The sequence below is a fragment of the Nicotiana tomentosiformis genome, chromosome 10 (genome assembly GCF_000390325.3).
Source record: "Nicotiana tomentosiformis chromosome 10, ASM39032v3, whole genome shotgun sequence".
NCBI classification, from domain to species: domain Eukaryota; kingdom Viridiplantae; phylum Streptophyta; class Magnoliopsida; order Solanales; family Solanaceae; genus Nicotiana; species Nicotiana tomentosiformis.
The window spans coordinates 44,364,890-44,436,978 of record NC_090821.1 but is presented as its reverse complement, the minus strand read 5'-3'; the positions used below and the strand labels follow the sequence as shown (position 1 = coordinate 44,436,978).

Below are 72,089 nucleotides of genomic sequence, written 5' to 3'. Positions count from 1 at the left end.
TGAAAAATATAATATTTTCTTATGAAATTGATTACTATAATTTTTGTTGACTGTATCGAATTAATTATGACTAGATACGAGTCGATCGGAGTCGGAAAATCGAGGAAAAAGCATAATACTTGGTTAAATTGGAGCAAGTCGAGGTAAGTAACTTGTCTAACCTTGTGTAGGGGAAATTCCCCCTAGGATTGATAATTGTAATATGTGGAAAGTCGTGTACACGAGGTGAAGAGTGTGTACACGGGCTAAATGTAAAAAATTATGTTTTAAATTGTGTAGATCACTGTTGCGCATTAATTAAATTATTTCATTTTGTTATATTTTTCATTATTGATTTAATGTTTATATTTTAAATTTGCTTGACCATTTTTTGCTAATTGTTTTATCTGTTTAGTTGGAACTTGGTTTCTTTTATTCTGTGCATTATTTGAAGGTTGATTTTCTTTAAATTAAATATTATTAATATGAAGTATTTGAAATTTTTAAACTTGATATTGAAGCAACGTACTAAAGATTTTAAAATATTATTTCCTGAATTATTTACTCCTGAATATTTTTGGAAAATTTTCGTACTCATTGTGATGGAGCAGTGAGCTCTTTATTGTAAAAAACTATTATTGTTGAATTATTTTGACATGAGCTGTGAGAGTCGTGAGCTTTTTATTGTGAAAAAATATTGTTGTTGAATTATTTTGGCAAGTTAAATTATTTGAGCACCTGAGGTGTAAATTGTGATATATTGTGATATTGATACGCATGCGGTGGTATAAGGTCTGGGTATTGAAATGCATGCGATGAGATAAGGGTGGCTTGATACGCCTAGCTAGTAGGGGGAACTACTAGGAGTCATGCGGTGTGATAAGGATGGCGGATGCTATTTCGGAAAAAATATTTTCTTTAAAATAAATTGTGAAGGCTCCCGCAGTGAGAAAAGGAAATGAGATATTGTGAATTTATTTATGATTTGGGACTACGAGGCGGTACCTCGAGAGTGCCCTTGTTGATATTGATTTATGGACGCAGTTGCCTTTGATTATTATTGTGATTTTCTTAAAGTTGAAAAGAATTCTGTTTTATTTCCACGAGGTATTTATTTGCCATTATTTGATGTAATTAAATATGACATACTACTTGATTCATTTTCATTGTCATTTTATTTTATAATATTATTTCAATATTTTACCATGCCATTATTTATTCTCCAGTAGGGCCTGACCTGACCTCGTCACTACTCTACCGAGGTTAGGCTTGGCACTTATTGGGTACCGATATGGTGTACTCATACTACGCTTCTGCACATCATTTTGTCTAGATCCAGATACATCTTATCAGATCACGCATCAGTAAACTAGTTGTATGGGGAGACTTCGAGGTATATCTGCCAGCGTCCGCAGACTCCGGAGTCCCCTTCTATCTTACTATGTTATTTTCCTTATTTGCTTTAGACTCTGATGTATAGAGACATAGAGAATAAATTTTTAGAAGCTTGTGACTTATTTCTATCGGGTTTTGAGAGTTGAAATTGTTTGAATTATAGTTTATTTATTTCAGATATTTATTATTATTCTGCATTGATAGGCTTACCTAGTCTTAGAGACTAGGTGCCATCACGACATCCTACGGAGAAAATTTGGGGTCGTGACAACTATGAGCTCTGAACTTTTAGAAATTATTCATACTGATGTTAGTGGACCTTATATACCTACTTTGACCAATCATAGGTATTTTACTTTTAAAAGTGAAATCTGAAGCACTTGATAAGTTTAAAATTTACAAGACTAAAGATGAAAAACAGCTTAGGAAGTCCATTAAGATAGTGAGGTCTTACTGTGGTGGTGAGTACTATGAAAAATATGATGAGTCTGGTCAATGTATTAGGCCTTTTGCTTTATTTTTGCAAGAATATGGGATAGTAGCACAATATACTATGCCAAGTACTCCTGAGCAGAATGGTGTGGTTGTAAGATGAAATCGTACTCTCATGGAAATAGTGAGAAGTATGATGTCAAGGACTAGCCTACCTGAGTCTCTTTGGGGTGAAGCCTTAAAAACAGCTAGCTATATCCTGAATAGAGTTCCTATAAAATCTGTCTTGAAAACTCCCTTTGAACTATGGACAACCCGAAAACCTAGCTTGAACCATTTTCACATTTGGGGATATCCAGCCGAAGTTCATATTTATTCACCCATAGAAAAGAAAAATAATCCTATAACTACCAGTTGTTTCTTTATAGGCTATCATGATCACTCCAAAGGTTTTAGATTTTTCTGTCCTGGGCGTGACACTAGAATCGTTGAGTCCATTAATGCAAAATTTCTTGAGCATGATGTTTGTGATTGTGATTGTGATTGTGATTGTGATTGTGATTGTGGGAAGGAAATTATTTTGAAAGAGAAGGAAGTCATTGTCCCTGTACATGTTGTACATGAAAAGGTGGTAAACCAACCTATTAATGAGAGGGAGAATCAAGGGAATAATGACGAAGATCCCATGGTCACTAAGTAAAATGAACACAATGAACCGCTTTGTAGGTCACAAAGAGAAAGAAGATCTGCCATCTCTGATGATTTTATCGTATATGTGACTGAAAATCTTAGTGATACTGGAGAGTTGACTGATCCTTTATCATATACTCAAGTTATTTCCTCTCCATATGTTGATAAATGGTGTGAGGCAATGAAAGATGAAATACGCTCCACGGAACACAATAGAGTGTGGGAGTTAGTTGGATTATCTGTAGGTTTTAGGCCTATTGGTTGCAAATGGGTGCTTAAAACTAAAAGAGACTCCAAGAAAAATATAAGTCGTTATAAAGCAAGGTTGGTTGCTAAGGGTTACACTCAGAAAGAAGGTATTGATTATAATGAAATATTTTTTCATGTTTTATCTCAGGATGCATTTAGAATCGTGATGGCTCTTGTGGCTCATTTTGATTTAGAGTTACATCAGATGGATGTTAAAACTGATTTCCTGAATGGGAGTCTGCTTGAAGAAGTTTACATGGTTCGACCTGAAGGGTTTAAAAAGGCTGGTAAAGAACATCTAGTGTGCAAGCTTAACAAATCAATATATGGGCTTAAACAAGCCTCCAGGTAGTGGTACTTGAAATTCGATGAAATTATTACAAAATTTGGATTTATGAAAAATAAGCTTGATGAGTGTGTTTATCTCAAAATAGCTAATGGCAATTTTATTATTTTGGTTCTCTATGTCTATGACATTCTGCTTGCCACAAATGATTTGGACTTGATGAATGAGACCAAATAAATTTTGTTTGTGTCTTTCGATATGAAAGATCTTGGTGAAACCTCTTTTATTCTTGGGATAAAAATTAAAAGGGATATATCTCGGGGTTTGCTGGATTTATCACAACATGCCTATATTGAGAGTGTTCTTAAAATTTTCAATATCCAAGATTAAAAACTTGGTATTGTACCTATTGTAAAAGGGGACAAACTTAGCAAGGATCAATGTCCGAAAAATGATGTTGAAAAGAGAACTATGAGAGATGTTCCATATGCAAGTGTTGTTGGTTATTTGATATACATACAGGTTTGTACAAGGCCTGGTATATCATTTGTTGTTAATATGTTGAGCAGATTTTCTTCTAATCATGGGTGGGCACATTGAGTGGCTGCAAAAAAAGTGATGAGATATCTACAACGCACCAAAGACTTCATGCTTGTGTACAAAAGAATTGATAATTTGGACCTGCTGGTATATTCAGATTCTGATTTTGCAGCTTGTCAAGACACTATGAAATCAATTTCTGGGTATATTTTTATGTTGGCTGGAGATATTGTTTCTTGGAAAAGCGAAAAATAGAGTATCACTACTACATCCACAATGGAAGTTGAGTTTATTGCTTGTTTTGAGACTGCTTCACATGTTTTCTGGATGAAGAGTTTTTTATTAAATTATAAATTATGGATTTTATATCTAAGCCGGTAACTATTTTCTGTGTTAACAGTGCAACTGTATTCTTCTCTAAGAATAACAAGAGAACAAGATGCTTTAAGCATATTAGCCTCAAGGTTAGAGACATTGTAAAAGAAGGTGATATATGTATTGAGCATATTAGCACAGAATCTATGTTGGCTGATCCTTTTACTAAAGGTCTTAGGCCTGTGGTATTTAATGAACATGCTAAAAACATGGGTATTTTAGAGTCTTATGCAAACTTGTGTTAATTTATATTAGTTATGCTTATTGACTAACATGATAATTTTTATTTTTTTTATTTTCAATTGGATATTGCATAAACTCATTGTGTATTTGAGTCTTGTTGCTTGTTGCCTTGATTATCCTGGGTAAGGCATAAGGGAAACATCCTGAGGTGATATGATTTTAGTGTTATTTGGAGGCTCCTGAGGTGATACGGTTATTAAATCATTTGGAGTATTATTTATTTCTAAGTGATGTGGCTCTGTTCACCTTGATTAAAAAGATAATATGCTTAGCACACATGTTTGATCCATGTTGATGAAAATTCTAGCGTATGTGATCATAGATAGAACTCATACCTTGAAATGGTGTGATGTCTGCTACGATTCAATGTTAGTGTTCCCTATTGAGACTGGGATGGATTGTTTTATGAGTCATGCTATCCTTGGTTATGTCAGAAGTGTGGCCACTATAGAGTTTAAAATCCTTTTTAAAATATTTTTCTCCAAACTCAAAAGTTTTAAAATTGTTTTCTTGTCCTCAATTAACGTTGGCGTCCAAGTGGGAGAATGATGGAATTTGGACTTGCGTTAATTATTTATAGTCTGAAAGGATAGTGACGTGGCCCAAGTGGTGTATAAATAAAATGCCTAATATTAAATATTTTGTATGTGGATAAGCGAGGCCAATTAATAATTGGCCTGTGATGGGTAGGCAATCTTTATAAATAGAGACCGACCCCCCTTTCCCTTTCTATTAGAAACCCAAGCGTATTCTGCCTCTTGAATACGTGGTAAAGGTAGACGTCCCATCGGTCAAGTTCTCCGGGCTGTGAGAGCGCGTAGCTAGTGGATTGTGAAAGTTGGTCTCAGGCTTAATCGCTTGTTGATGTCGCTGTTGAATCAATACAATCGAACACAAGGGCGACCAATGATATTTGGGGCCTAAAGCCATACTTCAACAAGGGGCCTTAAATTTTCGGTATTATAAAAAATAATTTAGTAAAATTTTATTTAAAAAATTTTTTCTAGTTTTTTGAGATACAAAATTATTAATATTTTACTTATAATCAATCTTTTTATTATGATCATATATGTTCTAGGATATTATTCCATTCTCTTAGAATTTTCTGATTTTCTGAAAGATTTATGATAAATTTCTCACCAACTTCTTCTTCTTCTTGGATTTCATTATCGTCTAGCTTAATTTTGTTAGTGATTTGTTCACCCACCATAAATTCTTCCATATTTTCTGATTCAAAATTTTTATAGTTCGCTAAAAATTTATCAATAGCTCCTTTTTGGGATAGTATTAAAGTTTTAACTCTTCCCTTTTTTTGGTGTTTTAAATACGCGAATTCATATTTTTCTTCTTGATATATTAAAATTTTAATAAATAAATAAAAAAGATAATATATACTTAAGAACAAAAGATGTAACATGGGGAAAGCTTGAAAAAAAAAAGTGTTGGCAATTGCTTTCTGCTCTCTTATTTGAGAGAATGATTTACGAGACAATGAACTTGTGAGTGTAGAGAGGCCAAAAGAAATATAAAAGATTGAAGTAAAATATAGTTTGAAAAGAGAGTAATAAAGTGATAAAAGTAATATAGGTCATGTGATAATGATGATGTGTATAAATGAGGTAAGAATACACATGTAAAGTTTAGGGCCTTTAGGGTGAATCCCAAAAGTAACTATTCCTATTCTCAATATCTCTAGCGGTCCCAAATTATTTTTTTCATGAAAAAATATGTTTTTTCTTTGATATACTAAATATTTTTAAAAGAAAAATTATCACATACAATTATTTAATATTAAAAATTTTGGGACCCCCACAAATGTGGGGCCTCAAGCAATTGCTTGACTTGCCTTACCATTGGGCCGCCCCTGGTCGAACGGTACGCTTTCTTGAAATATGACTCTATATTGACTACATAATTGTGTCTTAATCTCTGATATGGTTGTGAATTTATTATCTTACATATCGAAAATAATTCAGTTGTGATATCTAGTTTTGCTGCGCTGCTCTATTTAAATTATCACTGGGTTTGAGCGTCTTCCAGCTTTATAAGCACTGCATGGTAGGGCTAGGTTTGGTCCGCTAAAATCGAGCGATGCTTTCAGCGTCCTTAAGCTTAAATAGGTTGTAACTATAATTATTTAGTGGTTAGAATTCGATGAGAGAAAATTATTATGACTTCTATAGGTATCCCTATTCTTTTCCCTATAACTAGTCTTAGGGTACGCGCTTTGCACGTATATCACATCTCATTAATATGTTTAAAATAATTATATAAATATTATATTATAATTATATTTGAGATGTAAAATAAAACTTTACATAATTCAAATAATTTATACGATATATTTAATATTAAAAATTTATATACAGTTCAAATAGGTAAGGATATAATACAAAAAAATTAACTAATTAAAAACTTTAAAATATTAGAAAAAAACTTAAATGATGATTTTGGGAAATTGATTATATCGAGCATACAATTACTGATTCGCGTGCTATTTATAGTTCCATTTATTGTTCTAATGAAGTTCAAAATTAAATGGTGACGATTTTGGACTTCCATTTTAGTGTCTTACATTATTGGAGTTATATTATTCTTATTTATTTTGAAATTAATTAATAGAATATACTTGATTTACATAAATTAAATGATAAGGATGTAATAATAATATCTTTGTCTCCTCCAATGTTGGATACTATATTGTTTGAACTTGGTGTGCAATAGTTAGGTGTGCTTTTATTAATGAATTATTTGTAGGATTTGATATTGAATTACAAAGTATAATAATAGCGGGTAACGGAAACTTTTATTAGAATATGGATTTTTGTTTTTGTACACAAATATTATAGAATGAGTGCTTCTTTTTAAGGTTAAAAGGTAGTTCAAATTTACATAAGGATTTGATCAATCAATTTCGCATGAATTTAAAAAGATTATGCTTTCAATATATGTTTTGAAAATATTATTATTTGTGTGGCCTATTATTAAATTCTAAAATTATGGATATTTGTTACTTCATATGTTTTTATCACAATTTCACAAGATTTATCAATTAACACAAATAACTTAATATAATAAAAACTACATTTAGTCATTTGTTGAAATAAATGGAGAAAGAAAAAACTTAATTTTGTACTTAGGTGAATTGCCACCCGATTTGGTATGATTGTTGGAAGCATACTTTGTCATAGGCTTTAAGATTTTTTCCATTCATATAGACGTTGAACTTTCTTTTTGGGGAATAAAAGTGACAATTTTTCTTAATGATCTCAAACTCCTAAATATTAGTAGTTTATTTATCAAAGGAGATTTAGCGCATTTGGTATCATTTCAAATCAGGAATGATTTAATAATCAAAATTTTAGTTAATTTTAAAATACTAAAAATTGGAAAAATAACTAATTTACTGTTCTATCCAATATGAAATATACTTTTTAAGGGTAAAAAAAGGCGAACGACATTTCGCTAATGGCCTTCGTATTTTTAATATAGTAATAGATTATGCGGTATACATATACACACTCAATAAAAGAGAAAATAATTAAGAAGAAAATTAGTGTCTACTGCATGTTTTCCATTGTTAAAACCTATGTAAACTGATTCATAATCGTCAAAATGGATAAAAATCTTGATAGTGAGTTTTCCGGGATCCAATTCCCATTCTTTTTTCATAGTGACCTCCACATTTACTTTCATACAAATTTTATTCGTTATCAATATTACTTACAATGGACTTGATGACAAGAAGTAAAAGTGGTGTTAAGCGGCTTACTAATGTGTTTATAGCAAACAACAGTAGAATCTATCTGTGTATACGTAAAGTTATTTTGCAAGGAACCCTAGTGTATATGGTTCTTTGACGAGAAAACTAAATAATTAGGATAATTTTAGAGATATTACTTACGTTTGGTTTCGTCTCAATAACCTAATGTTTGAAACTAAATCAAGATTAATTAGTATTCGTAAGTTATCTAGGATTTGATATTTTATTTAATTCATGTCTAGTTAGGTTTTGTTTACCAATTTTATATTGGAATAGGTTTTTAGTTTTGTAGTATTATAAATAGGGGTGCTACTACTTGTTTTCTTGTAGAGATTCATGAGTTTAATCGTTATGAAAAAAAACTCTGACCACGTTCTCTCCCTAGTTTAATAAATTTCTTCTATATAATTTTTGTTGAATTTGTTGCTTATGCCTAAATTATTCTTCGGGGTATTTCAATCCTTCAAATTGGTATCAGAGCCTGTGTGAGATTCTGTCAGAATCGATGGGAGATCCTAAAAAATTATGGATACTCCATAGTTACATGATTGCCACGTTTTCAAGTTTGATAGCAAAAACAATTTTGAAGATTAGCATCAATATATGAAATATTTTTTAATGTTGTTGGATTATGGCCCATTATTGAAACAGGATTTGAGAAACCCCCAGAAGGTACAACATTGACAAGTGATGCAGCTAAGCAATTATAGAAAATTAGATAATTGGATTATAAAGCACGATACTATCTCACCAGCAAAGTCGAATTGCGTGTATCTAACAAATTTTTGCATGCAAAATCAACAAAGGAGGCTTGGACAATCTTGGTGAATTCACATCGAGGTTCCGCCGAAGTAAAGAAAGTCAAATTGCAAGAACTAAGGAGACAGTACGAGTTGGCCCAAATGAAAACAACAGAGTCCGTTAAAGAATTCATTACAAGAATTACTGATATTGTCAATAGCATGAGGACCAATGGAGAAGTACTAGATAAAGTTAAAGTGGTTGAAAAAATATTGCGGTCCTTGAGTGTAAAATTTCACACGAAGAAGGTGGTCCTTGAGGCTACCAAAGATCTTAGCACTTTTACACTTGATGATTTAGAAAGTGAATTGGTGACATATCAGATGTCCCTGACTCAAGACACAACCAAAATAGTGGAGGAGGCGTTGCAAGCAAAGGTGAATCAACCTAAAGCAAAAGAAGAGACAAGTTATCCTAACGAAACAAATCAAAGAGGCCAGAATTTCAGAGGTAGAGGTCGTGGTAAGAGTAACTTTCGAGGTCGTGGTAGAGGTAATTTTTCTTATCAACAAAGAAATAGTAACAATTTTTGGAAGGAACAACAAGGTCATCAAAATTTTTAAAGACGTGATAAATCTAAGATTCAGTGCTATAATTGTGGTAAATTTGGACATTATAAAAGCGAATGTTGGTCTAATAAATCGAGTAATAAAGAAGTACATGCTAAGATGGCTGAAAATAATGGGGATAAACAAGAGACATTATTATTTTCTAGTTTTGGGGTTGAAGAAACTAAAGGGAATGAATAATTTATTGATTCGGGTTGCAGCAATCATATGAGTGAAAATAAGAAACTATTCATTGATCTGGATGAAATATTTAGAGGTACAGTGAGACTTGAAAATAACGCAAAGGTGTCTGATATTTGGAAAGGGAAAAATTCGCATTACTGTGAAAGAAGGTTCTTCTAATTTTATATCAGATGTGTTTTATGTGCCGAGTCTTCATCATAATATATTGAGCCTGAGGCAACTATCAGAAAAGAGGTATGATTTGCGGTTTAAGTATAGGATTGGCACAATCAGTGATGATAAATTTGGACTAATTGCAAGGTTTAACATGAACAATAGTCGTTTGTGGCCTTTTTATCTCAATAGTAATGATTTACCTTACTTTAGTTATATAAACTGTGATGATACTTGGTTGTGGTATTTACGTCTTGGGCATTTGAATTTTGGGAGTTTGAATTTCTTATAAGAAAGAATTTGGTTGATGGTTTGCTTTCTATTGATTTTCCTGACAAGAAGTGTGAGTCATGTATTTTGAAAAAGAAGTACAGAAAACCTTTTCAGAAAGGCAAGGCTTGGAGAGCTAATGCACCATTGCAGTTACTTTATTCAGATTTGTGCTCCGTTGAAGTTTCTTCTAATGGTGGTAGTAAGTATTTTATTACTTTCATTGATGATTTCAGCCGAAAGACTTGAGTATATTTTTTGAAAAATAAATCTGATGTATGTGATATTTTTAAGAGCTTCAAGGTTTATGTGGAGAAGCAAAGTGGGTATTTTATTAAAATATTGAGGACAGATAGGGGCACTGAATTTCTTATTTGTAATGATTATTTGAAGAAGTATGGTATTAAGCATCAATTGACAACTAGATATACACCTCAACAAAATGGTGTGGCTGAAAGAAAAAATAGAACAGTGATGGACATGGTGAGATCTATGATGAATTCAAAAAATATTTCAAAAGATTTTTGGGCAAAAGTTATTTCCTGTGCAATTTATGTATTAAATAGTTGTCCTACACGGTCTAATTTTGGAAAAACTCCACAAGAGGTCTGGACTGGTAAGAAATCAAATATTTCTCATCTAAAAATATTTAGTTGTCTTTCTTATGCTCGTGTTCTTGATACTTTGAGAAAGAAATTGGATGATAAAGCTGAAAAATATATTTTTATTGGTTATAGTCATGAGACAAAGTGTTACAAGTTGTTTAATCCAGATACAGGAAAAGTGATTATTAGCAGAGATGTTACTTTTGATGAGCAGAGTTGTTGGGATTGGTCAAAGAAGCATTCTGAACCATCTAGGTCTCAACCAATAATTTCAGTCATAGAGGAAGGAAGTTCTAGCAGACATCAAGAGGAACATGTAGATCATATTCAAACAGAGACGTCCAGCCGCCCGCAAAGACAACACCAATTACCAACTCGTTTGTAAGATTATGTTGTTGGCAATAATAATGATTTATCCGATGAAGATATTATAAATTTTGCTTTAATTGCAGATTGTGATCCAGTTACTATTGAGAAAGTTGTTAAAGATGACCGATGGGTTCATGCAATGAATGAAGAAATTCATGCTATTGAGAAAAATAACACATGGGAATTGACTACTTCACCACCCTCAAAAAGATCAATTGGAGTCAACTGGGTATACAAGACCAAGTTCAAACCAACCGGAGAAGTGGATCACTTTAAGGCGAGATTAGTTATTAAAGAATACAAGCAGAAGGCAGGTATTGATTACATTGAGGTATTTGCACATGTTGCTAGGCTTGATGCTGTTTGTATGATCATTTCTCTTGCTGCCAATAATTGCTGGAAAAGTTTTCAAATGGACATGAAATCTGCTTTCTTAAATGGCATTCTTGAAGAAGAAGTGTATGTTGAGCAGCGTGTTGGTTATGTTAAAAGGGGTCAAGAAAATAAAATTTACAGGCTGAAGAAGGCATTATATGGATTGAAATAAGCACCTAGAGCTTGGTACTCTCGTATTGATTCTTATTTTATTGGACATGGATTTAAGAGATGTTCATATGAGCATACTTTATATATCAAATTCAAACCTGGTGAAGATGTTCTCATTGTGTGCTTATATGTGGATGATTTAATTTTTATTGGTAATAATCCTTAATTAATTTCTGAGTTTAGGGAGGCAATGATTAGCCAGTTTGAGATGACTGATTTGGGTTTAATGTCTTATTTTCTTGGTCTTCCAAAAAGCAATAAGTTGTTGCTTTATCAACAGCTGAAGCAGAGTACATGACTGCAACAAGTAGTGCTACACAAGCATTGTGGTTAAGAAGAATGCTTGAATTTCTTCAACACAAGCAAGACAGTCCAATAATTTTTTGTGATAGCAAATCTGCTATTGAGTTAACAAAGAATTCAGTTTTTCATGCGCGTAGCAAATACATTGATATCAAATTTCACTTTATTTGTGACTTGATTCAAGACAAGGAGATAGTTATTGAGTATTGCAAGACTAGAGAGCAAGTTGCTAATATTTTCACAAAACCACTAAAATTGGAGTTATTCATCAAGTTAAAGAGGATGTTGGGCATGATCAAATTTGAAGATCTTGGTTTAAGGGAGGCAGTTGGAAACTAAATCAAGATTAATTAGTATTCCTAAGTTGTCTATGATTTGATATTTGGTAGTTTATTTAATTCATGTCTAGTTAGGTTTTGTATACCAATTATATATTGGAATAGGTTTTTGGTTTTGTAGTATTATAAATAGGGGTACTACTACTTATTTTCTTGTGGAGAGATTCATGAGGTTATGAGTTGTGAAAAAACCTCTTACCACGTTCTCTCCCTAGTTTAATAAATTTCTTCTATATAGTTTTTGTTGAATTTGTTGCTTGTGCGTAAATTATTTTTGGGGTATTTCAATCCTTCACCTAACGATGATTTATCATAATATCGGCATAGTGCGCTCTCCGTTTTTTTTTTTTTTGTAACTATTTGTTTTTTTGCTATATCATTACTGTAAAGTTTTTGTGAGCTAACTAATTTGCCTTTTCTAATCTAATTCTATGTTTTAACTAATTTTATAAACATCTTTTTAAAAAGAATTCATTCCCATCCTTCATTTTTGTTCGTTCGTAATATTCAATTTCCGCCATCTTCTTTTTCTCTCTTGAATTTTCACTACCTTCAATTTTACTGTAACTTTGCATTGCATTTGCATTTATCTAAGTCAAAGACTGGTAACAATGATAGTTCCTTTGCCATCAAATAAATCTGCCCAACAGCTCTCCCATCTCCTCTCTTTTCAAATGATCTCATTATGTTTTTTTAGTCTTGTCGGACTGAATAGATTTGCAATGTATTGTTCACAAGTTTTGTTGTACAGGAACTGGTAAGACTTAGTGCTATTTTTATTCTATTTATCTTGTTAAATTATTCACAAATTTTATCATGTTAGAGAACTCTACCTATGTCGGTAAATTGTTTATATTTCTAATTAAATTCTTTTCTATTAAAGTTAGAATTCATGAAACATAGAAATTAACCTGATACACAAAGCAAAAGGTCTCGACTTCAAGTGCTTTTGCAATATGATTGCTTATTTTTAAGATACATAACAGATATATAGAGAGAGAGCGCAGTAAAGATAGACAGAACCACGAGAAAATAAAGTGGGGAGTGAGAAACAAGAATCAAGGAGATACATAGTAAATTCTAACTTAAAATATATTAAAGTTTGCGCTACATAACATTAGGAAGAATAGGGAGGAGGAGGAGGAAGATGAAGAAGGAAGTCCGTTGTTGGATTTATATTTGTAAAGTTTTTAAAAACAAGGAAAAAGTTAAACACCAGCCCACAAATGATCTAATTGCAAAATTTTCGACAGTTGATGCACACTCCTCGAAGGTTTTCTTCTGAAAATAGAAAACCTCTTTTTTCGAAATAGAATAGCAAGCTACCAAATGTATCTAATTTTCGACATAAATTTGAACAATATTATTTTCTTAACTTTTTCCAAATAAGATTTCTATATTATAAATTATAAAAGAAGTATTCCCTCTGTTTCAATTTATGTGAACCTATTTAATTGGGCATAAAAAAAATAAGGACTTGTAAAATATGTGGTCTTAAAGATGCCATAATATTTGAATGGGTACGAGACTTTTGAAACTTATGATCTTAAACATGTCATACCATTTATTGGCAGTAAAAGCTTCTCCGTAAGAGTAATGTTGGGATCCTAAAATAATGGTGTTTCCTTATTAGGAATGAGTTCTTTTTTTTTGCAGCGGCTCTATAAGAAAATAGGTTCACATAAATTAAAAAAATAAATATTATACATTACTATAATATATAATCATAGTAAGCAAAAAAGTAGAAAAAACTATTTATGTTTTAATGTCACAACCCAAAATCTCACCTGTCGTGATAGCGCTTATCTCAATAATAGGCAAGCCAACAATCTTAATAAACTACCATATCTTTTAAGTTTGAAAACATAATATTTAAATTCAGTGGAAGAAATCTCACAAATACATATATAAACACTCCCAAATTTCGGTGTCACTGAGTACATGAGCATCTAAATAATAACAAAGTCTGACTCATAAGAACACTGTCTAAAAATATAGAACAGCCCAATAACGGAAAGGAAAGAGTGTCAAGGTGTGCAGACGTCAAGCAGCTACCTTGATAGTCTCCAACAAATAAATCCTCAACTCTGACCGCCGCCGTATCTGAATGCACTTGCATCTACACATGAGGTGCAGAGTGTAGTATGAGTACAACTAATTCAATAAGTAACAAGACTAACCTTTGGGGTGAAAGTAGTGACGAGCTCGGCAGGTACAGTCCAGTATAGAAATAACAATACAGAAATGTAGGCATGCTTTCAAGTTCAACAGTTACTCTCAGTATAAATAAAATAGATCAATTCTGAACAATGTGAGGAATATGACATCTCTGTATCTACATGCGAATGTACATACTGTATGTGATGCACCTTAGTGAAAACTCTGTGTACTCACGATCTAAAATACCCGATCACTCAGTACTATATATGGACAATCCAGCCCAGGAAAGATCCATCCCAAATATATATATATATATATATATATATATATATATATCCATCAACTGACAGTCAGTCACTCAGTACTGTATAAGGCCAACCCAGCCCAGGGGAAAATCTATCCCCGTATATTAATAATTCGGACAAGATCCATGCCCAGGAAAAACTCATCCCTCAATATAAATTCTTCGGGCAAGATCCATGCCCATGAAAAATCTATCCCTCAATATAAATGGCAACTGACAGCCAGTCACTTAGTATTGTATAAGGCAATCCATCCCTAAGATAATTTATCCCCAAATGTAAATGATACGGACAAGATCCATGTCCAGAAAAATTCATCACAATATAAATAAGTAAGGCAAGTCCATGCCCTGGAAAGTCCATCTCGAATATATAATCATCTATGCTCACTGGGGGTGTGTACAGACTTTGGAGGGGTTCCTTCAGCCCAAGCGTGATATAAAGCCGATATGGCCTACTGCGGCGTACATTCCGATCCCATAATAATAATAAAGCCTATAAGGCCTGCTGCAGGCGGGCAACCCCGATCCATATAATAGTAAAACCTATAAGACATGCTGCAGGCGGGCAACCCCGATCCATATAATAATAATATATATAAAGCCAATATGGCCTGCTGCAGGCGGGCAGCCCCGATCCCATAAATATTCTCACAATGGATGAATATGACTGAGTTTAAAATATATATTTTTAAAACAATTAATTCAACAGCAAAACAACCCCATGGGTCCCAAAATATCGGCACGTAGCCTAAACAAGATCTTTAATAGGAGCCTCAGCTCAATTTCTCTAACACATAGAGGATACACGGATAATAACATGGTTCTTTAATTTTTTTCAACTTCAAAGAATTTATTCAAGTCACAATTTTAATGGTGCACGTCCACACGCTCGTCAGCTATCGTGTGCGTCACCTCCAAACAATTTATATAATACCAATTCAGGGATTCATACCCTCATAACCAAGTTTAGAAGTGTTACTTACCTCAAAACCGCATAATTTCTTACTCTGCTATGCCCTTGCCTCGTGAATTGGTCTCCACCCGTCCCGAATCTAGCCACAAGCAGTACAGTACAATCAATATAGGCTAAAGAAATCAATTCCACAAGAAAATATGAAATTATAGCCAAAATATTTTCCGGACACACTCTTAAGTCCAAAATCACCATACGGAGCTATTGGAATCATCAAAACTTTATTCCGGGGTCGTTTACACATAAGTCGACATCCGGTCACTATTTTAACTTAAGCTTTAAACCTTGGAACTAAGTGTTCCAATTTATTCCAAAACCTCACCGGAGCCGAACCAATTACCCCGGCAAGTCACACAACAATTGTAAAGCATAAATTGAGCTGTAAATGGAGGAACAGGGTTGTAATACTCAAAACGACCGGTTGGATCATTACGTTCTCCCCCACTTAAACATACGTTCTTCCTCGAACGTGCCAAGAGTTGTTTCCAAGCCATCACATTACTATTCCATCTTACCATGCAAATACCCTGGGGTGATCCCATGCCACTCTATTCCATATAGGCCTGACAATACCACGTAATTGAAGATCATTACTTCAACCTTAGCCCATAAACCTTGAAATTCAATTTCCAACATTCAGAATTGTTTTTCAAGACCTGAATCTCATATCTACACATTGTATGGGTCTGAACAAGCTGTATCAAGCCATAACCATAACCCTAGATATAATCACGTAACATACTATACAATCGCATGCTCGCAGCACCATTTCCGATCATAGTAACTACTCCAAACTAACTCGGTAATAGTATTAAATCCCATATCAAGCCAAACCTCATTGCAAAACCTTCGTACACTGCTGATATTTAAAGAAACACATGGAATCTCATAACCACTTATTAGATCAACAAGTCATGGAGCTCTCTCACTCCAACGAGAACCATAATCACTTTCTAAGCCTGCTTCCAATATTATCCTCCCGAATATACCGTAATCAAACCTGATAGTACCCATTCTAGGTCTGATGACCTTATATTATCAAACACAACTATTTCACAGATACGCCCCACCGATATAACTCAAGCCACAAAATGCGCAATCCGTGTACCCAAAAATGGAAAATGTCTCAAAGAAAAGAACTGTATTGCAAGTTCAACAAGCACCACCCCAACTGCAATGTTATAAGCTCATCATATATAGTAGAGCCAAGACACACGAATCTAATAACGGTAACTAGCTCTTCTAGAGCTCACATTAACATCAACCGCACGGATAACTCACGTGCTATAGTATCAATATCTGGACCTGTACGGACAACTCACGTGCCGATAATATCAGTATATGGATCCGCACGGACAACTCACGTGTCAATAATATAATCCGCCTGGCATTATCACATGCCTCCAGTCCAAGCATATCATACATGAGTAATCAATTAAGAACACATGTATATGATAAATGAATTAAGATTCTCATTCTCTGGGACTGGTATAAATAATACACCATAGAGTAGGCATGTGCAAAATATGCTATCACCACTCAAATCGACAAGTTAACACATAAATAGTAACTACCCAATTTATTCAGGGAATTAGCCTCTTTGTAACCTCAAGTGTAGTCCAGATAGTTCTCGACAAAGGTACGAATACGAGAAACATTATAACTTTACGCTTAATAGTCAACTCTAGGCATATCATAGCCTAGGAATTATTCTGAGTATGAATACTTACTCTGACACCCACACATGGGCTCAAAACCTCACATATATACGCACTCGTTGCGCGCAGCTATCACAAATAATTTACGCAACTAGTGCCTCCACTGAGTTTAAATAAAATACTCGCCTCAAACAGGCCACAACCCTAGAACAATATGCTTTTGAGAACTCCCAGTCTCCGCATTCATAGAATACACAAATCACCATAATCGATCCCAACTTCAGCACTCGAATGACTAACACATCTTTCATGCACGATCACCTCGCGAGGAATACTACTATACTTCTTCTGTACCACATAGCAAAAAATCAAATGCCAGTAGTCTATCAACCAAGTGAGTACCGCGATACTAATGAACATCCGTAAGTCAAAACACAATGCACACCCTTCTCAGGGATTACCAAGCAGTTATAACATTCATCTAAATATCTGAAATTGACCATTTTGTCCAAAATTAGTGATCTTCCTTTCAAAAATGAACTGTCACCTTGTACATGTAAATCTAAATCCCGCACAACACACTACATCTATCATGTGAAAAGCACGAGAATATCATTATAAACTCTGAGTCACCAGCAAATTACATACCCTATTAGTTAGAAACCTTTCTCTTGCTTCATTCTAGGAGAAAATCATAATACGCAACATGTTCCCCACACCGGTAGAAAATATCCGGCTCAAACCATGGTAGAAACCATCAAGAACACTTTGAAATCTATTTGCACATAACCAAGCTATCAGAACTGAATTCCTCTAACTCGACCAAGCCACACAGGTTGCCAACTCCGAGAGTATTGCCACAAAACACCCGTAAAGCCCCACCTCATCATAAGAACCAAAAGAACCGAGCATACCATTACCGTACTGATCCAGAATATTACCTATTTGTCCTATTTTCTCCGAGTTTCTTATAAATTACCCTCAAGTTGACATTTCTCCTTGTCAGAACACTACTATCCTTACCCAAAGCTCACTACAAGACATCCTAACATAAAACCATATCGCCCAAAGGCCCATAAGCCAATGTATTCTTCTTAAGCGCCCCCATAAGTACCACAACCGTAACACTCACTCTGAAAATACCTTATGTGAATTTAAATTGCTCTTCTTACCTTTCTTATACTAAAATATATAATCCATAGTCATACAGAATTATCGCAAGTCCCGGTACCATCAAATGTAAATCTCAGATTCTATTTGTACACAAGTCCGAAAATATTTTCAATTGCTATATATAAATTTTGAATCAGTTAGAACCCTTTTAAAATTCATCCACTCTGCTCAAATCTAAACTGCTCCGCCCAAACGGGCCGAAAGACACGTGCTCCTTTAGCACAATCAACCCTCAAAGAAGTAACCCTGCCTTAACACGGCCAATCAAATTCATACTTCGTGCGCACTACATCCTTCAAAATACAACTTAATCATTCCATAATTTTCATATTTTCATTAAGTGAAATGTAAACCGTATCCAGGAAATTTTCCTACTCGAGTCATCCTCGATCTCAACCTCTGCAGTCATAACTGGCTCACAAGTATGTCTCGGACCAAAACTAAAATTTAACATATAACCATGAAATTGAATTGTCAATAGCAGGCTCCCCCACTTGGCTCAAAGTCATAGATTAAAACACTCGATAAATCATAATACTCATACTCTATTACTTCCATAATACTGCAGTCACTTCAACGAAAATTCTTCTCAAGCTCATGTAACACCAACCATAAAATACCTCAATCATCCGCTAATCTCGCATTCATTCTCTTGACAGTCAAGCCAACTTTCTCAACCAGAATCAAATTCAAATCTCAACACGTATACCCCGCTGGTAGAAAAGAAACTCCACAGTCATCATTATAAGGGACACGCCTACGTAGGTTACTCCGCACGATACAACCCACCTGCTTAGCCTCAAATTGGCATCTTGTTATACCCTTACACAGCCATAATTACTACGCTATCACTTAATCTATTTGATTCCAAACTCATTAACAAGACATGAGAATTTAATTTGTCCCACAATTTAACAACGTGAAAGATCCTTCAACACATTCATACTAGAGACTATACGTCAAATCAAGACAAACACTAAGCACCCTTGGTGTTTCGTGTTTTTTTTTTATCAAAAGGAAAACACTTCTCGTCACATTCAAATCATCTTAACACATCCCGCAATCATATCATACTTATCATATAGCCATTTAACCGCTCATCGAGCCACAAATTCTTCTCGTAGGGACATTACCGGACATATGAGTCCAAATGTATAAGTTCTCACAACCGAAACTGCCGAGTCTAAGCTGCGGTCTAACCCCGGCCTCAAGTCCTCCAGACCGGCCCACCACCAAAACATAGAATACTCATCTCAAACCTCGTTCATGGAATCACAAGCCGGTGATGCACAGACAATACCGAGCGCTCACATGCGCACACGAATGCGTGGAAGGGATTCAAAGAGTTATGTTTAAGCTGAATCAATGCCGCACGATAGAATATAAGAAAGTGAAATTTTCTAAGGGTTCGGTAGCCTCTCGAAGATAAGTACAGATGTCTCCATACTGATCCGCAAGACTCTACTAAACCTGCTCATGACTCGTGAGACCTATGTAACCAAGGCTCTAATACCAACTTGTCATGACCCAAAATCTCACCTGTCGTGATGGCGCCTATCTCAATACTAGGCAAGCCAACAATCTCAATAAACCATCATAGCTTTTAAGTTTGAAAACATAATATTTAAATTCAGCGGAAGAAATATCACAAATACATATATAAACACTCCCAAAACCCGGTGTCACTAAGTACATGAGCATCTAAATAATAACAAAGTCTGACTCATAAGAACACTGTCTAAAAATATAGAACAGTCCAATAACTGAAAGGAAAGAGAGTCAAGGTGTGCGGACGCCAAGCATCTACCTTGATAGTCTCCAACAGATAAATCCTCAACTCTGACTACCGCCGTATCCGAATGTACCTGGATATGTACACGAGGTGCAGAGTGTAGTATTCATACAACCAACTCAATAAGTAACAAAACTAACCTTTGGGCTGAAAGTAGTGACGAGCTCAGCAGGTACAGTCCAGTATAGAAATAACAATACAGAAATATAGGCATGCTTTCAAGTTCAACAGTTACTCTCAGTACAAATAAAATAGATCAATTCTAAACACTGTGAGGAATATGACATCTCTGTATCTACATGCCAATGTACATACTGTATGTGATGCACCTTAGTGAAAACTCCGGGTACTCACGATCTAAAATACCCGATCACTCAGTATTGTATATGGCCAATCCAGCCCAGGGAAGATCCATCCCAAATATATATGAATATCCATCAACTGACAGTCAGTCACTCAGTACTGTATAAGGCCAATCCAACCCAGAGGAAGATCCATCATCGCATATCAATTATTCAGACAAGATCCATGCTCAGGAAAAACCCATCCCTCAATATAAATGCTTCGGGCAAGATCCATGCCCAGGAAAAATCTATCCCTCAATATAAATGGCAACTGACAGCCAGTCACTCAGTACTATATAAGGGCAATCCAGCCCCGGGATAATTTATCCCCAAATGTAAATGATACGGGCAAGATCCATGTCCTGAAAAATTTATCACAATATAAATAAGTAAGGCAAGTCCATGCCCTGAAAAGTCCATCCCGAATATATAATCATCTACGCTCACTAGGGGTGTGTAGAGACTCCGGAGGGGCCCTTTCAGTCCAAGCGTGATATAAAGCCGATATGGCCTACTGCGGAGTACAGTCCGATCCCATAATAATAATAATACCTATAAGTCTTGTTGCAAGCGGGCAGCCCCGATTCATATAATAGTAAAGCCTATAAGGCCTGCTGCATGCGGGCAGCCCCGATCCATATAATAATATATATAAAGCCAATATGGTTTGCTGCAGGCGGACAGCCCCGATCCCATAAATATCTTCACAATAGATGAATATGACTGAGTGTGAAATGTACATTTTTAAAATAATTAATTCAACAGCAAAACGACCTCATGGGTCCCAAAATATCGGTAGGTAGCCTAAACATGATCTTTAATAGGAGTCTCAGCTCAATTTCTTTAACACGTAGAGGATATACGGATAATAAAATGATTCTTTAATTTTTTCAACTTCACAGAATTTATTCAAGTCACAATTTCAATGGTGCACGTCCACACGCTCGACAACTATCGTGTGCGTCACCTCCCAACAATTTATATAACACCAATTTGAGGATTTATACCCTCAGAACCAAGTTTAGAAGTGTTACTTACCTCAAAACCGCGTAATTGCTTACTCCGCTATGCCCTTGCCTTGTGAATTGGTCTCCAAATGTCCCGAATCTAGCCACAAGCAGTACAGTACAATCAATATAGGCTAAATGAATCAATTCTACACGAAAATACGAAATTATAGCCAAAATATTTTTCGGACACGCTCCTAAGTCCAAAATCACCATACGGCGCTATTGGAATCATTAAAACTCTATTCCGGGGTCATTTACACATAAGTCGACATCCGGTCACTATTTAACTTAAGCTTTAAATCTTGGAACTAAGTGTTCCAATTCATTCCAAAACCTCACCGGACACGAATCAATTACTCCGGCAAGTCACACAACAACTGTAAAGCTCAAATTGAGCAGTAAATGAGAAAATGGGATGGTAATACTCAAAACAACCGGTCGGGTCGTTTCATTTAAATAGTAAGGTCATCATGCTTCTCGAAATGGAGTGAAATATAAATTATAAAAACAATTAAGAAGAATTAACCTAAATAGCCATTCACCCAACAACTTAAACTAAAAATAACTGGCGGATATAATATATGTATAATCTATGCATAATATTTATATAACTATATATAATCTATGTATACCGACTAAGAAAATAAACAGAGAATACAACCGTCTATTTATATAAAGATCCCAAAATCATTCCATCTCCACAAAATCTTATAATATATAGGGAAAATTGGCAAAATCGTCCTTGAATTATGTGAGTAAATTTAGCTGTCTGGCTAAATGTTTGGTGTAATCTTATCAGTGACGGAGTCACATAGCTCCAAGCGCGTCAATTGACATCCTTCGTCGGAAAATTATGTTGTTTAGATAGATAATTTTTTTTATGTATATATATTATGTATTGACTCCCCTTGACTTTTTCGTATATTTACTTTAAAATTTTAGGCATATTTGCATAGAAATACAATCCGCCACACTATATTGCACCTACGTAGCTATGTTTTTAAGATTATAATCGCATAGCCAATGATTTTTTTCGCTGCAGTTTTTATATATCTGGTATACAATATTATACAATTATAATAATATTATATAATATTGTATTTTGTCATATACAAAAACTGAGTTCATCTCCGACGAACTTCAAACTCACAAAAAATATCACCAAATAACTCAAATCTCCACCGAATAGCTTTAAAGTTTAACCACAACTTCAAAATGACATCCTCAAATGAACCCCGATTATTAATTTGTCATAAATAAAAAAAATCATTTGTGAGTATTCAAGCTTTTAAAATCCCAATAATTGAGTGTTTAAAAAGTTGGTGCTTTTGCTCGAAAACAACAAAAATATTCTGAAATTCCTGATATTTTGCACGTACGTAATTGTTAAACTTTTTCACGTTATTTTTAGATGACGAATTCCTTCTCATCCAATTTCATTGGTTCCCATGGTCGTAAGGTGAAGAATATTCAAATAGTAATTTTGACTTAATAGTAAGTAGTAATACCTCTACACGTACGTAATTGTTAAACTTACTAGTAAGTAGTAATACCTCTACACGCACGTACGTAATTGTTAAACTTGTTGGACGTATGCGAGGAGCATTAGGCATAAACCAGAGTGTATGTTTTCTTCAATAGGCCGCCGGACCCTTAATAAAAATAAAAATCCTAGGTCCGCACCACCCTAATCGAACTCCAACTTGAGGTTAATTAATTTTAAATCGTACTAGTTAAAAGCTGATGGGCAAAATTTGGACCTTTCCTTAATGCATAGCATTATAGCGATATGGTTCTTACCTTTCTTCAACTAGAGGCTTACTGACTTATCCTGGTTCATGATTTGTTTGCATCGACTCTTTGACTTTAGTCCTTCAAAATTCACATATCCATATATGTATTTACACTAAAAATCGGATAACAATTAAATTTGTACGTAGTTTTAAAAATACGTGATATAATTTGATCCATAGTGATAAATCAGATCGATTATGGAAGTAAAATATAAAAAGGTAAATGCAAATCACGCAAGTTTGAGCAATCCTAGCCTTGTGAGATTAATCTCCCCTGAGCTGGAAATAATATTATTAATGTTGCAGTGTAATGAACTATGACGAAGATAGAAATAACAGTTTATAGCCTTTTGATATGAGTTACAATGTGTCCTATGAATTATCAAGTCCCCCCTTATATATTAGGGGAGATCTACCCTTTGAGATATTATTTTATTGTTCTATAAAAGACAACAGTCCTTGATTTGCTAACCGCTGGTTCCCTTTTTGAGTCGTTCCTTGATTTCTGCCACAATGATTGGTTAATGACGAGAATTACGGACCCCTGTCGGATGAGTTGGCAAAGCTTTCTTCGAGACTGTTAGAAACAGGACCGGTCACGCCTTCGGTAAACTCGAGGGCAAATCTGATGGTTTCGATGGCTAATTTTGATAGTGCTTTGGGTTCGATTATAATTACCACGTACCGATCTTGGTTGGTGGTGTTAGTCGTCAGATCAATCTTTTGAGCTCAACTGCACCCGATCACAGATATTTCGGCCCTGGCCTAATCAAGGAGTTCGGAAGCTCGATCGAATATCAAGCTCGATTTTACCCGTATACAGATAGTCCCCTCGTTTTTTAGATAGTAGATGACGAGAAACGATATGAGCCTCAGATTCTCACTTCGATATATCATGACGCAAACGACAAAAATATGACGTCAAAATCCCCTTATTTTTTGGAGAGTAAATGATGGAAAGCGATTCGAGCTTTCGATTCTTACTTTGATAAAACATGACAATGAATTCATGACGTAAGTGATAAGAATAGTTGAACCCGTTGATCCGGTCTTCGAGACATTAAATGTGTGTCAGTTAACGGTCTCCCATCTTGGGATGTGAACTGTCGTGACGTGAACCACTGTTTGGGAACACTATAAATACCCTTCAATCTATTCATTAGAACCTTTTCCATTCCAACTCTTGCTCTTGCGTTTTAAGAGAACGTCATCATCTTCATCTCCTGATTTTTCGGTTTTAAGCTTAAGAACTTCCTCTCTTGTGAGTTCTTTGAAATTTCTTCATAAGTTACCTGATAGTTACAACTCCTCTTTTACCAACATCTTCTTCTTTCCCCTATTTAGAAAAAATGGCAAAGACTTCAAAATCTGTTCCTCAAAAAGAAACCCCTTCTTGCTTGAAACCATTGGAAAATGTTTCACCTGCTACTACTGAGGAGCCAACACCGGAACCCCCTCTAAAGTTGTTTGTTCCTTCAGGGTTCCCAACCGGGTGTGACTTTAAGATTGAGAACACCCCCTTGGTACCGGGTCGGTGCGAGCCGGTCTCGAGGTACATATGCACTATTACTGCCAGCATCCTCGATAAGGTCAAAGAGGACTACCACTGGGAAGATAAACTTGTTGTGATCCCTACCCCCGAGGAACCGATCACCATCTACGTGAAGGGTTTTCTAAGTGTTTACACTTATCCTTTCATACTGGGTCCTTTAGACCCAGTCATCATAGCCTTTTGCAAAAGGTACGAGGTAACTCTCGGGCAGATTCACCCCTCGTTTTGGAGGATTATAATTCTTCTGGGTTTCTTCGTGAGCAAAATCGAGGGGTGTCCATTTACTATCGACCACCTCATGAGCCTGTATAGCCCCCGACTTTACCGAGGGGGATTAATCAAGCTCGCATGTCGAGCCACTAAGTCCATATTCTCGAGCATCGACGAGGATCGAGACCGGGGTTGGTTGGGCCGACTCATTCGAGTGAGGACACTGGACTTGATCCTGGCTGCGGATATGCCATTTCCTGAGAAATGGAATATGAAACATAAGTATAACTTCGCCTTCAAGATTTCTTTTATTGCTTTTCTTTTTCATCCCTTCTCATCAATGTTATGTGATGATGCAGCTGCTGCCCAGATGTCGGATGTCGTTCCTTGGCTCAAGGAGTGGGTCGAGGGCATTGTGACACAAAGACTTTATTCTGAGCGCTTATGGTGTGAGCTTTCGAAGGGCCGATGGGAGGCCCGTAATCATGGTGAGAATTTATTCTCTAAGTTATATTTGATCTTACTTTCACATCATCGATCTCAGAATAGTTTTATTTTCTCTTTGTAGGTCTACCAAAAGACTTCAAAATGAGGCCTCCATCAGCCGATGATGACATATACGCCGATCCCCCTGCTCTGAAGCAGGATAAAGAAAAGAAAAGAAGAAAAGCTCCGAGTTCCTCGAGCCTTGAAAAGAAGAGAACGAGGAAGCGGCTGGCGCGCAAACCTAAGAATGCCATGGCCTGAGAACTCTCATTGGACTCACTCCAACAGTTGAGGGATGAGTCCGAAGAAGAAGAAGAAGAATATTCTGAGTTGGTGGCCCGCGTGAGAAGCGTTTCCGAAATACCTCAAGCCATGGAGGCCGTAGAAGAAGCAGTGGCTGAAGTTTCCGAGCCAGGGAGGGTCGAGACCGATTTGCCCTGAGCGAGCGAGGCAGAAAAAGAAACTGTGACCGGTACATCTTGGTCAGAAGATAATGTGCCTAAGGAGGCTCTTGGGGTGATTGATCTCTTTGGTTCGCCTTCATTTACCAATTCTATGATAAACGAGGCTCAGGCATTGAAAGGTAACCTCGGTGAAGGGGCCCAAGGAGCAGCCAATTCTTTCAACTATTTTTTCAATGGCCTGGATTCTACTGCTTTGGAGGATGTCACCGGTTTGGGCGACTTACCGGTACCAAGGAAGATACCATCCCCGGGAACTAGCGGGTCTTCTTTAAGCCCAAAATTAGTGAATCAGTTCCCCTCTCTTAGTGTTGATCCTACTCGGAGACGTGCAATTTTTATGTCCATTCCGGAGGACGCCCGGGTTCTCTCTACCCCGGTGGGGATTCCTAGTTACATTTGGCACTTGGTGACCGAAGAGAATCAAGCTAGAATGAACGGGGTGGAAGTGCCCTACCTATTCAACGAAGCTCAACAGGCGCTGAATCGGGTAATTTTGAATGTCCTTTTATTATGTACTTAGATTCAATAATGAATAATCCTAACATTTTCCTTTGTGCTTGCAGGCCTCGGTGTTTCATCACAAGCCCTTTCTCCCATACCGGAAGGAGTTCAAGCATCACGATGTCGAGACTTGGGAGCTTACCGAGAAGAAAGATGCTTACAAGCTTCTTAGTGAGAAGCTCCAGGCCGAGTTAGAGGCGGCTCGGAAGGAGCATGCCGGTTTGATCGAGCAAGTAATACGAATATTCGAACTTAGTGATGATGATTCAGAAATATTGGCTAATGACTCGAACCCACAGGTTCAAAAGAGACTTGACCAGATCGGGTAGCTCCAAGTGGAGGTGGACATGGTGAAGGTTGAGGCCGAAGAATGGAAGAAAAATATGGACCGCCTGGCCTTAGAAAAAGTGACTGCTTGGGCGCAGTTGGCTTCGACTGAGGTTCAGCTTCGGGCTATAAAGGAAAAATATTTGGTGCAGGCCAATACGATCAAGGGACTCCATTCTAAGTTGGCTTCGGCTGGTTTTGGTCAAGAGGCCTTGGCCAAGGAGCTTGAGGCGGCCAAGTTAGAGGTCGTTGTGAACAAAATTGAGGCCGGTGATAAAGTGGCTCAGTTCAAGGCCGATGCCATGGACATTCAGGAACAAACGAGAAACATGGTAAAGCATGTGAGGTGGAAATCCCGAAAGGAGTCCATGCTTAGAGTTTTGACATTTTGGCTGAAATTGAGAATGCTAAGATATGCGAAGCCAAGGCCCGGAAGTTGGCTTATCCCGAGGAGGATTCCGAGGGGTCTGAAGAGGTAGGTGAGTCCGATGGTAGCGAAGACCCTATAGGCGATGATGTATCCCCGATGAAAATTAGTCCATTTAGGGTCTTTTTACCTTTTGTACTATCTTTTGTTGAGGTTGTTCGGCCTTTTGTAAAAATATACATCGGGGCTATTCATCTCTTATAAAGAAATTATATATATATATATATATATGGCTTTTCCTTTTCATAGTTTTTGAATCTTTCCTTTGCTTTATTTGTATTTGCAAAGGTCGAAATACCTTAGCATGAAATGATTAGGTTATGTTTGAAGGTTCGAACAAACCTTGCCTTTACTTTGTGTTAAGGCATTGTAAGGATTCAGTGTTACCGAAAACTTTTCCCCAATAATAATTTAGGTTTATAGATTGTCAATGATAGCTTTTAAAACCGGTTATGAGAGATTTTCAAAGGACTTTTTTTTTACGAGTCTCGAAAATCTCTGAGCCGTATTAGTATGGTCGTAGCCTTTTTAGTTCGGGCATTACCAAATAAGCTTTTGTGCCCTCGGGTGTTAATAACTCGGAGCAGCCTTAGCCTTTTAATTCGGGCAATTCCAAATAAGCTTCATGCCCTCAAGTAATGTTAACTCGGTATGGCCTTAGCCTTTAGATTTAGGCATGCCAAATAAGCTTCATGCCCTCGAGTGTTTTTAACTCGGAATGGACTTAGCCTTTTAATTTGGGTAATGCCAAATAAGCTTCATGCCCTCGAGTATTTTTAACTCGGAACGGTCTTAGCCTTTAAATTCGGGCATTGCCAAATAAGCTTTATGCTCTCGAGTGTTATTAACTCGGAATGGCCTTAGCCTTAAAATTCGGGCAATGCCAAAGTGGCAGTCCCCGAGTGAGAGTGAATGTTCGAACTTGGATTAAGGTGGCCCTTGGGCTCCATAGCTTTATCTTTAGGAATTTCCTTGAAAGATGTAAGAAGTACTTTAAAGGACAAGATGTTTATGTGCAAGGAAGAATCTTCTTTTATATTCTTGTGCACAATAGTTGTATATGTATACATGTTTTGTGCCAAGGCTCAAGCGGTCTATGTGGGCATGGTTCATTTGACCATTTATCCCTTACAATAAATTCATTCCTCGTTAAAGTCGATATCTCTGAGGTTATTGCCCCACAGTGTTCGAGGTTGACCGAAGAGAGGCCTCGAATGTTGTTGTGATCATTGCCATCGGTTCCTAGCCGGCCTTCGATTCTAAGTTAGCATGATTTACTTATTGCCTCATTAAAAACCTTGCCAGAAAACCCATTTGGGACAAAATCGATTCAAGAAAAAAAGAATGCAACGCGTGCTGTCAGACCTAGGATCTCGTATCATCCTTTGTAGGTTGCCTGCAAGTGTCAGTTTGAAATGTAAAAAGAAAGAAAGAATTGGGGTCGTGCCTTAGTAATAATATCGCTTTAAGTGAGTTATATTTCAGGTGTTCGGTAATTGCTCGCCGTTCATTGTTCCAAGCTTGTAGGATCCTTTTTCGGTGATCTCGATAATTTGGTACGGTCCTTCCCAATTTGGGCCCAATTTCCCTTCGTTCGGGTTTCGGGTGCTCAGCGTGACTTTTCTTAGTACCAAGTCCCCTGTATCGAAGTGTCGAAGGTTGGACCTTCGATTATCATACCTTTCGATCCGCTATTTTTGGGCGGCCATTTGGACGAGGACGGCTTCGCGCCTTTCATCTAATAGCTTCAGGCTCGTATTCATAACTTCGTCGTTTGATTCCTTCGTTGCATGTTGAAATCTGATGCTCGATTCTCCGACATCGACCGTTATTAAAGCTTCGGCTCCATAAACCAAAGAAAATGGGGTGGCTCCGGTACTGGACTTCGAGGTTGTACGATATGCCCACAGGACCTCAGGTAGCATTTTCTTCTATTTTCCTTTAGCGTCGATCAACCTCTTTCTGAGGTTTTGGATTATGGTTTTATTGGTGGATTCTTCTTGTCCGTTCCCACTAGGGTGGTAAGGAGTGGATAATATTCTTTTGACCTTATGTTCTTCGAGAAACTTGCTTACTTTGCTGCCAATAAATTGTTTCCCGTTGTCGCACACAATCTCGGCTGGTATTTCGAATCAACATACGATGTGGTCCCAGATAAAATTGATAACTTCTTTTTCTCTGACCTTTTCATACGCATGTGCTTCCACCCATTTAGAAAAATAGTCAGTCATAAATAAAATAAACTGAGCCTTACCGGGTGCCCGCGAAAGGGGCCACGATGTCTATTTCCCATTTATTGAATGACCAAGGCGACAAAACTGAATGCAGCAGCTCCCCGGGTTTATGAATCATCGGAGCGTGTCTTTGGCATTCATCACATTTTCGAACAAACTCCCTCGCATCTTTTTCCATGTCGATCCAGTAGTAACCGGCTCTAATTATTTTTTGGACCACCGATTCAGCGCCTGAATGATTTCCACAGGTGCCTTCATGGATTTCCCTCAGGACGTACTCAGTATCCCCCAGCCCTAGACATATTGCAAGTGGACCATCGAATGTTCTTCTGAACAGGGTTTCGTCTTTGGCCAGGCTAAATCGGGCTTCTTTTGTACGCAGGGCCCTCGACTCTTTCGGGCCCGAGGGCAATTTTTCGGTCCTAAGATATTCCACGTACTTGTTCCTCCAGTCCCAAGTTAGGCTCGTCGAGTTGATCTCGGCGTGGCCTTCTTCCACCACCGATCTGATAAGCTGCGGGACTTCTCCCGAATTGAACTCATTGTCTTCGACCGACGATCCCACGTTAGTGAGGGTATCGGCTTCACTGTTTTGATCCCGAAGTACTGTTTTGGTTTACCACAAGGTCGCACTTGGCTTCGATCACCTCTGCCCCCAAGCTTTTAGCTAATTCAAGGTCTGTAATCATGGCCTCATATTCAACCTCATTGTTAGTCAATTTCACAGTCTTAATAGATTGCCTAATCATTTTACTTGTTGGTGGTTTTAGCACGATGCCAAGACCGGACCCTTTTGCTTTTGAGGCACCGTCCATAAAGAGGGTCCAGATTTCCGAGAAAGTCCCCGAGTTAATCAATAACTCTCTTTCGATCTCGGGTATTAAGGTCGGCGTAAAGTCGGACACGAAGTTAGCCAAAATTTGGGACTTAATGGCGGTCCGGGGTCGGTACTCGATATTGTAACCACTTACTTCCACGGCCCATTTGGCCAATCAGCCCGAGAGTTCGGGCTTATGCATCACGTTCCCTAACGGGTAAGTTGTTATGACACATATGGGGTGACATTGGAAGTATGGTTTTAGTTTCTTGGAGGCGCTTAGCAAGGTGAGCGCCAGTTTTTCTAGGTGAGGGTACCTATTTTCGGCCTTACCTAAGATCCAACTAACATAATAAATCGAAAATTGCGTACATCGTTCCTCCCGAACTAGGACTCCACTTACCGCTATCTTCGAGACCGCCAAGTACAAGCATAGTTGTCCGTCTGCCTTAGGTGTGTGAAGCAGCGGTGGGCTCGATAAATATCTTTTGAACTCTTCCAGAGCTTGTTGACATTCAGGAGTCCATGAGAAGTTATTCTTCTTTTTCAACAGTGCGAAGAATCGATGGCTCTTGTCGGACGACCTTGAAATAAATCACCCTAGAGCGGCTATGCGCCCGGCTAGCCTTTGCATGGCCTTTACGTTGTCTACGACCGTGATATCTTCTATGGCTTTGATCTTGTCGGGATTGATTTCGATTCCTCGGTTGGATACCATGAACCCGAGGAATTTACCTGATCTAACTCCGAACGCACATTTTTTCGGGTTCAGCTTCATATTGTACTTTTTCAATATGTTAAAGGTTTCCTGCAAATGTTTTAAATGGTCCTCTACTCGCAGGGACTTAACCAACATATCGTCAATGTAAACTTCCATCGATTTTCCTATTTGTTCTCCTAACATCCGATTTACTAAGCGTTGGTATATGGCACCGGCATTTTTTAATCCAAACGGTATTTCATTATAATAGTATGTGCCATATTTAGTGATGAAGTAGGTTTTTTCCTGATCACTTAGGTCCATCCGTATTTGGTTGTACCCGGAATAGGCATCGAGAAAATTGAGGAGCTCGTGGCCGGCCATGGTATCGATCATGTGGTCGATGTTAGGCAAAGGAAAAGAGTCTTTAGGGCATGCTTTATTCAAATCTTTATAATCTACACACATTATTAGTTTATTCCCTTTTTTAGGGACTACCACTATGTTTGCCAACCAATCCAGGTATTTAACCTCCCGAATGGACCTTATTTTAATGAGTTTAGATAATGTGTCCTTGATGAAAGCATGTTTGACCTCGGACTGGGCCTCCTCTTCTGCTTGACTGGATTGATTTTTGGGTCCAGGCTTAGTTTGTGAGTGGTTACCTCCTATGGGATCCCTATCATATCAAGATGGGACCAAGAAAAATAATCTATATTAGTTACAAGGAATTGAATAAGTTTTTTCCTGAGCTCGGGAGTTAATCTCGTGCCCAAGTATACCTTCCGATCGGGCAGATACTCGACCAATATAACATGTTCCAGCTCTTCGACCGTTGATTTGGTTGCGTCGGAGTCATTGGGGACCAAAGGGTCGGGGGATCCCGTAATCATCATCTTCATAAGTCCCCAGCTCATCCGATTGGGTCGTGGCCAGTGTCGGTTACTACTATTTAGCCTCTTGGTTTGCACCTGAATTTGGTTCTTTCTATGTTGTGAGTTACGGGTACTGCCCTCGTGTTGTGGATCCACGACCTTCCGAGAAGGGCGTTGTACCTCATGTCTCCTTCGATCACATAAAACTTGGCCTCTCGTATGGTTCTGGTGATATTGACCGGTAATGTTATCTCTCCCTTAGTGGTTTCATATGCCATGTTGAACCCGTTTAAAATTCGTACTGCATGCACGAATTTGTCTAGTAGACCGAGCTGTTCCAGGACCCTCGACCGAATGATGTTGGCTGAGCTACCTGGATCAATCAACACACGTTTAATTCGAGTTCTATTTACGAGTACAAATATTACCAGTGCATCATTATGAGGTTGTATGATCTATTCCGCATCTTCGTCGCTGAAAGATAAAATTCCTTCCGATACGTAGTCTCGAGTTCGTTTCTCCCTAGTGATAGATACTTTGGTGCATTTCAACATCGGCCCTTGTGGGATATTGACTCCACCGATGATCATATCTATGACATGTTGAGGTTCGGTATCTTCTTGTCCTGCCTGTTTGTTAGAATCCCTGTTTCTAAAGTGGTTCTTGGCTCGGTCGCTCAAGAATTCTCGAAGGTTCCCATTGTTGAATAAACGGGCTACTTCTTCTCTCAGCTGTCGACAATCTTCCGTTCTGTGACCGTGAGTGCCATGATATTTGCATATTTGGTTAGGGTCCCTTTGAGCTGGATCTGATTGTAGAGGTCGAGGCCACTTGGTATCATTGATGCGCCCGATAGCTCATACGATGGCGGCAGCATCGACATTGAAGTTGTATTCCGATAGCCTCGGCACTTCTTTAGGCTTGATAGACCTGTTGAAGCTGTTTTTGGTCATGAGCCCCCGATTGCTTCGACCTTGATCATTTTTTCTTTCATTTCTTACGGGGTTTCGCCCGGACCCACTGCTCCTCTGATCTCCATTATATGGTAGATATCAATCCCTGTTTGATCTTGGTTCACGATTGATGTCTCTCTTGACTCTGTCGAGGGTTCTGACGGGATAAACAGACTCCGAGGGGGGCCCAAGTTAGTCATCTTCGATTCTAATTTTTGATTGATACTAGTTATGTACATCTATCCAGGTAACGACAGGGTATCCTATCAGATTCTGCTTCAGTTGGTGTGAAGCCACCGAGCTCCGAATATTGAGTCCCTAAGTCAAAGCTTGTACAACCCAATCATCAGTGACTGGCGGCAAATCCATTCGTTCCATTTGGAAACGGGGCAAGAATTCTCTGAGCATCTCGTTATCCTTCTGTTTAACTTTGAAAAGGTCTGATTTCCTGGTTTCGACCTTGATGGCACCAGCATGTGCTTTCACGAAGGAGTCTGTAAGCATAGCAAATGAATCAATAGAATTAGGAGGTAAGTTGTGATACCATGTCATAGCTCCCTTTGACAAGGTTTCCCCGAATTGTTTTAGTAGAACAGACTCGATCTCGTCGTCTTCCAGGTCGTTCCCTTTGATGGCACACGTAAGAAGTTACATGCTTATTTGGATCGGTCGTCCCGTTATACTTAGGTATTTCGGGCATACGAAATTTCTTGGGGATTGGCTTTGGAGCCGCGATTGGAGGAAAAGGTTTTTGCACGAACTTCCTGGAATCCGGTCCTTTTAATATCGGAGGTGCCCCTAAGATTTGATCCACCCTGGAATTGTAGATTTCCACCTTTTTGTCGTTGCTTCGATTTTCTTTTCCCCTGATTCTATCCGTTTCCTCCTCGAGCATCTTTATAATCTCAGGGTTAGTACCCGACTCTTGTTCATTTGACCTCACTATGACCGGTTCATTTCTGCGGGTAACTTCACGGGGCAGATCGGGTTCAACTATGCTCGGCGTCTGGCTTTGGCTCTGCAACTGAGCTATCGCCACCTGTTGAGATTGCAGCATTTCGAAGATCATCCGTAGGCTGATCCCGTCTTCTTCATTATTTTGTGTGTTTTGAGCTGCCGATCGGGCCCCACCACGGATGCTATTTTCGGGGTCGGTAGGCAAGTTGGCGTCGATCGCCATATGTGAATTAACATCAATCGGGTCTGCGATCGTAATTCCTACGGGACAGGCGGGTGGCCCTACGTTACCAGGCGCTATGTTGTTATTCTCACCTTGATGACCGGACTCGTTGTCGATAGGCAGGGGTGCTAATTGAGAGTTTGAAATTTTTAGCCTGAAATCAAAGATACTTCAAAAAATAAGTGTAAAGTAGTGTGTATTATGAAGATTTGTATCAAATAACCACTATTATCCTTAGCCCCACGGTGGGCGCCAAACTGTTTACCCTAAAAATCGGATAACAATTGAATTTGTACGTGTTTTAAGGATACGTGATATAATTTGATACAGAGTAAATCAAATCGTTTATGAAAATAAAAGATAAAAAGGTAAATGCAAACCACGCAAGTTTGAGCAATCCTAGCCTTGTGAGATTAATCTCTCCTGAGCTGGAAATAATATTATTGATGTTGCAGTGTAATGAACTATGACGAAGATAGAAATAACAGTTTATAGCCTTTTGATATGAGTTATAATGTATCATATGAATTATCAAGTCCCCCCTCATATATTAGGGGAGATCTACCATTTGAGATATTATTTTATTGTTATATAAAAGGCAAAAGTCCTTGATTTGCTGACCGTTGGCTCCCTTTTTGAGTCGTTCTGTGATTTCCGCCACAATAATTGGTTAATGGTGAGAATTACGGACCCCTATCGGATGAATTGGCAAAATTTTCTTCGAAACCGTTAGAAACAGGACCGTTTACGCCTTCGGCAAACTCGAGGGAAAATCTGATGGTTTTGATGGCTAACTTTGATAGTGCTTTGGGTTCGATCATAATTACCACGTACCGATCTTGGTTGGTGGTGTTAGTCATCAGATCGATCTTTTGAGCTCGACTTCACCCGATCACAGATATTTCGGCCCTGGCCTAATCAAGGAGTTCGGAAGCTCGATCGAATATCGAGCTCGGTTTTTACCCGTATACAATATGGTTGAGATCTCACAGAACCTTTACTTGGCCATCAATCTTTAGCAGATTCATGTTTTGGTGACGAAGATGATTTAGCTGTCCATATTGTTGGATATATGAGGCAATTGAAATGCACAAGCATTGTAAAGGTGAAGGAAGGAGAAGGTTGAAGCTCTCTCTAGTCTCACCATATACGAATCCCACGAGGAAACCCAAGATGCTGAAATAGTTTCAGTTTATAATTAAGTTTCCGTTTATAATTAAGGGTGTGTTTGGTATGAACCTGAAAAATGAGTAGTTTTATTACTTACTTTCCCTTGTTTGGTTGGTGAGCGAAAAACTTTTTCCGCAAAATATTTTCTAGTGTTTATTTAGAGAGTAGAAAATATTTTTTAGGAAAATAATTTTTTATGATACTTTCCTTACCCTCCTTTCTTTGGGTGGGATAGGGGTGGGGGATGGGTTATGGATGGGGTTAGGGAATAGAGTGGGAAAAGTTGAAGAAAGTTTTGAAAAATGATTTCCCTTCTTTTGATAGAGAAAATATTTTCCTCCAATTGGAGGAAAATGAGTTCATGGGAAAAATGTTGTTTTCCAAAACATTTAAGCCAACCAAACATGGAAAAATTAGAAACCAAACACGCCCTAATAGAAAATGTTTTCCTTCTTACCAAACACGCCCTAATTCTTTGCTTATTTTATTAAACTTTATAATATATATGTCAAGTTGTTTTAATTATACAATTGCTTTTAGGAAAGGTATGCCCCTATTTTGTATTTACCAAGTATTTGTACTGACTGAACGCATACATGATACATTATAATTCGCAGGATTGTCCGCTGCTTTCTACTATTGTTACATAGATGTGTAATTCATTTTCTTTCTCCAGATAACTGTTTATCATTCCATTATCAAGTACGGGAAGTTCAGCATAATTTTAATGAATATTCTTAGAAAATACTTATATATTAGTAATGGTACCCTTTATACAAAACAGATTTTGGTTGAAAGCAAAAGTACACCCCAACCTTCAAATCTTGGGTCCGACTCTGGAAAATAAAAATCTCTCCAATGCAAGTGCTCTATGAAACTCGTACGGCACTTAAGAAGTTAGAAGGAAAGAAAAAAAATATGATAGTCTAATGGGGAGATCAACAATTTCAGGTAAAATACTTTCTCTATTTTGGCTTTTGTCAAACTCAGCACATTAATAAAACTTGAGGCTAAGGCTGCCACTGAGATACATTTTGGTTATAAGCCCATCGGCAATAGACAATGTAAGCAAGCAGTGAATTCAGTCATTCAATCAAACCTTGTAAAAGAATTCACAGGAGCTTATGGGCACCATTGGCAAAAGGACTACCCTTTATTTGGTACCAATCTTTATTCGTTACATGTGACTAACATCATTCTACCGACGCCATTATAGAACCTATACTTGCAGGATCAACTAAGTGGGCATTTGGACATAAGAATTGTAAAATTCCAAAATAGGGGAAAAAAAATTTCAAGTGAAAATAGTATTTAAAATTTAGAATTGTATTTGGACATGAATATAATTTTGGGTTGTTTTGAAATTTTGTGGGTGTTTTGAGTGAAAATTTTGAAAAACAGCTTTTTGAATTTTTTCAAATTTTCGAAAATTTTCAAAATACATTTTCAAGTGAAAATTAGAAATTTTATGAACTAATGCTGATTTCGAAAAAAAAGTGAAATTTTTTTGAAAAAAAGGGAAAAATTTCGTATGTCCAAACGGGCTCTAAGACTTCATGCAGCTAGACTAACAAGATCAACCAGAGTGATATGAGTTTAGCCATATTCATGGACTTTACATCTATACCTTTACATATCAGAGGAAAGTGAGATTCTACTGTTCATGTGTATACCGAGTACATCTGGCTAGAAGCCAACAAAGGCCATTTTCATCGATCCTAGTACTTCAGGCGTTTCTTCTTTTCAGGAGTTGCATGTACTTGTGTTTTCTTCCCGTAAGTCCTTATCTGAAAATTCTCGAATGCTTCAGAAACAGCTTCTACCTGTAAGATGTTACCAACATTACTAAAGCATATACAGTACTCGTATTATTTTTTTACTTTTAATGTGATTCTTTTCCCACTTCTAAGAGAAATGGAGGTTTGAAGTGTGCTTGAGACAGAGAAACAGGAAGAAGAAAGGAAAATAGGCGCAAAGTAAAAGGCAGGTTGGTTGTATCTCACTGACCAGTTCAGATTTCCTGGTATAAACTCTAACAATCATATCCTGGTAACATGCAGGCAACAAGTGACTGATGCGGTCATCCTTTATAGGGAATTTCTCAAAGCTATCATAATCCTGTAAACAGTAAACATTAGAGAAGCGGGATTGAGCACCCCAAAAAAAAAAAGAATCCACCGTATAAAAGTGACATTACAACATTTGAAGGGGAATGAAATTTTGAATTGACAATCTGAGAACCAGAGATAAGAACTTCCAGAGTTAATCGATGGGGTTTATCCTGCTAAGGTACTAAGGAAGTATAATTTCTGTGCTGTACAGCCTCTTCCATTTAACTGATACACATCAGTGGTTTCAATAGTTAAGTATAGTTCAACAAAATCGCTGGAGAATCTAGTAAAATTTAATTGATAGTTGCAAAGGATATTCTACAACTAGCATGAAGAACACCATTATATTACAAGGTTAATTTCTAACTGTTGGAGCACATTGACAAAAAGCATTCACTAAAACCTGTTCATATTAACTCAAATTTGCATCTCTGTAGGTTCAGGGAAAGACGTTAAGCAAACCTGAAAGAATCTATTCGTTTATCTATTTTAGTCCCAGATTTTTGGAAACATAGAAGAAAAAGGATATTACAATACCTGGAAGAAGCTGATCCTGGACGAGAATGGAACACATGAACAGAGGAAAAGAAAAGCGGTTTAGTCATCACAAAGCATGAGATCGTCAGCAGCAAACCCAAGATTCAAAAGTACCTTTCCAATGGATTATTCCTTCCACTAGCCAAATCAATTTTAACATTAGTAACAATGACATCTTCCTCATTCAAATGAGCATCAGAATTCTGGATAAAAAGTTACTCTATGAGGGAATGTTCATTACTATCAGGTTAACAAAAGAGACCATTAGAGTTATCTGAAGGACCTGGGAACAAATTATATCTTCAGCCGTCACATTCTTGAAATGCTCCAGCTTCTCCTTGGGCACAGCAAACTCATTACAGAACTGTCAGAATATTGATGCAAAAATATTTTAGATATTTTTTCCTTGCTTTAAATAGCTTGATAGTTGATATCATTCAACTTTTTAAGAACGAGAATAACAGAAGAACAGGAGTTACATAGATGTTAATAGAAAGATATGCCTACCACTGTCCTTGCATTTTAAGAAGAACAGGTCACAGAATAAGATCTTTAGGTCAATAATATGAAATAACTTGAAGCTATAGATGTTTTCCAACTAGAATTATGACTCCGGACTCTCTGCCTTTGTAATAGATACCTGGTATATATCCCTCCTCCGAATTCGACGAATCAGATTTCTGGATTCCTCTAGCTCTTGATCGGTAGAAGTTTCAATTGTTTTGACTATTGCATCATCTAACTGCACATTATTAATTAACCGATGGTTTAGAGTTCAGACAGGCATGGTATTTTGTGTTATATCAGTGAAAAGATTATCCAACCATCCAGTATTGAGCTGGTTCATCGATGTACGAAGCAATTTGAAGATGGTCATTGGCTTTTATCAAGGCATCTACAACCATGAGCTCTATTGCCTAAAAATTATAAGATGAAAAAAGAAAAGAAAGCAAGCACTCGTAATGAGATTTAAGTAGTAGAAAGTGGAAACTTTTTGAAATAAGGAACCCAGTTAAGTGAAATTCTATGCACCTTCACTTTTGGATGCATATAGACCGTACGATGCAAATCAGCACGTGTGGAAAATAGCTTGTGGATTGTAAGATCTAACAAAATTCATCAAATGAAATGTAAAAACTGTTTCTATATCTGGAGATGTTATTCTTTCATGTAACATAATAGTTTCAAGAGTACTAACATTCCTTCGCGCGATAACATATTTCGTTGTCTATAACAAGCATTGTTTCCAGTAGCCTGCAAGTAATGAAAAGATAGTATTGGCTTTTCCACAGTTAGTAATGATTCGGGACAAATTCTTCTGTTCTAGAGAAAAGGACCAAATAGAATATGAAGATTCTTGCCTCTGGAACTGAAAATTGCACCCAAGACCACAAGCTCTGGTGTCACGCTCTATGTAATCAAATCTGCAAAAAGATTGATTCATGTAATGCAGCTGCAAGTGCATAATTTACGTTGCATCTGAAGAAAGCAAAAGGGGAGGGGCCAGTTACTTGTCAACATCTATTCCATTTCGCCCATTAGCAACAATGTCATACAAGAACTGCTTCTCCTTCGAGCTCTGTATAGTAAAGTCATGAAGCAAAAGATTCAGTATTGTTTTCATATCATAGCTATTTTAGCATCTTAACATATTCACTCAAATCTTCCCACCAGAATACTTACCACTGAATTACCTTCCTCAGAAGCAACTATCAGTTCCTGTGTAGAAAAGAAAAGAGCTTTGTTAGGATCGGAAACCCGGGTAGTGCGGAATATAGCCAAACAACGGTATAATGACAATAACAAAGACAATTGAAGTTGATAACAACAACAATTAAAGTAGATAAAGAAGACACAAATTTAACGTGATTCGGTCAAAGTGACCTACGTCCAGAAGCGGAGAGGAGCAATTTACTATAAGAATAAGAGTACAAAAGAGAGTACAAAATTAGAGTAAACACTCTAATTAATCCCAAATACCCTAAGAGAATAACCTCACAAGATCACTCCAAAAAAAGGGTTCACACAAGTGCTTCCCAACACTTAACTCTCATACAAAACACTCTTAATAAAGGAAGAAAAGAAGAAACAAGAATTGAAGACTCAAGTCTTGTTGGTGTGTCTAAAATGAACTAATAGCCTTCCCTTTTATAGGCAAAAAAGTCTTGACCTCTTAGGTGTAAAAGAAGAGATACAACTTGTGCAAATGATGTCCAACACACAATGCAATATTTTTGGGTCCCAAAGAATATTGCCAACAAAGTCTACACTTTGCAAAGATACTTATGCTTATGTGAAATGGACTCCATTTGACAAAATAATGGTCATATTACAAGCTTTAATATCATTCAGAAAAGATTTAATACGATTCAAAGTAAAGCCAAAGATGGAGCTGGAAAGGAGATCTACCCTCGAATCCAAAATGAAGTTCCACAACAAACTGAAAATAAAGCTCTTGTAACAATGAACAACGTGAAATTTGTCAATCTTACATGATATAATTCTGAAAGCATGAGGCACAGCTCAAGAAAAAATTCTAAACTCGGAGTAAATTATGCCATGAAAAAAGACAACCTCGGGGCAACTTATCCTAGTCTGAAATTTTTTAGAGCTGAGATTGCATCTTTATGGGGAGAGAATATCTGATCTAAGAGTGCATTATATTTTAATGTAAAAACGCATCATGAGATAAAATTTTCATTTGACCTTCACTTTCTTCAGACAGTCAGAACCAATATCAATGCCATGCTCATCAACAATGTAGTCTATCATCTTCAAAGACATATCTTCGTGGGACCTGAAATTTTTTAATTCCAGTATGTAGTTAGAAGAGTTGACTAAGATAAAGACTACAAATCTAATTCAACCATGGGAGCCTGCATCAGTTTATACTTCCCAGAAAACTGTGCATGAGATAGAAAGAAGCTAAATTAGATACACAACAAATTGACTGTACATATAAAGTGACAGCTGATTTGTGACAGGTGAAGAAGTAGCATTGCCATGCAGAAGAGAATCAAAAAAGAAATAAAGGAAATTTTAAACAAGATCTGTTACGAGGCTCTAAAGATGGGAGGAGAAATCTTTAAATGACTAATTCAGATAATCTCTAATTCACCTAAAGTTTGGAAGAGAATTAAATGAAATTATGGAAATGTTGCCAGAAAGAACATTCATCAACTGATTTTTCCACAATGAAAAAAGATTTCACAAGACCGTATGAGTCACAAATAACCATGCTCAATCTATCTGCTGCTCATAGTAGTTGTCATATGTGTGAAAAGGTACATTGACAGCTTCAAACATATACAGGGGGTAGTATAAAGTTATGGTAAACCAAGAAAAGTGAAAGAGTGGTGTTGTCAGTCTACTCATCATAGCAATAAAGAGAAAAAGAATCGCACTTGTACATAAATAAGAATACATACACACTGCTTTGAAATATACATGAGCGTTCATAAATGTCAAATTTGATCTCATAACGTTCAGCTTACATTACTGATAGAATTCTTTTGAAGCCACAAATACCGCAATTTTTTTTTTGTGGGGGGGGGGGGGGGGGGGGATAACCCATGAATAATGTGAGTGATGTGGCAATGTCAAACAGACTCCCTCCTTCAGTCATTGACAAATTTTTGGATGAAGAGGACAGAGGAGTATCTTCACTCAAGATGGAAGAAAGGGCACAGATTGGTAGAAGAATATAACCACATAATCACGCATTGATGCCCAATAAGTAATAAGAGTTTTAGGAAATACTTATAGTGCCAACAGGACCAAATATCTCCTCAGGGGAGCACTATAGGAGTTCTCTTTTTAACAGATGAAGAGAATTATGTATTGAAGCAGTCATCATGATAAATGTAGAATAAAGTTCATTGTATCAAATCTTTGAGTTCTGACTGATGAAAAAGAGAAAAAAATTATTAGCAATTACCACTTGAGGCCGTCACGAACCCGAGGAAGAAATTCACGCTCAAACATGTGACTGAATGGCCCGTGACCCACATCATGTAGTAATCCTAAATGAACTCAAGTAAGAACAATGGCCAGATGCTGTTGAGAATAATGAACCTTAGCTAGTATATTTCACTCACCAGCAAGTTTCACAGTCTGTACGTCAAAAGATTCAATGCCAAGCTCCACTCCCTACAATCACGGCATGTCCATCAAGTACATTTTATCAAATAAAGGGCCAATATAATGTAAATTATGCCACTAGGATATAGTCCTACTTGACAGGTCTTAAGTCTGTTTACAGCATCACTGGCCAGCCAATAGACCCCTAGGGAATGCTCAAATCGAGAGTGCACAGCCCCAGGGTAGACCATGTATGTAAGACCTACGACAGAAATTGAGATCGAGTCAAAATTACAAGTTATAAATCCAAAATGATGGTAAAGCCCTGAAAAGAAAAAGTTCAGAAATGATAGAGACCGCATAAACTTCCTGAAGAAGTTTATTCCACATTACTTGTATCTGATACGAACACCAACAAGGAACAAAACACAAATCTGCCTTTATAAGTTTAGTGGCTTCACAATTTGATCAAAGTGATATTTGCTATTGCAAAAGGACCAATTTGCTACCAGTAACTTCAATTGATGATTGACCGGAACTTCGCTATCCTCCTTTCCTAAAAGAAGGTTAGTAAAAGACAACTTGCATTTATGATCTACAAAATTGGTTGCTTTGAACACTAGCATGCATATATAGATGACCTAGATATGATGAAGTCTTCTGAAACACAGGCTTGCTGAATTAAATAGTTGATGGTGCCTAAAGAGTAGAAAGTTAAAATGGTCATATGCCACCACATATAGAAATCTTGTTTCTCACTTTATTTTAGCCTTTCTCTGAAGAAAATATTCTTGAGAAGAGAACTTGTTCTTTCAAAATTTGAACACGTTGACACTAAAATAACAAAGTCGGGGAGCCAAGCTAATGGTAGTCCAGATGCTCGCACCATCATGCCACAAATTGTCCAAGAGAGTCAAGTTTAGCTAATTTATCATACAAGAATTATCGTGCAGCAACTTAAAAACTTATTAGTACTAAGCTTCCCTAACATGGAAGGACATAAAAGTGGATACACCTGGGGCAATTTGTTCAACAACCGTTGAAACACAAAATCTAATAACGTGTTTGTGACACCACACAATCAATTTCTATTGTACAAGCCTGAAAGATGTACATTCGCAAATCTTTAAAAACTTATTTCACCGGTAATCATTATCCTAAACATTAGAGAGTTTTTCTAAACAGCTTTACGTATGCAGAAAAAAACTTGAAAAGAACAAAAGAAATATAGGATATGATTACCTAGCTGCTTCAAATCGCGAAGCCTGTAAAATACACAAGAAAGCACAATTGGAATTATTTCCAGTCAATCAAAAAGCTCTGGAGCAGGAAAAAAAATTAAGCTTGCCTCTGAAATTGTTCGGTGTCGATGAACTTCAGAGATAGCTGCAGTTAAAGAGCAGAACTGTTGTTAAATACTACAAAGAATATTAAAAAATCCGATATCTTCATCAATTAAGTGCAGATATCAGAGAAAACATATATCGAACATGCCAGTATATATACTTTATGTTACTTTAACAAAATATGTTTTCAGCTTTTTGTGAAGGAAACACTATTGCTTAAGAAAATTACCTGTCCCCTAAATAAATGTCTACAACTATGAAAAGAGATAGTCAACGAATTTTTAGAATAAATGAATCAGAAAAAGGTACCGAAAGAAGTCAAACTGGTCGCAATCATATTTAGCGGGAGACATAAATAAATTAAAATTCACATTTAGCCTAATCCATATGCCTTGCTACGCTAAGCATGGTAAAAATAGCCGTTTATAGGCCCAAACAGAGACTTGACTATCAGCTGTTCCTCTGTTCCCTAACCAGAAAAGGGAAGTGTTTTCCTTTTTCACAAACTACTACACATATATTTTTGCGTATACGCAAAGCATACATCCAACATATATAAGCCACGGAACTTGAATAGAAAAAAACTTCAAATCGTCGAATCAATATCTTCAATTGAAGCAAAATAATGATAATATATTTTAATATTCAAATTTTTGAAAAGAAAAAAAATACTACTTTAGAAAAAGCAAAATTAATATACTTATAGAAAAAGCAAAGGTTAACAGTTAACACCGTGTTCGGAAACAACTACAGCGTGCAAAGCACTGTAACAGAGTTATAAACCATACGCTACGAAACCTCATGCTCGAACATGAAAAATAATTTCAATTTATCGAATCAATTTCCTCGAATCAAAAGCAAAAAACAGAAGAAGTTAAAATAAGTATTCTGAAAAGCAAATACGTACTCCGATTTTTATAAGCTTTACAACACGCGAAGCAGAATAACGGAATCAGAAAGCACCGGCTAAGAAACTTCACCTCTCTAGATTCAGATTATAAAGTCAATTACATAATTTCAAACGAAAAAAGAGCAGAAATTAATGTGCTGAAAAGCAAACACGAACATAACATGCAAAGCAGAATAACGGAATTACAAAGCATAAGCTAATGAAATTTCAACTCAAACAGGAAAAGGAAACTCAAATTACGGAAACAAATTTATTCATTTAGAAAGCAAAAAAAAGTAAAAATGAACTAAAATTTCTGATAAGCAAAAACGAGCTACGATTTTGATAAGAATTAGAGCATGCAATGCAGAGTTAGAAACCGTACACGATCGAGATAGATGTTGCCGTGGACATTGTCATGAACGTGTTTGGAGAATCGCCGATCATCAACGAAAGATGTAGCGGAGGTGTAGGTCCAGAAGTCATCGTTGTTACAATTTCCCATAGGTAGCTGTTTCAGGTATATACTGTTCTAGAAACTTCTGGAGAATTCCGGAGATAGTACTTTGGTTCTTAGTGTAAAGGTTTCGATTGAGAGAATTTGGTTTTGGAGAAAATGAGGGAATTTGATTGTGTTTGCGTTTCTGCTTGCTTTTATAGGGGGAGGGGGGAGGGAAGTGGAAAGGGAAGGCATCAAGTACAGGAATATTTGCAGTGATGGTGAAGTGATGCCGCCAAATAAAATAAATTTCTTAGTCTACGCGCGGCGGAAGAGCGTGCTAGAACCTCGACTTTATTTACTTTTTCTTTTGTATTTTCGTGTTAGACAATGCATTTCAAATGACGACAAAGGGATGGTTTTGCTATGAATTCTTTTCTCTCTCTCTGGCTGTTCAATACCTGCATGAATTTCCGACTAATTTGGATTGGATTTATATCACATAAGGCTTGCTAAAGTGAAAGTGTTTTCCATCAATGTTTTTACATATTTAAGTCTCAAACCCAAGCTCTGTGATCTATTAAGGGTATAGGAATTCTATGTATCCAATCATAATAAATTTGTTAGGATCGAAAACTCGGGTAATGCGAAATTTAGCCAAATAATGTTATAATAACAATAACAAAGACAATGCAAGTTAATAATAACGACAATTAAAGTAGATTAAAAAAACACCAATTTAACGTGGTTCGGTCAGTGTGACGTACTTCCACAAGCGGAGAAGAGCAATTTCACTATACCAATAAGAGTACAAAATTAGAGTAAATACTCTAATTAATCCCAAATACCCTATGAGAATAACCTCACAAGATCACTCCAAAGAAAGAGTTCACACAAGTGATTTCCAACACTCAACTCTCATACAAAACACTCTTAATAAAGGAGGAAAGAAAGAAACAAGAAATGAAGACTTCCTTTTATAGGCAAAAAAGTCTTGACCTCTTAGTTGTAAAAGAAAAGATACAACTTATGCAAATGATATCCACCGCACAATGCAATATTTTTAGGTCCCAAAGAATATTACCAACAAAATTTACACTTTGCAAATATGCGTATGCTTATGTGATATGGAATCCATTAGCCAAAATATTGGCCATATTACATATCTCCACCTTAGCCTAATTTTGGCTGATATAGTAAATTTGTTCCACCCTCTCCGCATAAGCCCCAATGGGCATATGTTAAAATTTAATGCCATCAAAATCAGACAAGTTGTCTTGATACCGAAACTCAGTGGATCTCAATAAAGTATACAACGAACCAGATCTGTGTGCTTTCATGATCAGAAGAGCACCATGAGAAATTTTCAGAACTCCATCTTCACATGCGTACTTGCACCCAAGAGATTCTGGAGTGCCCAAAGAGATGAGATTTTTCTTCAAGTCAGGAGCATGTCTAACATCGGTGAAAATTCTCACCACACCAACATGCATTTTGATTCGGACTGTACCTTTTCTAAAAACTTTGCAGGCAGCATTGTTGCCCATCAAGACAACTCTACCTCTAATAGATTCATATATGGTAAATAAATCCCGATTGGGACACATATGATAAGAACAACCTGAATCTAAATTTCACTCATTGTTAGATTTGAAACTATTATTAGTTGCTAAAAAAATAGTTCTCTCAGTCTCATCAGCAGCTACACTTGCTTCGGCAGTGTTAGTATTTTTGTGCTCATTTTTCCTTTCCTTATGCTTTTCTTTGTTTTTCAACTTATAGCATTCAGAGATTATGTGACCTTTCTTATGACAATAGCGACACTCTAAATTATTGTATCTGGATTTTGAGTCGGATTTGCCCCTAACAAACAAGCCAACTTTCACTTGAGTTCCACTAGCTTCCCAAGTAATATCACTATCTATCTGTTCTTTTGATTTTAGATTTAATATCCTTATAAGAGATATTATACTTTGCATAAAGCATAGTATCTCTTATATGCTTAAAAGATGGGGGTAGAGAACAAAGCAGTAACACGGCTTGATCCTCATATTTAATTTCAGCATCTATATTACTCAAATCCATAAGAATGGAATCAAAGGTGTCAAGATGAGAGAGAATAGAGGTACCTTCACCCATACGAATTGTATAAAGCTTCTGCTTTAGGTAAAGTCTATTTTTCACCGTCCTCTTTGTATATAAGGTTTTCAATTTTTCCCACATGCCTTTGGTTGTGGTTTTTACAGAAACTTCACATAAAACTGCATTTGAGAGATTTATAATGATACCTGCTTTTGTCTTTTTGTGTATGACGGCAAATTCCTCGTCCGTCATTTTATCCGGCTTCTTCTCCTTTCCTTGCAACGCCAAATCTAAGTCATTCTGAATTAGGATAGCTTCCATCTTTAATTGTTACATTATGAAGTTTGCACTTCGATCAAATTTCTCAACATAAGTCTTTCTTAAAGTCATATTAGTTACTGAAACAAACTCGGTTAGATCCGGCTCTGATACCAATTTGTTAGGATCAGAAACTCGGGTAATGCGGAATTTAGCCAAACAATGTTATAATGACAATAACAAAGATAATGCAAGTTGATAATAACGACAATTAAAGTAGATAAAAAAGATACCAATTTAACGTGGTTCGGTCAGTGTGACATACGTCCACAAGCGGAGAAGAGCAATTTCACTATACCAATAAGATGTGATGACCCAAAATGTTATCTTTAAATTTAATAATTAATTCTATGTCCTAAGACCTCGAAAAGCACTATTTATCATTACTCGACTTGCGTGCGCAGTCCGTAAAATTTTTCGGAAAGTTTTTATGCGAAAAATGAATTAAAATGTGAATTAGAGCTTTAAAACTCAACTGAATTGACCTTGGTCAATATTTTTAGCAAACGAACTTGGATCAGTATGTTGACAGTTTTATAGGTCCGTATCGTGAATTGGGACTTGGGCATATGCCCGGAATTAAATTCCGAGGTCCCTAGCCCGAGATATGGAATTTTGATAAAAAAATTAAAAGTTTAAGTTCAAATAGTGACCGGATATCGAATTATGTGCAAACGACCCCGGAATAAAATTTTGATGATTCCAACAACTCCATATGGTGATTTTGGACTTAGAAGCGTGATCGAAATTTTATTTGGAAGTCCATAGTGGAATTAGGCTTGAAATGCCGAAAGTTGAATTTTTGGAAAGTTTGACCGAGGGATGTACTTTTTGATATCGGGGTCGAAATCCGATTCTGAAAATTTGAGTACCTCCGTTATATCATTTATGACCTGTGCGCAGAATTCGAGGTAAATCAGACGTGATTTGTTAGGTTCCGGAGTCATTTGTAGAAACTAGAAGTTTCAAAGTTTATTAGGCTTGAATCTATGTGTGATTCGTATTTTTAGTGTTGTTGGGTGTGATTTGAAGACTCAGCTAAGTTCGTATTATGTATTAAAACTTGTTGGTATATTTGGTTGAGGTCCCGAGGGGCTCGAGCGTGTTCTGGATGGTTAACGGATCATTTTTGGCCTTGGTGAGATGGCTGATATCTACTGCTGCAATTTTTCTGGTTTCCTTTTTCGCGTTCGCGAGAGGAGCCTCGCGTTCGCGAAGAGTGTTCGCGAAGATGGTGAATTTTTGTTCTACATATTCGCAGAGGAGAAGACGCGAACGCGAAGGGTAGGGTAGTGTGTGCATCGCGAACGTGTGAGTGGCGTCGCGTTCGCGAAGGAGAGCGAGGCAGCTGGGAACCCCAGTCTTTTGTTTTACACGTTCGCGAGATAAGGGACGCGTTCGCGAAGGTCTGAGTTTGCAAAGCTTTGCGTTCGCAAAGAGGAAAGTTGGGCAGCACATTTTTGTGCTTCGCAAACGCAAGACAAGGGTCGCGTTCGGGAAGAAGAAACCACTGGACAGAATGTTTAAGTTCAGAAAATGGGACTTCGTCCCATTTTCCATTTTTAACGATTTGGAGCTCGGATTGAGGCGATTTTTGGGAGATTTTCAGAGAAAATATCGGGGTAAGTGTTCTTAACTCAATCTTGGTTAGATTACCCGAATCCATCACTGTTTTAACATTTAACTGGTGATTTAAGTTGGAAACTTTTGAAAAACCTTCATGGATAGAATTGAGGATTTGAGGGTCGAATTGTTATTGGAATTTAGTCATTTTGGTATGGTTAGACTCGCGATTGAATGGGCGTTCATATTTCGTAACTTTCGTCGGATTCCGATATGTGGGCCCCACGGGCCATTTTTGAGTTAATGTCGGATTTTTATTGAAAAATGTAGTATTTCCTTATAGAATTAATTCTATAAATTTTGTTGACTGTATCGAATTATTTATGACTAGATACGAGTCTACCGGAATCGAAAAATCGAGGAAAAAGCATACTACTTAGTTAAATTAGAGCAAGTCGAGGTAAGTGACTTGTCTAACCTTGTGTGGGGAAATTTCTCCTAGGATTGGTATTAATTGTAATGCGATGAAAATCGTGTACACGAGGTGACAAGTGTGTACACAGACTAAACGTGAAGGATTATGTTTTTAAATTGTGAAGATCACTGTTGCATATTAATTAATTTATTAAATCTTGTTATATCCTCCATCATTGATTTGATTTGTATAATTTAAATTTGTTTGACCTTTTCCTGCTAATTGTTTTACCTGTTTGGTGGAAACTTGGTTTCTTTTATTCTATGCATTATTTGAAATTGATTTTTTAAAAAATTAAATATTATTAATATGAAGTATTTGACATTTTAAATTTGGTATTGAAGCAACGTATTGAAGATTTGGAAATATTATTTTGCTAAATTATTTATTCATGAATATTTTTGTAAGATTTTTGTACTCATTATGATGGAGCCGTAGGTTCTTTATTGTGAAAAAATATATTTGATAATTTGTGTTGGCATGAGCCGTGAGCTCTTTATTGTGGAAAATATCGTTGATTTATTTTGGCAAATTGAAATATTTGGGCACTTGAGGTGCAAATTATGATATATTGTGATATTGATACGCATGCGGAGGTCTGGGTATTGAAACGCATGCGGTGAGATAAGGGTGGTTTGATACACGTGGCTAGTAGGGGGAACTACTAGAAGTCATGCGGTGTGATAAGGATGGCTAAAACACGGGATGCTATTTCGAAAAAAATATTTTCTTTAAAATAAATTCTGAAGGCTCCCGCGGTGAGATTAGAAAATGAGATATTGTGAATTTATTTATGGTTTGGGACTATGAGGCGGTATCTCGATAGTGCCCTTGTTGATGTTGATTTATGGCCATAGTTGTCTTCGATTAATTGTTGTGATTTTCATAAAGTTGAAAGGAAATTCAGTTTTGATTTCACGAGATATTATTTGTAATTATTCGGTGTCATTAAATGTGATATACTATTTGATTTATTTTCATAGTTATTTTATCTTATTAAATTGTTTAAACATTTTTTCATGCTATTATTATATTCCAGTAGGGCCTCACCTGACCTCGTCACTACTCTACCGAGGTTAGGCTTGGCACTTACTGGGTACCGCTGTGGTGTAATCATACTACGCTTCTGCACATTTTTTTTGTGCAGATCCAGGTACATCTTACCAGTCTAGACGTCAGTAAGTTACCTGCGCACGGAGACTTCGAGGTATATCTGCCAGCGTCCGCAGACTCCGGAGTCCCCTTCTATCATTTTATGTTGCTTCCTTATTTTTCTTTAGACCTTGATACATAGAAATATTGAGAATAAAGTTTTAGAAGCTTGTGACTTATTTCTACCGGGTTTTGGGAGTTGTAATTATTTGAATTGTAGTTATTTATTTTAGATATTTATGATTATTCTACATTGATAGGCTTACCTAGTCTTAGAGACTAGGTGCCATAATGACCTACTACGGAGGAAATTTGGGGTCGTGACAAGTTGGTATCAGAGCACTAAGTTCATAGGTGTTATGAGTCACAAGTAGGTTTAGTAGAGTCTTGCGGATCGGTACAGAGACATCTGTACTTATCTTCGAGAGGCTATGGAACTGTTAGGAAATATTCACTTCTTTGATTCCTTATCGTGCGCCTTTGTTGATTTCAAAGTTCTAAATAATTATCTTTCTATTCTCTCACATATGGTGAGGACACGCACAACTAGATCTGATGATCAGACACTCGCGCCTCTTGTTGGATCCGCAAGAGGCCGAGGTCGGGGCAGAGGCCGAGGAAGACCACGTGGTGTAGCCAGAGTACCTGCACGAGCTGCTGCACCAGAGCCACCAGTAGCTCCAGTTGGAGAACAGGCACCTGAGACGCCTGTTACTACTCCTGCACTTCAGGAGACTCTTGCCCAGTTTTTGAGCATGTTTTGCACTCTACCTCAAGCAGGGTTAATTCCACTTACACCTGCCACATCTCAGGCCGGGGGAGGAGCACAGACTGTCGTCGCCCGTACTCCAGAACCACGGGCCCAAGTTGACCATGCCCTAGATATTAAACCAATACAGCCAGTTGTCCCAGTTCGGCCTAAGATTAGGACAGCAGTTTCAGAGGGGGAGCAGCTCAGACTCGAGAGGTATAAGAAGTACCACCCGCCCACTTTCAGCGGTTTAGCTTCAAAGGATGCTCAGAATTTTCTGGAGGAATGTCATTGTATCCTTCGTACTATGGGTATTGTGGATTCCAGTGGGGTTTCTTTCACGGCATTCCAGTTTAGAGGAGCAGCTTACCAGTGGTGGCGGGCATATGAATTGGATAGTCCGGCTGAGGCAGCTTTACTTACTTGGACTCAATTTTCAGATATGTTCTTAAGGGAGTATGTTCCTCAGAGTCTTAGAGATGCATGGCGTGAAGAGTTTGAGAAGTTGCACCAGGGTTCTATGACCGTGTCAGAGTATGCGGTCCAATTCAGTGATTTGGCTAGGCATGCACCAACCTTAGTTGCTACTGTTCGAGACCGGGTTCGCAGATATATTGAGGGTCTTCACTCTAGTATCAGATATAGTATGGCCCGAGAGCTAGAGATGGACATCACCTACCAACAGGTGGTGTCAATTGCTAGGAGATTGGAAGGTATGCGAACTCGGGATAGGGAAGAGAGGGAAGCTAAAAGACCCCGAGATTCTGGCACATATAATAATTCTCATGCCCCAATTGCAGCCCGTCATGTAGAGGTTATGTGAGTCGTCCTATTCATTCCGCACTTCCAGCTTCCAGTGGTATTCCGACTACTCCCGAGCCTCAGGTTCCATATTATGCACCACCAGTGTCTTCTGTACCTCCTGTACGAGGGGGGGTTCAGCGGACAGTCTAGTCGATCAGGCCCGAGCCAGTCCCAGCAGTCACGTCCTTCGAGGGTTTATTTTGAGTGTGGTGACACTCGTCATATCATGAGGGATTGCCCCATACTTAGGAGGGGTGCACCTCCACAGATTTCTCAGGACCCACCTATTCCACAGGGTCCTCAGGCTTCTCAGGCCATGATTACTGCACCAGTTGCCACTCCACCTGCGCATCCAGCTAGAGGTGGAGGTCGGGCAGGTAGAGGTCGCCCTAGAGGGGGAGGCCAGGCCAGATATTATGCCCTTCCTGCTAGAACAAATGTTGTTGCATCCGATTATGTTATTACAGGTATTATTCCGGTCTGTCATAGAGATGCGTCAGTCTTATTTGATCCAGGCTCCACTTATTCTTATGTGTCATCTTATTTTGCCCCGTATTTGGGCGTATCACGTGATTCCTTGAGTTCTTCTGTTTATGTATCTACACCCGTAGGTGAATCTATTATTGTGGACCGTGTGTATCGGTCGTGTTTAATTGTTATCAGTGGTTTTGAGACCAAAGCTGATTTATTATTGCTCAGTATGGTGGATTTCGATATTATTTTGGGCATGGACTGGTTGTCGCCCTATCACGCTATTCTTAATTGTTACGCCAAGATGGTGACGTTGGCTATGCCAGGTCTACCGCAGCTAGAATGGAGAGGTACCTCGGATCATATTCCTAGCAGGGTTGTTTCATTTCTTAAAGCTCAATGAATGGTTGAGAAGGGGTGTGATGCGTATCTGGCCTATGTGAGAGATGTTAGTATTGATACTCCTACTGTAGAGTCAGTTCCTATAGTAAGGGGTTTTCCTGATGTATTTCCAGCGGATCTTCCGGGTATGCCACCCGACAGGGATGTTGACTTTGGCATTGATTTGTTACCGGGCACTCAGCCCATTTCTATTCCACTATACCATATGGCCCCAGCAGAGTTGAAAGAATTAAAAGAACAGTTACAAGAGTTGCTTGATAAGGGTTTCATTCGGCTCAGTATATCGCCTTGAGGTGCTCCTGTCTTATTTGTAAAGAAGAAGAATGGTTCTATGCGGATGTGTATTGATTACCGCCAGCTGAACAAGGTTACCATGAAGAATAGGTATCCATTGCCACGTATTGATGACCTATTTGATCAGCTTCAGGGTGCTAGGGTATTCTCTAAAATTGACTTGCGTTCAGGCTATCATCAGTTGAAGATTCGGGAGCCAGATATTCAGAAGACCGCTTTCAAGACTCGGTACAGTCATTACGAGTTCCTTGTGATGTCTTTTGGGCTGACCACAGCAGCATTTATGCACTTAATGAATAGTGTATTTCAGCCCTATCTGGATTCTTTCGTCATTGTGTTTATTGACGACATTCTGGTGTATTCCCGGAGTCGGGAAGATCATGAACAACACCTGAGGACTGTGTTGCAGATTTTGAGAGAAAAGAAGTTATATGCAAAATTCTCAAAGTGTGAGTTCTGGCTTGATTCAGTGGGATTTTGGGTCATATAGTTTCATGCGAGGGGATCAAGGTAGATCCGAAGAAGATTTAAGAAGTGCAGAATTGGTCCAGACCGTCCTCAGTTACGGAAATCCGAAGTTTCCTTGATTTGGCTGGGTATTATTGCCGATTTGTAAAGGGTCTCTCTTCTATTGCTGCATCTATGACCAAATTGACCCAGAAGGGTGCTCCATTCAGGTGGACCGAGGAATGTGAGGAGAGCTTCCAAAAGCTCAAGACAACTTTGACTACAGCTCCAGTATTGGTATTACCTACAGGTACAGGATCTTATACTATGTATTATGATGCGTCGCGTATTGGTCTCGGCGCAGTGTTGATGCAAAATAGTAGGGTGATTGCCTACGCGTCCAGACAGTTAAAGGTGCATGAGAAGAATTATCATGTATATGACCTGGAGTTAGCAGCTATTGTTCATGCCTTAAAAATTTGGCGGCATTATTTGTACGGTGTCCATTGTGAGATCTACACCGATCATCGGAGTCTACATCATCTATTTAAATAGAAGGATCTTAATTTGCGGCAGCGGAGATGGTTGGAGTTGCTTAAGGATTATGATATCACCATTCTCTATCATCCTGGGAAGGCCAATGTGGTGGCCGATGCCGTGAGTCGTAAGGCAGGGAGTTTAGGCAGCTTAGCATATTTACCGGTAGCAGAGAGGCCTTTAGCCTTGGATGTTCAGGCCTTGGCCAACCAGTTTGTTAGACTAGATATTTCCGAGCCGAGTCGAGTTTTGGCTTGCGTGGTTTCTCAGTCTTCTCTTTATGATCGTATCAGGGAACGTCAGTATGATGACCCCCACCTGCTTGTCCTTAAGGATACAGTTCAGCACGGTGATGCCAAGGAAGTCACTATTGTAGATGACGATGTATTACGGATGCAGGGCAGGCTATGTGTGCCTAATGTAGACGGTTTGCGTGAGTTGATTCTCCAGGAGGCTCACAGTTCGCGGCACTCCATTCACTATTGGTGGAGGCGGATGAAGAAAGACATAGTGGGGTATGTATCTCGGTGTCTAAATTGTCAAAAGGTGAAATATGAGCATCAGCGACCGGGTGGATTACTTCAGAAGTTAGAGATTCCAGAATGGAAATGGGAGTGGATCACTATAGATTTCATTGTTGGGCCCACAGACTCAGCGGAAGTTTGATGCAGTTTGGGTGATTGTGGATAGGCTGACCAAATCAGCTTATTTCATTCCTGTGATTACTACTTACTCTTCAGAGCAGTTGGCTCAGGTATATATTCGCGAGATTATCAGACTTCACGGTGTACCGGTATCTATCATCTCTGACCGGGGTACACAGTTTACCTCACGGTTTTGAAGGGCAGTACAGCGTGAGTTGGGTACTCAGGTAGAGTTGAGTACAACATTTCACCCTCAGACGGACGGGCAGTCCAAACGCACTATTCAGATACTGGAGGATATGCTTCGTGCGTGTGTGATAGATTTTGGGGGTGCTTGGGATCAATTATTACCACTTGCGGAGTTTGCTTACAACAACAGTTACCAGTCAAGTATTCAGATGGCTCTGTATGAGGCTTTGTATGGTAGGCGGTGCCGGTCTTCAGTGGGTTGGTTCGAACCGGGCGAGGCTAGACTATTGGGTACAGACTTGGTTCAGGGCGCCTTAAAAAAGGTTAAGTTGATTCAGGATCGACTTCGTACAGCCCAATCTAGACAGAAGAGTTATGAGGATCGGAAGGTTTGTGATGTTGCATTCATGGTTGGTGAGCGGGTATTGCTCCGAGTTTCGCCTATGAAGGGTGTGATGAGGTTCGGGAAGTAGGGCAAGTTGAGCCCTAGGTATATTGGCTTACAAACTTGCGCTACCACCTAGTCTCTCTGCGGTTCATCCGATATTCCATGTTTCTATGCTTCGAAAATATCACGGCGATTCGTCTCATATGTTAGACTTCAGTTCGGTTCAGTTGGACAAGGATCTATCTTATGTTGAGGAACCAGTGGCTATTTTAGATAGACAGGTTCGAAAGCTGAGGTCAAAGAACATTGCTTCCGTGAAGGTTCAGTGGAGGGGTCGTCCGATCGAGGAGGCGACTTGGGAGACCGAGCATGATATACGCAGCCGATATCCACACTTATTCGCTAGCTCGGGTACTTTTTCTAACTCCGTTAGAGGACGAACGTTTGTTTTAGAGGTGGAGAATGTGATGACCTAAAATATCATCTTTAAATTTAATAATTAATTATGTGTCCTAAGACCTCGAAAAGCACTATTTATCATTACTCGACTTGCGTGCGCAGTCCGTAAAATTTTCCGAAAAGTTTTTTATGCGAAAAATGAATTAAAATATGAATTAGAGCTTTAAAACAAAATTGAATTGACCTTGGTCAACATTTTTAGCAAATGGCGTATGCCCGAAATCAAATTCTGAGGTCCCTAGCCCGAGATATAAAATTTTGATGAAAAATTAAAAGTTTAAGTTCAAATAGTGATCGGATATCGAATTATATGTAAATGACTCCGGAATAGAATTTTGATGATTCCAACAGCTCCGTATGGTAATTTTGGACTTAGGAGCATGATCGAAATTTTATTTGGAAGTCCATAGTGAAATTAGGTTTGAAATGCTGAAAGTTAAATTTTTGGGAAGTTTGATCGAGGGGTTGACTTTTTGATATCGGGGTCGAAATCCGATTCTGAAAATTTGATTACCTCCGTTATGTCATTTATGACCTGTGCGCAGAATTCGAGGTAAATCAGACGTGATTTGATAGGTTCCGGAGTCATTTGTAAAAATTAGAAGTTTCAAAGTTTATTAGGCTTGAATCTATGTATGATTCGTGTTTTTAGTATTGTTGGGTGTGATTTGAAGACTCGACTACATTCGTATGATGTATTAGGACTTGTTGGTATACTTGGTTGAGGTCATGAGGGGCTCGGGCGTGTTCCGGATGATTAACGGATCATTTTTGGCCTTGGTGAGATGGCTGATATCTGCTGCTACAATTTTTCTGGTTTCCTCTTTCGCGTTCGCGAGAGGAGCCTCGCGTTCGCGAAGAGTGTTATGCCTCCGAGAAGAATAACTCCTACCCTGTCATATTCATAACTCCCACAAGTTTTCATTTTTATAATTCCAGATGATTAATTTCATATTTATGACACCCTTTAGTGTTTATCTAGGTAATTGAGACCTTGTAAGTCATAACGGATACGCTTAAAAGGAAATAAGAAAAGTTTTATTTTTCAGTTTGGCACTCTATCTCAACCTTGTTCCATTTTGGCCCTCCAACTCTATTTCTTATTTTTCATTTTAACACAAAAACTTTTATCCGACATAAAAATGCAGCGCGTATACATTCTTGCTTGGCCAAATACATATACAATACATTCAACTTGGTCCCATTTTTTATTTTGACACTCTATCTCAAGTTTGTTTCATTTTAGCCCTCCAACTCTACTTATGTTTCATTTTAACACAAAAGCTGAAACCAGTGCAAAAAATATAGCGTGTGTGTATACACAAATCTGAGGTGTAATAAATATCCAATTAAATATTGCTATATCCAATTAAAAATATAGCGCGTGTTGTAATTTCAATTTTTTATTTTTTATTTTTTCTGCACCCCCTCCCCCGGGGAAAAAAATATTTTTTATATATATTTTCAGTTTTAGTTTTTTCATCTTTCGATTTACAGGTTCAAAATTTTACAAGTTCCAAAATTATGAGTTCGGAGCTTTATGTGTTTGGAAGTTTACTGGTTTAGAAGTTATAAAATTTACGGGTTCGAAAGTTCACGGTTTCGAAAGTTTAGCGGTTCGAAAGTTTATGAAATTTGTGGGTATTTCAGGATATACATGCACACACGCTTCACAAAATATAAATTTTATTTCAAAATATTTTATTTTTTAATTTCTTTTTTACGAAACCGACCAACTTCGGTTGTATTTTTTTTTGGCGCAAAAATGCAGGAAACTCTTTTAGTGTCCCGCAAAATTTATTTTTCAAGAAACCGATTGAAATCGGTCGGTTTTCATATAAACAGTAAATGGGGAAGGAAATAATGAAGATGAAATATGGGGGAAGGAAGTTGAGGGGTTAAAAATGGGGCCAACAGTTATTTTATTACTGTCGGAGAAGGAATTTTGCCATAAACAATCTGTCTCACGCGCCTATCATGTGAGCCAATTCACACTATATGACTAGTAAGTTTTTGTGTTAAAATGAAACATAAGAAATAGAGTTGGAGGGCCAAAATGGAACAAGTTTGAGATAGAGTGCCAAAATGAAAAATGGAGCCAAGTTCAATGGGTTGTATATGTATTTGGCCTTTATGTTATTACCGTTGGAGAAGAAAATTTGCCCAAAAAAATCTACCTCACGCGCCTATATGGTGAGGCAACTCACACTCTGAATCTAGTCAGTTTTTGTGTTAAAGTGAAACATAAGAAATGGAGTTACATGACCAAAATGGAACATGATTGAATTAAAGTGCCAAAACGAAAATTTGAGCCAAGTTTAATGGGTTTTCTTTGGCCTTTTCCTATCAATAGCTTACTCATGTTTTCATACTTTTACTCTTTTTAGTTTATTTCTGCGACAGGTTGTTCCAGACTTCCAGTTGTTGTTCAACCATGAACTAAGAAGTTTGGGTTACAGAGGTAGAAAATCCAAAAAAAACCGTTATTGATTATACTATAGGTTAATAGAGTTGAGAGTTTAGCAGCAAGGTAACAAGAGTAGTGACTTCTAGCTACTTTAGCATCTCCGTAACTTTTACTCTTGTAGTTACGAGGAAAAGAGAAATTGCCGTCTGATTACCAAATTATCATTTAAGTTACATTTTTTCTTCGTCCTTTTCTTTATAATTTTCCAATTTGGGGTATTTGTTTCTAAATGGTCCAATAATTCCAATGGCAGCAGAAGAACCAACGACTTTCGGCCTACATGAGGGGTATGCGAGTTTTGCTAAATTAAAAAAAAACAAAACACTCATGTTCGCTTCTGTTAAGTCTGTCCTTTTCTCATTCAAACTAATGTTGTAGAAGAGTTAGGAATTTCTTCACCTTTAACTAAAGTTTCAAATTCGAGTTCTAGGAATGAAAAATTTCTGGTCAAGAATATTTCTCTCTTAATGCAACGTGAAATCGGATCAATTTAACCGGTGGGTGCTGATTATAAAATTCATTCCTTCTCTCAAAATCATGGAAGAAAACTCATGCTAGAATTAGGGAAAAAGAACAAAATGAAAAAGGAGCTGACAGAAATAATAAGGACTTGGGATCAGGAATAAGGAAGCAAAAGATTTGAGATCATTGGCGTTTGCGTATTGGTTAAGACAAATTGAAAAAAGAAAGCAAAGTCATGGGAAAAAGAAATGATCGATGTGGTTGATTGACATTACTGAGAACTGGCGCTATTAGGAAAGGACTACAATGCGCACAGAGAAAGATGGTTACTGTTTTACTGATGGCAGTTGAGACTTGGTGTTTTGGTAGTGATATGGCGGTCGCAAGATATTTATATCAAACAAGTGATAATTGAGTTCAAAATATACATTACGTAATAATGATTTAATAATAAAAATACTTGTAAAAGCATTTTTATTTATTTTTTTGCCATAGATTTTGCCAAATTTTTTTTAATTTTTTTTTTTATAGATTTTATCCATATTTTGGCAAATTTCCAAATCTCAAAACCAACTCAACAGCTGTTTTTGGCCCAAAATATTACCGTTTGATATTTTTAAAAAAATCAAAAATAACCCTAAACTTTGTATTTTATAAAAAAGCTCACTTTCTATTATTATGACCCAACTAATCCATATTTACCCACTTTTCCCTCATTAAACTCATGCCGCTTTGTCCTTCTCTATAAACTGAAGAAAACTTTCGCCAAAGTTGTTTGTGGCAATCCACCACAAAGACAAAATTTGAAGGTAATTTGCTAAAATCCGCTAATGTTTGTATAAATTTACTTCAGATTTGTTTCACTTGTTTTGTATGAATATTTTTCAGATTTTTTTCGCTTGTTTTGTATAAATTTTCTTCAGAATTGTTGGGTATTTTTGATAGTTTTTAAAACTTACGGATATAAATCACATTTCATGCTTTTTTTAAAAAAAAAAAGTGAAATATTTTTGAAAAATTATGTCCAAACAGATTTTCATCTTCAAACTAAACTTTACCCAAATCAGATTTTTTAAAACAAATTTGAAAATCTATGGCCAAATGCTAGCTTAATTTCAACCAAATATTGTTTTGTTCGACTGCCCACTAAGATCTTTGTAATAGCACTCAAGGATATAAACTACATCTTTGGCAATCTACTTCAATCAGAAGCACTTTAATCTTTGTACTCTCAAATTTAAAATGCTACTTCTAATCCCAAACCATCGTAACCTGCTGGACTGCATTTCAAAAATCTGAGTTTAAAAGAAAATTATAAAGGTTAGAAGCCTAAAACTCTAACATGGACAAGAGCGACTGGTGTCATGAGCACAAGCATGTTTGGGACTAGATTCAATAGATTGAATTCCAGAAGCGGCAATGCACATTGAAACTGCATCACATATCAGACAAACCGGAATGAACATGCATGCTAAATAGCAGAATCACGCTGCAGCTTCCAGTACTGCTTGAAATTGAGAAGGCACTCGGAGCAAGGGAGCTTGGATTTCGCCTGGTTTACCTAGCTGACCACAGGCGGCCATTTGATCATCTCCTCTACTCAATCGCAGAAGCACAACACATCCTGCTTCAGCAAGAATGTTTCTGAACTCAATTATCTTCTCCTTTTTGGTGGGTTTGAAGAAGGATCCAGAATGAGGGTTAAAAGAAATCAGGTTAATCTTGCATGGAATACCCTGGACAAGATTGATTAGTCTCTTTGCATCCTCAATACTGCAATAAAATTTCAACAATGAGAATCTAAAGAATACAGAAAACAAAAAGAATAGCCAACTGATTCTGAAAAACAATACTTGTATCTAGAGGGGGAAAAACACGGGTGTGGGTTGGGGAAGGGGGCTATGGAAGTAAACCAACATCTGTGTTTCTCTTCAACCACAAATTGGAAACATCAAAAAGGCGTGGAGTTTTCAAATCTTAGAGAAACTCAAAGAATTTCTAACATGAAAGGGGCGAGTGTTCGGAACTGACAAAATTGTTGGCCACTACTGGAAGAACAGGGAAGGGGTGACGGGTAAAAAAAGAAAAGTCCTGTGGTGTTCGAAAGTTGGCAGGTGGGTTTAGAGTTTCTATTAGCAACCACAGAGGCATTACCCTCCATCTCTTCAGGGTAGGCATTTTGTTAGAATGGAAAGTATAAATAAGTTTATAACAATGGCATAGCTTTGCGACAAAACAAAGGCAGGTTGTAGAAATGAGAAAAAGCCCCAAATAGTCCCTTATGTATGAGTGTCGGTGTATTTTGATCCTTATTATATAACCATGGACACAAATAGTCCTTTATCTTTGTGGAAAAGGGCCACTTTTTATCACATCAAATGAAACACATTCCAAACTAACGGAAAGCTCATTATTTTAACAGAAGCATGCTGAACTTAATAGCAAAACGATGAAGAAATTAGTCACCCTTGGTTTGCCCATTTGAAAAGATAACATGAGAAGGGCCTCCTATCTGCTCACTCTGTATCTCTCTCTCTCACTAGTTTCTCTCAGTCCCTTCTTTATATGTAATTTCTCGTAAAACTCCAAGAAAAAAACAACTCTCTTTTACATCTCCAAATCAGAAACCCGCGATACATTTTTCACTACATTCCCCAAAATATAGTCTTAAGAGGACAAAAAATTTGAAGAAAGCATCATTTAGTATTAAACCACCCACTCACACTTGTCTCCCATATTTTATACAAGCAGATTTTTTTCTATTGACATTTGTGTCTGGCAACTTATCTTTAGTCAAAGGTGGATGTGTATGCATTCACATTCTGGATTTTTTGGGAGCATTAAAAACGGATCTCAAGTTTGAATTTTGAGGGAAATGAATGCCTCCTGATGGATCAACTGGTAAACTAAGAAACAACCATGGTAAAGATTTGGAAGACTGATTTTGACACCAAACAAATAGCAGAAATTAGAGCATATTTCAGTAGAAAGCTTAAAGAAGAAAATGCTTTTTGTCTTTTCTTTATTTGTTTAGTTTGCCCAGATACCATTAAGTTATTTTATATTTCTGTTAATTTAAGTGTGTCCCATTTGATGGGTCCAAAAGTGACCTTTTTTTACAAAGATGAAGGACAATCTATGTTCAAGAAGCACAGTAGGGACTAAAATAAGTCAATCGCTATATATCAGGGACTACTTAGGTTTTTCTCTTGTAGAAATAAGACAAGGTATGTACCTATCATTAACTCCGGCAAGCATTACATACTCAAACAGAACTTTGTATTTATGTTTTGACTGAAGCTCATCCCTTAGTGTTCCAAGAAGCAAGTTCAAGTTAAATTTGCGGTTAATCGGCATGATCCAGCTTCTGACCTGCAATACTTCATTAGTGTGAATCAAAACATGAAGCTATTTAGTTATCTATTTTCATCCCAAGAATGAAGTTGCTCAAGGGAAATACCTCGTCAGTTGTAGCATTCAAACTGACTGCCAAAGCACAATTAGACTCGCGAAGAAAGCGCTTAAGCTGGGGCACAAGCCCACTTGTAGAAACGGTGACCTTTCGAGGACTAAAATGAAGCCCTTGTTCATCTACCAATATGTCTGCTGCTTTTATGACATTCTCAATGTTGTGAAGTGGTTCTCCCATTCCCTGGAATCAGTTATTTAACCATGCTTTCGTAAAAGCAACACTTGCTTGATAGTAGGAAAACAGAAAAGAATTAAGGAAGAAGGGATAAAAGGTCTTTTATTCTGATATCATATTAACATAGAGCCAAAATCCCAGGCAAGATTTTGTAATATAGTTACATAGTGAGAAGAGAAGGACTAGCTCCAATCAACCATGACTCATAACAAGATAAAAGGGAGCAACATGAATAATAGACTATGAGAAGGCTGCACAGAAGATAGACTTTGGCAAATTAGCAAAGCCGGCCACACAGCATCAAGAAAGGGTGTTCAGCATAGCAGAAATTAATACATGGAAATACTGGTAAAGTTTTAGGAGGTATGTATAGGAAAATGAGAACACGTTCAGTACATCAAATCAATATATCATACACATACCATAAACACAACATTGCTAATTGGGCCAACTTCACTGGATAATAACCGCCGAGCTAAAACAGCCTGCTCAACTATCTCAGATGTCGATAAGTTTCTCTTCAGACCCATTCTGCAAAGTAGATTCATGTACTTAAATGAAGAGAGCCAATTCAGGAGCTGTAAATTGGAAAAACAACCAAAAGGCTAAGAGGCTGCTAAAGCTTACCTGCCAGTGTAGCAAAACTGACAATTCATGGCACAACCTACTTGACTAGATATACAGACGGTGTTCCTGCCGCTCTCACAAGGTATCACAACAGTTTCTATTACCAGACCATCTTCCAACTTGAATAGCATCTGTAAGATCCTGTGAGTTCTATGTATTAAGTGATGAATCTAAAACAAATAAATGATACCACAGAAACTATACATATGCTAATAACTGAAATTCTACATATGGCCCAAGCTATGTCCACCTTTTTAGTTCCATCGGACGCTGTCAGAATATCCTTCAAGTTTAACGTCTTAAATTCAGCATGTTCACTCAACATTTTCCTGAAATCTTTGTTCAAACCTGAAAAAATAATGTAACATTGATGATACATAGACAAGTCAGCTGTAATTACCATCAACAACTAAAACTTTTGAGAGGTAAATACTGCAAAGTCCAAATAAAGGAAGATCCTCGCAAAAATTTCAGAACCCTTTTCTTTCCATACGCAATAAACTCATCAACACTTTCAACATAGAACTTTTGACAGCAAGAGTATATGTCTGGGGAAGCAAATAAACCTTCTAGTTCCTCACTGCATTGCGCCCAAATATTAATATTATTCCCGTAAAGACGTTTCCACAACATCAGAGCCTGAGCAGGCCTATAACCATGTGACTGAACCCATTTCTGTTAAACAAGACAGCAAAGCACCATCAGTAACCATGGTTGGCATTCAACAATAGAATCAATGACCAAATTCCAAAACAAGATTGGTGCTTAAACCAAGAACAAGATAAACCATTCTCAATGTTGGAACTTTTCTCAAAAGTCTACAAGGTTAACTTAAAATATATGGAAGGAACAATCGAAGTACAAATACCATGAGACAGAGCTCAATCTCAAAAACCGCAAAACAAGTTTGAACCTTTAAGCACTAAAAACTAAAAAGGACTAAAATCACTATCAAGATTGCAACTTTCCTAAAATTTTGACAAAATACACAATAGTAACAACCCTGAGACAGAGCTTAATCTCAAGAACGCAAAACAAGTTTGAATCTTTAAGCCTTAAACAAGACTAAATCAGTATCAAGATTGCAACTTTCCTCAAACATTCTTTTTTTAATATATATAACCGAGAAATCCCCCGAGTGCTTTTGAGGTACGGTTCGAAGCTCGTCCAATCATCAGTCCAGTTAAATACTAAGCTTTGGTTTGTGGCAGGTGATGTGTGTCTAACCCACGTGATGTGGGTCTAACCCACACATCACAAGCTGGCTCTTACAACTAGAGCAAAGCCCTGGTGGCAAGACTTTCCTCAAATACAAACCCGGATAACTAAAATATACAGCAGGACCAACCGCAATACACTAAGCACGTGAGTGACCCTAATCTGAAAAACTCAAGAAAAACAAGTTTGAATCTTTAAACAGGTAAAAGAAGATTAAATAACTACCAAGATTGCAACTTTACTCAAATTTATACAAGGCTAACTAAGACAACACAATATCAACAACTGATATACCTCAAGTTCAGCATATCTCATCCCTTTCAAAACCACTTTTGAGTCCTTCAATGGATACCCATTTTGGCCATCACCTCCTATATAGGACAAGACACAGAACAAAGTGAATACATAAACAAACAAACAGAGACAAGAATAAGTGAATACATGTCTGTTTGTGTAAAGGGGTAGTTACCAGAAGATATAGGAAGTTCAGCTTGAGGTGTTGGATGAACATGAGAGGAGGGAGAAGAATGTTGAGCCGACGTAATTAAACGATAATGGAGAGTGGTGAAGATGGGTGTTGTTGTTGAAGGAAACAGCTTTAGAAAAGATTTGGGTTTTAATGGACTTTTTGTGTAATTGGAGAAGGGAAAAGATATTCCAAGCAAAGCAGAGCTGCCGCCGCCGGAGATGCGAATTCGCCTCATCCTCACAAACACACTATCATCCCCAGCCTCTGCACAGATTTGTCAACTGAAACCAAGTCTTTAGGAGTGAAATGTGCTTTTGGTGATTTTTATATTATGAGGAAGAAACAACATAACCAGCGTTTGTAGTCCAACGGTTAGGATAATTGCCTTCCAAGCAATAGACCCGGGTTCGACTCCCGGCAGACGCATTATTTTTATGAATTTTCTGTATTTTTATTTTTTTTGTTTCTGATCAGTTTTTGCTCATGATTATTTCCAAAATTTTTAGTTCAACTAAGAAACATGATGTGTTCTTTGGATCATACAAGGTTCTTAACGAATACGGTTCGATAAATGATGCATGCTTACAAAGTGAGACCAGATTACCTAAAATTATTTCGTTATATCTTATATGAACTTCAAAAAGGGGCCGATCCATGCACAATATTATGATAATTAAACATGTTAAGAAGACGAGGTTGGCTTAAAATCACAGTAAAACAAAAGTTGTAAGAAAAGACATACAATATCAAGGAATTCATGCGGCACAAAATAGATGCTAAAGATCCTGGTGATTCCAATTATTTAAGTCATAGTGGACTTACAGTGGGTCTAGTGATCATTATAAGTTCTTCATTTGCTTAAGGATTATGATGTTCGTGGGTTATGTAGATAATTTTGTGTTGGAGATCCCCTATTTTGTCCTGAAAGACAAATTTATCGAGTATTTTAAGGAGAGAAGCGTAGACTCCGAATGCATCGATCTATGCGTGTTATTATGATAATTGAACATGTTAACAGATGAGGCAGGCTTAAAATCACATATAACACCGTTGTCATAAAAGATGTACGATTTCATAAAAGATCCATGCTGGTGATTCCAATTAGTTAAGATTTACTCCAGTCATATTTGTATACTTATATTAAGAACTCATAGAACTAACCTTAATTTGTTTGACTTGGAGCTGTAGTTGTTTAGAGTTCTTCTAATGTATATAAAATAGTTTAATACTTTTGAAGTGGCAACGGATAGGACATGGTCCTTCTATTTCTGTTCTCAGTAAGTGTCAACTGTTGAAATGGCTCGCTCATATTTAACAGGAAAGCAATCAAAAGAACAGTTTTCTCCATATGACGGAAAACCTTTCTTCTATAGTAATAATTTGTGATTAAGCTTATAGGAGTATCATATATAGTACTGCAGCTTACAAATAGAATAATTATACCAAATGACATAAAGGGGTAGAAACTAAACACAAAACATATCAAAGAATGTTTGATACAATAAAATCAATCTCAGTTTCTTAAACAACTCCTTTCTCAAGGATTCTTCACTTTGATCCTCAACTTCCTGGCTATGTGTCCTGCTTTAGGATGAATAGGACGTTTATTAGAATCAAACTGTTCAACTTCTACCCAATTAATCACTTTAAGCAAGAGTGATTGAGGGACTTTGCCTGAAGAATCTGATTCTACTTTTCCTTTAGCCTTTTTCAGCCCTTTCTCCAGAGACTTTTCAAGAAAATCCATAAACCAACTTCCACTTTCACTCTCAATCTGCTTTCCCAATTTGATTGTATTCGAAAGGCTGCTGCTTGTGGAAGACGAAGCCGGTTTCTTGTTCTCATCGTTCTCATTTATGTTTGTATTATTGGATAGTGCTCCTTTTATTGCCTTTGATGTTGATCTCAAATGCTTCCCAAGAATTGACTTCTGATCACTCCTTTCAGGAGGAAACACTGCAATGGATTTGTAAAGTGCAGCTCTCCTCTTTGATGCATTTGATTCGCTGTCTCGTGATTCTTCCAGTGAATTCTGCACTATTTCATGTAAAATAGGGGTGCCATTCTCTGGTTCAGCATTTAAAGTTTGTGACATTTCATTGGAAGCTGTTGCAGCTTGAATGGATACCATTTCTGCTACAGCTTGCACAAGTTGTTCATGAAATTCAAGAAATTGATCAAAACAGGCAGCTGGCACTTCCGGTTTTGCAGCTCTACTCAAGTTTGAAAACATCCTTCAAAGCCATAAGTGAGAGAGAAAATCAAATTCAGGTCAAAATGTAGTATAGTGATAAGCACAGAAAATAAAACAACAATTAACACAAATAATCAAAAATTCCTTACTTCAGTGACCGCACAAGATTTTCTGTGGCTGATGCATCCCTTAGTGCTTGAAGAGCAATTTTCTGTGCATTCTCTCTTTGCTGTACAGCTTCCTAATAGACATCACAAATGTGCTTTGATAAGGCTAATGTTCCAACAAAAAGGCAAGAAATAGTTCATATATTAAAAGCGAAAAGTATCAAAAATACCCCTCTACTAATTAGATATATCTTAATTTTATTTTTTCCCTCAATTATACTTCAGAGCTATTTATACCCTTGCCCTCAGCAAATCGTCTTGTATGCTCCATTAAACCCCATAGAGCTTCAACTTCAAGTATAACTAAGGATAACTTTATACCTTGGTCAAAAATAGAGGGGTAAATTGAACATTCTATTCGAAATAATTTTGATAGGTGAAATTCACCCAATTCATATTGGAGCTCCATTAATATCCAGGATAATACTAGATGATTTGCTAATGGTAATGGTATGATTCTGAGTGATCTGAAAGTACACGGACGATAAAACTAAGATATTGGGTGTAGTAGAGGGGTAAATTTAGACCTTTTCCCTGTATTAAACATGCAACAAACAAGTGCAGCAAAGATGTTACCTTTCCCAAGATACTAAGTTTTCCAGGCAAATTAACAGTCAGACTCGTGTTGTCTTGGGTCGAATCGATAGGCTTTGATTGTTGTTGTTCTTGACAAGAGTTTTTGGAATTGGGAAGTCTCTGAGAATCTCTGCCTACAGTTGGAGAAGCTGCCATTCTTGCACTCCTTAAACTTGGTGGTGGAGTTGAACTTTTTTTTTCCTGTAAAAAGAGGAACAATCAAATTGCAACATGTTATATGCCTTAAAACACATTGAACTATACATAAAAGGGAAATATGTACCTACAGATGAATTTAAAGGAGACTTGAAAATTCTCTCTTCTCGATCGCGATCAGTAACACTTCTGCTCCTAGGAAATTTCATCATGCTAGGTGTAGCACAACTTTTCCTTACCATAGCAGGACTATTAGCCTCTATCAATTTAGACAACAACGCGCCACCAACCGATGACCTTACCATAGTACTACTCGCGCCTCCTCCTCCTCCGTCTTTAGTTAATTTCCCTCGAATAACAGGTGACATTGGAATAACTCGCGATATTTTGACAGCACTAGACCTTTCCTTAATCGGTGTACATTGATCGAAATCAATAGGGACTGGCTTCATAACTTGAGGAGATGAAGCAACAACTACTTCATTCCCATTTTGGCCTATTCCCCAAGATCCCCTTCTTGGAGGAGCTGACATATTCTGATTAAATTTGCCTTTTTCTCTCAATCCCATTAATGGTTCTGGAGTTCCCACAAGAGGATGTCTTCCGGGGAGAGGCTTCGCGCCTTTAACGACAGGAACAGGCGAACCGGGCTCTAATCTATCGACATAAATGAACTGCCCTAACTGCATTTTATTGCTTAAAACCAAGTCATCTTGTTCATATGGAAGACTTACATAAATGGAATGTGAAGAATCTGAAACCTTGATGAAAAATCCATGCTTTGGCCATAGATTTTTCTCATCAAGATCTGCAGGGACAATATCAGTAACCTGTAAAAGTGAACTCCTGTGTTCACTTGTTGGCTTCACACCTGATTTCATTCCATTTAGAAGCTTCAACAAAATTCCTGGTGCTAATGCTGCCATTTCTTGAAAATTTTCAATAAACCCACCACAATTAACTCAAATTCTTGGGTATTTAGGAAATATAGAAAGCTAAGAATTTTCAAGAAAAAAAAATCAAGAAAGATGACGAGAAGTGGAGTGAGTCAAGAATAAAATGTACTCTTAATATATTAAAAGTGACACAAATTTAGCTCTTAAAGATTGATAAGTATAAGCAAGAAATGGACCATTTCAGAGTTGATATTTGAAGCTATGTTTAACTGATAAGGTGAAGGTGAAGAAGGGATTTTGAGGACTAACGGTAAACTTAGAGAAAGATGAAGGAGGTGGTGTTTTAGGGTGGGTCCATAAATGAATTTTTAAATTTGTGAGTTTAGGAACGTTGTGGTAGTAACGGTCATATGTTGTGAGTGAGTCATATCAATGTATTTTTGTTTCTTTTTTGAATCTTCAGCGGAATTAAACATGATGCCCGTGTCCCTCTTTTTAGTAGTAGTAACTTTTTTTGCTTTTTGTGGTTAAAAATTTAGTGAGTTGAATATTATGGCTTTTCCATTTTTGTGTTTATTTCCTAAAGAGCCTAAAACTTTTTCAACGAACTAAAAAAGAATAGGGATGTTGCACCAATTTGTTTCTCAAATTTGTGGACAGAAAGATAGGGAACAAGAAGACTTCCTCCAACTATCAAATTAAACTTAAAGAATTAGGGAGTGTTTGGTATAACGGGAAATATTTTCTTGAAAAACAAGTAGTAATCTTACTCATTTTTCGGTGTTTGATACGCAAATTAAGGAAAATAACTTCTCAAGAGTATTCATAAATAATTTAGATACAATAAATATAAAGCCATAAACTTCCGAACCAACAACCTTCCGAACCCACAAATTTCATAAACATACGAACCGCTAAATATTCAAACCCACAAACATTCGAATCCGTAAATTCTATAATTTCTAAACCCGCAAACTTCCAAATACATAAACCTCCGAACTTATAACTTTGGAACTCGTAAAATTTCGAACCTGTAAACTGAAAAATGAAAAAATCAGAATTAAAAATATAAAAATAAATAAATAAATTTGCGGGGTGGGGGGGGAGGGGAGGTGACAGGGTTAGGTTGGGTGGGTGGCGCAGAAAAACGAAAAAAATAGAAAATTGAAGTTGGAGGGAGTTGGGGTTAGATGTGAGGGTAGGTGGAGTTTTTGAAAAATGTTTTCTAACTTTTTCTAGGGAAGTCATTTTCCTTCAATTTCAGAAAAATGTGATATCTATGAATACATTTTTCAAACTATTTTGTGCTACCAAACAGTGAAAATGGGAAAATATTTTCCGAAAAATATTTTATGTCATACCAAACACACCCTTAGAGAATATTTGTCTATTTGCTTCTATGGAACTAATGATGTAATTGCAAGTCTTTATTGCTTTTTCTTTTTGTTGGATTTTTATATGAGCAGATGTTTCTTGTACTTTTTGATTTTTTATTCTCATTTGAATTATATTGCTAGAGATATTATTATCAGTTCATTATCATTGATCATGTATTATATTTATATATATAGGATGAATATTGGGCATTTGGTCATTACAATAACAACAGTGTCCCAATCCTTGCTTCAAAATATATTGGTTCACTTATTAGGAATGTAATTCTTATAATTAATTTTTTAATTGCATGTTTAATTAAGAGTTAATACCAACTTTGATCACATACTAGTGTCAAAATGTCAAATGTCAACGGGACAATAGTAGATATTTTGATTTTTCTTCAACTTAAAGACTACGCCGTTGTAAAGTAGGTTTTTTTCACATCTGATCTCATTCCTCCCTCCCCCTCCCCCCCCCCAAACAAAAAAAAAGTCTTTTAGTTACCTTAGCTTAACAAAACTAGGTCTCACTGGCTTTTTGTGCAGCAAGATACTAGCAATTTTTTAAAGTAATGACAGTCATTATGCATAATAATAAATTAATAATAATCTATTTCCTTTCCTACTTCCTCTTTTACAAGATTAATTCACCATACTATTCCGAACAGAAAAGCAAACTAGTCATAATTAAACTACACTTTTAACTGAATGTTGATTTCCAGTTGATTAACCTGAACAAGCAGTCACGCACCACCACGCAATATTCTTGTCTTTCAAGAAAAAAAGCCCATTGTTTATCTACTTGCTTAACAACTGATTAAGTGCCAAATAAGAAATCAAAAGCAAAAAATATGCAATAATTCTAATTTCCTTCGCTGCTTATTTAAACTAATCAATTATTTGCCACCACAAAAAGTAAAAAGTAGGAAAGTATACTTCTTCACTATTGAACTTTTATTGAGGTGCATTTTTTCCTTGGCGTAACAGTTAACAGAGTTTTTTTTGTTTTTTTTTTTTACACGCAAGAGTAGTTTAAGAGAGTACAATCTTATAAATTAAAATATTACGCCAATCTACGTTAAGTAATGTGTCACTAATAGAGTTGATAGCTTTTTATAGCTTACAAGTGAAATTTTCGCATTTACCATGTGTTTCCTTTTCCATTCCCCTATCCCAAGCCTCCAAAAAGAAAAAAAGTATAAATGCCAGTTATTTTTCAAAGGAAAAAGAAAAGATTAAATGATACTGCAATTTTTAATTAGCATAAAACAGTCCAAATCTATGTGTGAATTTGCTAAGGCAGTTATGCTGGCACGAAGTACAATTTGTTCTTAGTTGAGCTCAAGTAAGACAATCATTTATGTTTTTAAAAATTCAGAGGCCTTCTCATATGTCAATTGACAAACCTTTTTGTTTAATTGGAGTATATTTAAGAGTATTTCCTATAGTTTACTCTTGCACTACTTTATTACACCATCTAATATCTTTTTAATATATTGCAAGACATAAGTATATGCCCTTAAATTCCAATGGAATTTGTGTTTAATTTTTAAAGATATCTAGAACGGTAAAATACATAAATTCTAAATCATGGATTTTAATTTATACACACAACGAGCTTGTCTTTTTTTCTTTTTTTTTGATAATAACGAAATATTTATATTAATACTAGTAATAGTTTTGGTTGTTACAAGTCATAGAGAAACTGCCGCTCGTAGATGGAATATCACAGGCGATATTTTGATTTCCTACTATCCTAAGCATATTACAAATAGTAGTTAGTGACGATTTAACAAAAACGCATTCTCCACTTTGTTCCGATATTAATTGCTGCATCACAAAATGAGGTGGACCTGCATTGAGTTTTGAAACCTCTGGTTTCGTCTGCTTGAAATATTCTGTGGTGGCATCCTTAGCTAGTAGACGAACAACTTTATTTCCTTCGCGAAAGTTATGCCGAAGGAGGAAGGCCTTCTGGTGGGGCATTAGTGTCTGCACGCATAAACAATGTTAGAGAAAACAACATGATCATGATTTAGTGCGTTGATAGCCTCTGTTGAATCTGTTTCCACCTCCGGGGAAATAGATCGAATCTTGTGGCAATTTGTAAACCTTCGTAGATTGCCTGCAGTTCAACATGTAACGGTGACGTAGCTGCACATCTTTTTTGGAAGCCTAGGATCCATTTATGTGTGATCCTTGAAGACTCCGCCTAAGCTTGTACCATTTGGTTATTTTTTATAAGCGCCATCAATGTTAAGCTTG

The 72,089-nt window shown here is 37.2% G+C and overlaps 3 protein-coding genes and 1 non-coding gene across 7 annotated transcripts; 1 reads left to right on the top strand and 3 right to left on the bottom strand.

Moving 5' to 3' along the window:
• Positions 1-36,760: 36,760 nt before the first annotated feature.
• LOC104098910 (uncharacterized) lies at positions 36,761-44,792 on the bottom strand. Of its 4 annotated transcripts, none has more exons than XM_070187602.1 (20): positions 44,541-44,792; positions 43,269-43,306; positions 43,163-43,185; positions 42,076-42,182; positions 41,938-41,989; positions 41,778-41,862; positions 40,547-40,637; positions 40,250-40,294; positions 39,524-39,559; positions 39,352-39,419; positions 39,202-39,264; positions 39,039-39,094; positions 38,873-38,946; positions 38,665-38,757; positions 38,481-38,582; positions 38,124-38,204; positions 37,955-38,043; positions 37,841-37,856; positions 37,200-37,310; positions 36,761-36,979 (listed from the first exon to the last, which is right to left on the bottom strand). In XM_070187602.1, the coding sequence occupies exons 1-20, from the start codon at positions 44,658-44,660 to the stop codon at positions 36,911-36,913; spliced, it is 1,419 nt and encodes a 472-aa protein (XP_070043703.1). In that variant the 5' UTR covers positions 44,661-44,792; the 3' UTR covers positions 36,761-36,910. The 4 variants fall into 4 exon arrangements, with proteins under 4 accessions (XP_070043703.1, XP_018627197.1, XP_009604054.1 ...); XM_018771681.3 differs by having other exon boundaries at positions 36,761-37,015; positions 44,541-44,791; XM_009605759.4 differs by lacking the exon at positions 40,250-40,294 and having other exon boundaries at positions 36,761-37,015; positions 44,541-44,791.
• A 14,818-nt stretch (positions 44,793-59,610) lies between these two features.
• On the bottom strand, positions 59,611-64,751 carry LOC104098911 (uncharacterized). The gene is made up of 9 exons (XM_009605762.4): positions 64,460-64,751; positions 64,285-64,361; positions 63,339-63,447; positions 63,023-63,120; positions 62,773-62,903; positions 62,568-62,676; positions 61,960-62,151; positions 61,735-61,871; positions 59,611-60,272 (listed from the first exon to the last, which is right to left on the bottom strand). The coding sequence occupies exons 1-9, from the start codon at positions 64,692-64,694 to the stop codon at positions 59,984-59,986; spliced, it is 1,377 nt and encodes a 458-aa protein (XP_009604057.1). The 5' UTR covers positions 64,695-64,751; the 3' UTR covers positions 59,611-59,983.
• A 62-nt stretch (positions 64,752-64,813) lies between these two features.
• Positions 64,814-64,885, top strand: TRNAG-UCC (transfer RNA glycine (anticodon UCC)). The gene has a single exon. It is a non-coding gene; the product is annotated as a tRNA-Gly (tRNA).
• Positions 64,886-65,782: 897 nt separating this feature from the next.
• Positions 65,783-68,770, bottom strand: LOC104098912 (uncharacterized). Its single transcript, XM_009605764.4, has 4 exons — positions 67,684-68,770; positions 67,397-67,597; positions 66,803-66,894; positions 65,783-66,693 (listed from the first exon to the last, which is right to left on the bottom strand). Exons 1-4 carry the CDS (start codon positions 68,476-68,478, stop codon positions 65,997-65,999), a joined length of 1,785 nt encoding a protein of 594 aa, XP_009604059.1. The 5' UTR covers positions 68,479-68,770; the 3' UTR covers positions 65,783-65,996.
• Between the last annotated feature and the right edge of the window lie 3,319 nt (positions 68,771-72,089).

Excerpts from the sequence above, each read along its gene's own strand:
- LOC104098910 (XM_018771681.3), bottom strand. The coding sequence starts at position 44,660 with ATGGGAAATTGTAACAACGATGACTTCTGGACCTACACCTCCGCTACA. Across the intron at positions 43,186-43,268 it reads GACACCGAACAATTTCAGAG|GCTTCGCGATTTGAAGCAGC; the intron begins GCAAGCTTAATT and ends TGTATTTTACAG. Across the intron at positions 39,420-39,523 it reads CTGAGGAAGGTAATTCAGTG|AGCTCGAAGGAGAAGCAGTT; the intron begins GTAAGTATTCTG and ends TTTACTATACAG.
- LOC104098911 (XM_009605762.4), bottom strand. The coding sequence starts at position 64,694 with ATGAGGCGAATTCGCATCTCCGGCGGCGGCAGCTCTGCTTTGCTTGGA. Across the intron at positions 64,362-64,459 it reads TGAACTTCCTATATCTTCTG|GAGGTGATGGCCAAAATGGG; the intron begins GTAACTACCCCT and ends TGTCCTATATAG. Across the intron at positions 62,677-62,772 it reads CAGTTTTGCTACACTGGCAG|AATGGGTCTGAAGAGAAACT; the intron begins GTAAGCTTTAGC and ends TCTACTTTGCAG.
- LOC104098912 (XM_009605764.4), bottom strand. The coding sequence starts at position 68,478 with ATGGCAGCATTAGCACCAGGAATTTTGTTGAAGCTTCTAAATGGAATG. Across the intron at positions 67,598-67,683 it reads AGTCTCCTTTAAATTCATCT|GAAAAAAAAAGTTCAACTCC; the intron begins GTAGGTACATAT and ends CTCTTTTTACAG. Across the intron at positions 66,694-66,802 it reads AATCTTGTGCGGTCACTGAA|GATGTTTTCAAACTTGAGTA; the intron begins GTAAGGAATTTT and ends ATGGCTTTGAAG.